The 72,089-nt window shown below is 40.7% G+C and overlaps 3 protein-coding genes across 5 annotated transcripts; 2 read left to right on the forward strand and 1 right to left on the reverse strand.

Moving 5' to 3' along the window:
• The first annotated feature begins 14,739 nt into the window (after positions 1 to 14,739).
• LOC133902302 (succinate dehydrogenase [ubiquinone] iron-sulfur subunit 2, mitochondrial-like) lies at positions 14,740 to 15,942 on the forward strand. The gene is made up of 2 exons (XM_062343903.1): positions 14,740 to 15,045; positions 15,146 to 15,942. The coding sequence occupies exons 1-2, from the start codon at positions 14,740 to 14,742 to the stop codon at positions 15,761 to 15,763; spliced, it is 924 nt and encodes a 307-aa protein (XP_062199887.1). The 3' UTR covers positions 15,764 to 15,942.
• A 4,884-nt stretch (positions 15,943 to 20,826) lies between these two features.
• LOC133902303 (protein SCO1 homolog 2, mitochondrial-like) lies at positions 20,827 to 25,993 on the forward strand. Of its 3 annotated transcripts, none has more exons than XR_009906850.1 (9): positions 20,827 to 21,024; positions 21,958 to 22,087; positions 22,294 to 22,369; positions 22,855 to 23,067; positions 23,592 to 23,681; positions 23,769 to 23,901; positions 23,979 to 24,107; positions 24,790 to 24,939; positions 25,145 to 25,993. XR_009906850.1 is itself a non-coding variant. In XM_062343905.1 (9 exons), the coding sequence occupies exons 3-8, from the start codon at positions 22,028 to 22,030 to the stop codon at positions 24,097 to 24,099; spliced, it is 693 nt and encodes a 230-aa protein (XP_062199889.1). In that variant the 5' UTR covers positions 20,880 to 21,024; positions 21,622 to 21,685; positions 21,958 to 22,027; the 3' UTR covers positions 24,100 to 24,107; positions 24,790 to 25,993. The 3 variants fall into 3 exon arrangements, 2 of the variants coding, with proteins under 2 accessions (XP_062199888.1, XP_062199889.1); XM_062343905.1 differs by adding an exon at positions 21,622 to 21,685 and having other exon boundaries at positions 20,880 to 21,024; positions 24,790 to 25,993; XM_062343904.1 differs by having other exon boundaries at positions 24,790 to 25,993.
• A 127-nt stretch (positions 25,994 to 26,120) lies between these two features.
• On the reverse strand, positions 26,121 to 27,470 carry LOC133901950 (uncharacterized). Its single transcript, XM_062343508.1, has one exon. The coding sequence runs from the start codon at positions 27,229 to 27,231 to the stop codon at positions 26,176 to 26,178; it is 1,056 nt and encodes a 351-aa protein (XP_062199492.1). The 5' UTR covers positions 27,232 to 27,470; the 3' UTR covers positions 26,121 to 26,175.
• Between the last annotated feature and the right edge of the window lie 44,619 nt (positions 27,471 to 72,089).

Below are 72,089 nucleotides of genomic sequence, written 5' to 3' on the forward strand. Positions count from 1 at the left end.
TCTTGAGCTCCTCTACCGCATAGGACTACACGCATAAGCCGAAATCAACCAAAACTTGGCTATAGATACCAAAACATCAAGAACTCATGAACTTCAACCCTAGCTCCAAATTCTTAGATTTCGACCAACCAAATCGTGCTTTCGTGCCATGGGAGCCTAGGAGACTCACCCAAGACGCTTTGCCAAGCTTGAGGACCACCGGTTGAAGGAGGAAACAGAGGGAAAAGCTCGGGAGACGAAGAAACCCGGTGTTCCTCACGTTTGAACCCTAAACACCAAAAGACATCAAATCCGGCCCAAATCCTTCGGGAAAGAGCAAATGAATTGGAGGGATAGGAACTTATGAGCTAAGGATCGCCTTGGTACTACATGCATACCTCAAATCCTTCTCTTAAGGTCGGATTTTGGGAGAAAGGGAGAGAGAGAGCTTGAGAGGGGAGTGAGAGGGAGCTACTGCCCTTGCTAGCCCGGTTGAGCACGGGAGAGAGGGAGTGGGAGCAGGTGGGTGCACGTGAGGGAGGGTGAGAGTGAGGTGGTTGGCCCACTGAGTGGGGCCCACATGCTAGAGAAAGGAGGTATTTTCAATGCGATTTCTATTATTTTCTCTCTCGTATTAGTTTCTCTCATCCAATTAACCCAAAATGAATTGCTCTAATGTGACAAAATAATTCACCTTGAATTTAATTATGATACTAATGACATATGATTAAGCTTAATCACGTGATTGCAGAATTTGGGACGTGACATAATTGCCTCAGAGTAGTGGGGATTAGCCCCACCTTCGATAATTCTTGCCCGAATGTCTACGGTCATCAAGTAGTCCACCAAATCTGGTCTGACTCGTCGAGCATACACCGTGTTTCGGAGCATAGGTGAAGTTCGTGTGCCAAAGCATCACACGGAGGAGTGTGGGTAAACCTTCCACACACTCAGCACGTGTAACCATCACCAACGTAAGAGCGGCCATCCTTAACCTATTAAGAAAGAGATGAGTTAGAGATCATGTTTAAACCGATTATCAATAAGCAGAGGTACGAAAAGCTCTAGATAAGATGAGGAATAAAATAGAGCAAACACTTAGGAACTAAAGATAAACTTTAGTTAGTTGTCTTAGTGAGGTTGACATGTTTTATTATCCCATCCTAAGCATTTTTTGGCTACTTTATTAAACCAAGCTTTGATACCACGCTGTAAGGAACTGTCCAAATAGTATTCAAGCTAATCATTAGGACAATCATTTTCTATAATTACACCCACAATGATTAACCGGAATACCATTCCATTAGTCCCGACATGTGTTTATTTCCAAGATCAGAACACACGTCTTTACAACAAGCACATCATCACAAGACATAATAAAGAGAGAGTAATTAAATTAAGTTACAAGTCTTTAAATAGATTAAACTTTACAATAAAATACATAACTTGAACATCTGCTAGAGTAGCTATGCAGCAGAATAAGATACGTAACGACAAAAGATGGGTAGTGTCATTTGCCCTAAGGAACCACCCCAAAATAACAACACACGAGTAGAATGGCACTACTCCTGCCTGTCACCAACATCGGCGGGTGTAAAGTAGCTAAAAACTAAATCTTCCTCACCTAAAAAGTAAACAATGTACATGAGTACGAAGATACACGCAAGACTTAATCAATAAGGGCACTTATAAATAGCCCGACTCTAAAGAGAATGCATATGGGTAATTATGCAAGGACTCGGCCACAAGGGTTAAGTAAATTCATATGCAAAAGTGATTTGAACTTAAGTGTAAGCATCTACACCTAACCAAAACACCATTGTATCATGAGATCATCAATATAACAAAGCTGTAACTTGTACCATATCAACTCTTCATCAACATCACCAGCTATGTCCCAACATTCCATCACAACATCCTAATAACAAAACTCTACAATTTATGTGGATGGATAGTAGCGTGCTCATGACTGAGAGCATGGCAATTCAAATTGTTCTTATACCCTGTAGAGGGTACATCTTTATCCACACAACGCGAGGACCATTCGGCTTGTGCCACCCGCTAAAGTGCACACAAAGGGATACCCATGTCAACCTTTTCCAATTGAGCCCCGACCATTTGAATATGCACCTATAGGTGCAGAGGTCCACTAGGGGTACTCCTGGATCACAATTCAGATCAATGAAATCCGGATCACCCTCAATCACGCCCATGTTACCCTCCAGTCCTTTGTTTACCAAGAAGAACGCGTGCAATGATGAGTATGAAAGAGATGCAATGAAAAGTGCTACATGATGCATAACAGTAGTGGATGCATCCTATACCATGCCAAGAGGACAAGACATACAAAGGAACAAAGCAGTTTGTGAACTAAACTTCACTGGAAAACTAATAGGCATCCAGAGTATCCGGGTTCCACCGGAACCTCCGGGTTCGGACCCTCCGGGTTGAGCCAAAATCAACAGGGAAACCTCCGGTTTGGGTTCTCGATTAATTCTAAACTCAAAATAATCTAGAACCTCCGGGCTAGGCCGGACCCTCCAAGTTTGGTCAGATTGTCTAGGTTTTACTCCGAGCGAGGGTGCTCAGTTAATTTTAACCCGAGTTACCCAGAACCTTCGGGTGTACTTGAACACTCCGGGTTCGGGCAGACTTGTAACTCGCAACAATTTCCTAGATTGATTCAGTGTGCATGTAAAAGCCTATCCCACCCAAACATCTATAAGGATCAATGTAAGGATTCTAAACTCAAGTTACACACTAAACAACACGAAAACTTGGGTAGATTTGACTAGGCTCAACCGGAACCTCCGGGTTTAACTCGGAGTATCCGGGTTCCTGTAGAACTCATGTTTGTGATGATTTGTCGCTCGATTCGACTTGCATGTTGAAATCCAAACCACATCAATGTGCAATGGCACTAAGACATTTGCGCTAAACCTAATTTACCCACTCTACAAGCTCAAATCACTAGCTCTAACTCTTTTAAAACTCGTCATACTAGCTCCATTTTAAGAACACACGGTGCATCACCATTTTCAAGAACGTAGCTCCTAAACTTGAATCCGACCAAACCAAACCTGCATTCTCACCGAGGGAGTCTAGAGAACTTACCCAAGGTCCTTTCCATGGGTTGTGACCGTTGATTTAGGGAAGAATCAGAGGAAAAAAACTTTGAGAAGGGAAGAAGGCGTACTGCTGCAATTTCAGAGCAAGGTGGTGATGAAAATGAGTTGCAATCTCCAAACCTTCATGCATGTGAGAAATTTTTGGATGGTTGGAAAGCTAGAGAGGTGGGGAATGAGGTGATATAACATGTATACCTCGAATCCTTGATCTTGAGGGAGTTTTTGGTGGAGAGTGGAGAGTGTTTGAGAGAGGGAGAGGAGAGCTCCTACTGCCTTGGCTATTAGAAAGTGAGTGAGGGAGAGAGTGTGCGGGTGGGGGAGGGAAGGGGTACTGCTGCAGCTGAGGAGGAGAAGTGAGGTGCTGGGCCGGCTAAGGTGGGTCCCACTTGCAAGAGAGACAAGATCAATAGCTGCAGAACCATCTCTCTCTCTCTCTCTCTCTCTCTCTCTTACTCTCTCTCTCTCTCTATTTTTTCCCCAAACGAGGTACTCTAATGCCCAAGAATTCTAATCCAATTTAAATGGATTCTCCCGCCACGTCTACGCGAGACTTAAATTAGCGAAAACTCTAACATTGGTTATTTTCAAAATACATAGCAAAGATCAAACCACCATTATAAATAACAAGTACTCAACCATGCGTAACAATTGAACCTGATGCTCATGATGCATGATTATGCTTAATGACATGATTATGAAAATTGGGGAATGATAGATCCCACGGCCGACGGATCGTTGAAGCACCAAATCAGAGGTGTACGGCTCCCAAACGACCATCTCAGGTCGCAGGTGGTCAAACTGCTCTGTGAAAGCCTCGTTCGTGGAACAAACCTGCACTTCCGCCCACTGCGACTCAAAATTACGGTTCCTCTAAGTTAGGGAATGACTATTACACATACAAAAGTTGCAGTTAGTTTGAAGAACGTACCCATCAACGTGTCCAAAGTGATCCCATCGTTGTCTTATCAATGTCGTCGTCGTACATGTCTGAGGTGTAGTGGTAGCACATGAGGTCGTCCAACCTGAAATCGCTCGAATGACCACAACTTATGTAGTAGAGGCATACCCTTCAGAAGAGACCTTGGGTGTGTCTTCACGCATGCCTCGCACAAGTTGCAGTATGTGGTACCACGAACTGATGAACCCTAGGACACCTGATGAACGTTGTCACGTCTGCATCAGCAATAGCCCAGGCATGTGCTATCCAACATGCATCCCCGGTGTTGACATGGGTGGATGTGAACATCACCCAACAGAACAACCATAGCAGGTAAGCCTCCAGGTGTCGAGCAACCTGATAGTCTGTGGGGTCCTCAGCCATTTCCTTCACCTACATAATACCATTGATTGTTAGTACCGGTAATAAATGGGCGAACCTTTTGCAACATAAAATTAAAGAAGCAACTAAAAATTATTATTAACCCTGAACTGCTACACCCACTGTTTCTTCAGCATGTGCTTCTAATTCACTACAATTGGTAACACGTCCTCGTCCAATGGCTCAAGTAGAACTCTCTGGAACCTCTCGAACAAGTCCATCTGCCAACCAAGTGGAGTGATCGAGGAGCCGATCGCTTCACCAGAAATTGGTAACCCAGTGAGCATGGAGACGTTATGTGGTGTGATTGTCATCTCCCCAAGCGGTATGTGGAACATGTGTGTTTTTGGCCTCCATCGGTCCACCAAAGCCAAAACCAGGGAACAGTCAAACGAGAACCATGGTGACCGCTACACGTGGTTGTCGTCATCGCCACACTCTACTACCTGATGTGGACCCGTGGCCTCATCTGTGGCCTGCACCATCTATGCAAGAGGAAGAGGTCCTGCGCGGTCCAACCTGCAATACATGAGTTGAGTAGTTAACATACAAAATAAAATATTGTTGTAGGGAGATTGAACTATTTGTACAACCTGTTGATCCACCGATGGTAAAGTCACCAAGCCCTCAGAGGTGCACGCATCATCAACATAGGAATGGACGTAGCGCCACGTGTGGCCTGTAAGAAGCCGCGGTGACATTGGTCCAAAGAACGGTCCAGAATCTTGTACAGTGGCTCCATCGCTGCCAATAATACACATACATTATATAATATTACACAAATAATGCACAATGCAGAAAACACATTAAAAACTGCAAATATCAAATACAACTATTCACACAAATTATCGCATAGTTCTTACATCAGGAACATAAGTCATACACAAATAGTACAACTTAGTTCTCACATAACAAACATCAATAGTACACTTAATTCCTTTATAGCATATCCCTCGTGGTCCACCCTTGGCTCGTGCATTGCTTGTCCTCCACGAACACCTCTCCCACGTCGAGCATCGGTAGGTAGCCCTACTCCAGCATTGTTGTGGTTAGACTGTGGGCAATTTTTTGTCTTGTCACCAAACTCATCACACTCAGTACACCTCCTCATAGGCCCATCAACCTCAGTTTCATCCATGTCATTGCGAATACGCCTAGTGTGCGTTTGACCACATTTCCCATATGAATGTCTAAGTAGCATCATAAGGGGCAGACATATCGGCATATCTCTATCATAAACTATGAAGTTATCATATGCACTGAATCCATAGAACTCCCCAGTCCATGTCTGAACCACATTTTCCTTCAAGTAAAATTGTAACACGTATAGTGAGGTTCTCACACCCACTTGTGACAATGCAACCAGCACATGAGAATAGGGGGCATGAAAAAGCTTTGGTTTGTTACAGGTGCATTCGCACCATCCATTAAAAACTTGTCCTAGGTTCACCTCACGAGTAACAATTCTAGTATCGCTCCGCACCACTCCTTTTGAGCTCAGGATTATCTCAAAAAGGTGCTCATTGACGCCCATACTACAAATAATGTCTTCCACTATCTTCTCATTTTTCTTTTGCAAGTGTGTCATCATTCAGTTGGTATGCGGTGTATGCATTGTTGTACAGTGAATAACAACAGTAGCATACCTCTTTTGGTAGCACCCAATAATATCGTACAACATGCCCTCAATGATTACAACAAGAGGGAGTCCACGCAAACCTCTAATGACCTAATTATAGACCTCTGCTATGTTAGTAGTCATGACACCATACCTACCAAGATGTATCAAAATGAATATTCATCAATTTTTGAACATACTAGTTTGTACTACACATAAAAATAACTTACGAACAACACATACCTAGCACCTCCGGTGTCATAGAACAAGGACCACTTCTTCTCTAGCTCTGCTTCAATCCAGTGTGAGAAACATTGGATGTTTCTTGCCGACCTTCTTCTCAGATTATGAGGTTCAATGCATGCTCAAGAGGCGGCAGCACCTCCGGTACAGTGTCATCATCAATAGGCAGATTCTTATTCCTCTCCTGGACATGCGCCCTTCCGCACTTATCCAATTCATTCCACAAAGCATCAAATTTACGACTTTGGTTCTGATTGCACAATCTCTTACATATGCCCATCGATGCCTTGTTCTTGAATTTCTTATAGAAATTTGCTCTCATGTAACGCATACACCACCAGTTCTGCAGGTCAAGCCATGGAAACGGCTCACTTGAATCCTCTTGTAGTGCCTTTGTAGAAGATAAGATCCCAGCATATCAATCGTGTATAATGCAAACATTAGGTCGATCATGGACAATTCCAGTCTTAAGATGCCTAATAAACTAGAGCCAGCTCAACCTTCTCTCACCCTCCACAAATGCAAATGCTAAAGGAAGTATCTGGTTATTCACATCAACACCAATTGCAGTGAAAATCTGGCATTTGTACTTTCCAGTCAAGAATGTGTCATCCACAAAAAGCAAATGACGACAATGTTGGAAGGACTGAATACAATGGCCCAAAGAAAAGAAAGCACATCGAAAAATCCTAGGCTACCTTTCATCAATTTTAGTCTCCTTGAAAGCGATGTATGTGTCAGGGTTCATTTCCTTCAGAATTTCGAGGACACGAGGAAGGTTGCAATAAAAAGCCTCATAAGTACCCCCAGCGCTTCTCCAAGGCTTTCTGCTTCGCAAGCCAAGTATTTTGATAAGTAATATCATATTTGAACTGTCGTAATATTGCTCGTTGGATAAACGAGCATTCCATATCCCACTTCTGAATAATCTCAATAAACAATTCATTTGCAACTAGTGCAATAGTGAGGTTACTGTGCTTTCGACCTATGTTTTCCAGCTTACAATTGTGTTCAACCACTATAGGGACTACCCAATGGGTCAAATGCTTTGGCTTGTATGCATGAACATAAAAGTTAGCATCCAGGATTTCTGCACTTCACATTGTACTTTTCTAGAGTTGACGCAGCAACCCATGTCTCCCTATGTGATGCCACTGCCCATCGTGCCACTTCATCATTCATTTAAGACCGATTGGAGAAGACCTGATTTAGGTGAACCATACTTGATCCATACACCCAAGGGGAATCATGGTTTCCTATAACTTTCATCTTCACTTTCTCATGCAAGTTCCATTGACCTAAGATGGCGGTTTTAGAGGACTCATCATCATCATCATCATTGTCTTCATCGTCGTCATCATCATCATCCTCCACATTTGCAGATTGCAATAAAATTATTCCTCATGTACCATGTTATGGTCCACGTTCTCAAGATCAACAACAATTTCTTCAATTTCCTCCCATGCATCAGCCTGACCCTCAACCTCTGCCTCAGTTGTATGCCATTGCTCAACTTCTTCACTCGACACTGCATGCCCCCGCTTATCCTCTTCTTCTGTAGACGTTCTCAAGATCAACAACAATTTCTTCAATTTCCTCCCATGCATCAGCCTGACCCTCAACCTCTGCCTCAGTTGTATGCCATTGCTCAACTTCTTCACTCGACACTGCATGCCCCCGCTTATCCTCTTCTTCTGTAGGTGTTGCTACACTACTATCATCGCACACTTCTCTTTGACAAGCATGCACCAGTATATTAAACTTAGCCCCACGATACCTACATCACTTCAACTATTTCAACCACTCATCCATTCGATACACTAGTTTGAACTCTCAACAAACTGGATCTAACGTACGAGTCTACATGCCATACACCGCAATGGAATAAATGTCAGGGTCTAATTGAAGATATTGGGTGAACCACATTCTCATCTCCTTCATCTTTGTACCCTCAGGGTTTAGGTGCTCAATAATAGTAAACGGAAAATTGCTCAAATCAACACCAGATGGACTATTACGGATTTAACCGTTTCCATAGAAAACTATAAGATTTATAGTGTTTGACATAACTGCAACCTAAAATAAATATATCAAATAAATTACCAAGTTAATTTCATGTGACTAACTTCATGCCATAAACAATAACTATATTTCTCTAAATTGTTTAATCTAACACTCAATATCAAATTTTATGAACCCTACATGTACCATAATATAATTTCTCATAACCTAAAATATAAATAATTCCTTTATTATCTCTAACTAAACTTATGTAGATCTATAACAACATAATCCTAAAATTACGTAAATCTAAAACAATATTACGAAGAAAAAATTACCTACAAAATATTTACTTTACTCTAAAACCTATAGTGCTCAAGACATATTTGTGACATGACATAACTTTCAATAAAATTATTCTCGACCTAAATGAAAAATTATATCATCTAGGGTTATAGCAGTATAAAATATTATAAAATTACATAATTTACTTTATATTCACAATCTGTATAAAACCTAACTAAACTTAGAACAAATATCTCAAATAAAATTATATGTTACATCTGTCTAATAAGTATAACATACAACAAATACTTCAAATTAAATTGCACATCTTGATGTCATTACTAAATCTATAAATAATTTCCCGACTTATATATCCTAAAGTAAATATTGTATATGTATAATAATTACAACCTAATTTTTATTATTTCTATGGGCATCTACAACTACCAAATACATCAAATTAAATTGTGCACCTATGATAATATTACAAAATCTATATTTTATTTTCCGACTCATTTATCCTAAAGTAAATATTACATCTGTCTAATAATATGTCCTAATATTAATTACTTCTACGGACATCTACAACTACCATATACTTTAAATTAAATATACATCTACGAAAACATTATTAAATATATAATTTATTTCTATACTCATTAATTATTTCTACCAATATCTAATTATAACAAAAAATAATACTAACAAAAAACATAATATTTTTACCTTATTTCTTTTTGTCCTCCTCCTCTTCCTCCTCCTTCCTTTCCCTCCTCCTTTCTACTGCTCCCTCTCCCTCCTCCTCCCTCCTTCTTTTTTCTCTCCTTTCTCATTCCTCCTCTCCTTCTTCTTCCTCGCCTTTTTCTCTTGCTCTCCTGAACCGAGCACTCAGCCGAACTCGCAAATGGCAACGAGGGGAGGAGGGGTCGTGTGGCCAGGATAGGGCTGATAGTTTTTGTACCCTCAAGATGCGAAAACCTATCACGTGTCCGGTTATCACTGCCTCATGCCGTGACTAGTGACATGTCAGTAGTTTTCGAGCACCCAGCCCACGACAACAGTTTTTCGAGCCCTCGGGCCGTGAAAATCCATTTTTCATACCACCATGGTGCGAAATCTTGCTTACTGTGCACATATGGGAATTTCGCAGGTGTATTCATTTTTCCAGGGTGTGAAAATTAATTTTTCGCATCCCCGGGACTCAAAAATCCCTTTCTCGTGGGACCAGGACGCGAATAGATATTATTTTTGTAATTTCCATTATTTGCATATTATTTTTTAAATAATCTAACATAGTAATATTAAAAAATATCGGATGAACTCATCATGCACATATAGAGTGTGATTGAATGTCTCATGGGAGCAACCTTGTCCGACGAATGAGTATAAATTTATAGAAAAGCATATTTGATTACATACATACACTATTCTAGCCTGACTTAGTTATATAAATATACACCCACAGTTTGGCTTGGGCGAGAAGCTCACCGTAGTCTGGCCCGACGAATGTAGGCTTCTATATCTCCTTATACAGTCATACCTACTTGTCAGTGTCACAAAATTATTTTTATACGAGCAATCAATAATAGTTTCAACTCTTATATCCATTCATGCGACATTAAATTTGATCAATTAAATATAAACTTAACTCAACCTGTTTAGATAGATACAACTAATTAAATATTTTTTTTATAATTATGACTCATTTGATACTGTTTTCTTATAAGCTACACATATGAATATCCGGAATAATCCGGATAACCAACATATTGAGGCGCACGACCACGTGAGTCATCTGACGTCCCACCGGCCTCCAGGGAGGATGGAAACCTAAACAACGGTAGCGCAGGTGCAGCTACGTTACCGAACAAGAGTTGTGTACGTGCAAGTTGTTGGTCCTGGCCCCTGTTCAGATCTCCGTTTCCGTTTGGAACGAGGACACGTGCCGCCATCTGTACCTGTTGAATACTGGAGTACTACCGTAGAACTACCTCAGCGTGTCACAAAGCTCTTGCCGCCGTGAGACGGCCAGAAACGCTGCTAGGGTCGAGAGCTGGTACCCAACCGCAATGTGGTTGGAAGAGTATAATTCCAGCGGTTTGGTGACGACCAGGGGTGGGTCCAAATTTGGATATATGTTTCTGGATTGTATGCTTATCGATTACCTAGAAGTGGTCTACATTAATAGCGTGAATATACTGGAAATAATGTTTTGTCATGATTATATTTGATTAAAAATTAGTCTATTTTTATTATTACTTTTATTTTATTTGTACTATTTATTTAGATATTTTGTTTTCAAATCATATGGAAATCGAATTGCTAATTTTTTATAATTTTAAATTCTAAATTTAGTAATTTATTAATCGTATTTGATATGGATTCTTTGGTTTAATTTTGATCATTAGATATTTATAACCATACGTGACCGAATTATTTTTTTCGATTAATATGGTAATTTTTATGATCTTAAGAACGAACGTGATAGTTTATTTTAATACTCTAATAATAATATAATAGATATAGGTGGAATTTCGTCCAGTACCTATGTAATTATAGCCTTGATATCGTAGAATCCACAGTAACTAATCCTTGCGGAAAAAAGAACAGGATTTACAACTAAAGCTGCCTTCACGTCTGAAAGAAGATGAGGTAGAAGAAGACGGCTCCTCGTGATAGCTTTTGCCAAGACCCGGTCAACTGACAAGTTGGTGAAAGGTGGCTTCAGGCTTTCAGCTCCGTGTCGTCACCGGTAACTTGCACCGAAAGTTCCTGCCTGCCACTGCAAAAACTCTTGTACTCCACCTTTGTTTGTTAGCAGTTAAAAGTCATTAACCTAAGCCTTAACCTCGGAGAAATGCTAGAAGTCCTCTCACATTAACGTCGGTGTGCGATGACCGACAAGACCCGTCAAAATTACTGGATAGAATATGCTGCTCATCCTGCGCGACGTCCGGTCAGTGAAGTTCTTCTAGAACATCTGACGGCGGCAGCGGTGGTCAATGGTCGTTGAGGGCGCTCCTTTCGTCTCGCCTTCGGACGGAGCGAGGGAGCCATCGGCCGTGAGATCTGTACCTGTCCAGAAAATGCTTTCTCCGGTTCTTTCTCACATCGGATGGGGGATCTATCTCCACTTGGAGGTTCAATGACGAAACTGGTTGCTAGATTACTTGAACTCATATGAACGTTGAGACGTTGAGTTATGGAATCTGCTCCTGTAGTGAACGTTAGGTATTTCAACCAATCTATCAACCTATATCTTAATATTTCACGAGAAAGAAAGCCACAACGTTCACTCTCAAAGTAACAAAATTACCACGTTAATTTAAAAAAATATATATAAACCACTCATTATTATAAACATCTAACAGTCTAGATTAAACCAAATAATCCATTTCAAATATAAGTAATAAATAGATAAATTCGAAATTAAAAGATATAAAAAATTAGCAGTTCGATTTTCATACGGTTTGGAAAGAAAAACATCTAAATAAAGAGTTCAAATAAAATAAAATAAATAATAATTGAAATTTAGGTTATAATAGAAAAAAGAAGAATCCGTATCAAATATAGTCTTAATAAAATCAAATACCTAAATAAAGAGTTCATGTAAAATACAATTAATAAATAGCTAAAATTCATAATAAAAAATAATAAATTTAAAAAAATTCACTAAAATAATAATTAAGAAGCATTGTGTAACTAAAGGTCATGGACAGGTAGTAGGTAAGGCACAACACGGAGGTAAGATAAATATATTCTGATTTTTGTTGAGATAGCTACACCTTATGCATAATTATGACAGTTGATCAAAACGTATACGAATTGAACTAATACATATATACGATTCAGGTATAAGTTTGGAACATAAATAATTTTCTCTTCCACTAACATAATGTTCATCTCTTATTCTAATTTTATGTATTTTGTAATTAAATGACACTAACCACGTAACAAAAGCTAAAGAGACTAATTTTTAATAAAAAAATTATCATGATAAAATATTGTAGCGAGGCTAGCCACACTAGTAATGTGAACCACTCATTGCTACGAACATTTAACGATCTAGATTAAACCAAAGAGTTCATATCAAATACGATTAATAAATAGATAATTCAAAATTAAAAGATATGAAAAATTAGCTATTTGAATTCCATATGATTTGGAAAGAAAATTATCTAAATAAAGAGTCCAAATAAAATAAAATAAATGATAATTTAAATTGGGGTTATAATAGAAAAAAGAAAGATCCATATCAAATATAGTCTAGAAAAGATTACTAAATAGCTAAATTCGGAATTTAAAATTATGAAAAATTAGCAATTCGATTTTCATACTGTTTGAGAAGAAAAATATCTAAATAAATAATTCAAATAAAGTAAAATAAATAAAAATTGAAATTGGGGTTAATATAGAAAAAAGAAAGATCTATATCAAATATAGTCTTACCGCATTAATCGGAAAAAAAGAAAGGGATATAAACCACTCATTGTTATAAATATCTAACGGTCTAGATTAAATAAAAGAGTCCATATCAAATACGATTAATAAATAATTAAATTCGAAATTAAAAATTATAGAAAATTAGCTGTTCGATTTTCATACGATTTAGGAAGCAAAATATGTAAGTAAAGAGTCCAAATAAAATAAAATAAATAATAATTGAAATTAGGGTTAAAATAAAGAAAGAAATATTCATATCATATAGTCTTAGAAAAAATCAAATACCTAAATAAAGAGTTAATATAAAATATAATTAATCAAATATTATTGTACTAAAATATTGTAGTGAAACTAGTTACGCTATTAACATAGACCACATTTCTAGTTTGAGAAAGTAGTAAGATGCATTCACAGACAACTTCTCTGCAAAGGTTGGTGACGAAGAGCCTCGACTTAGAACCGGTGAAATTCGTAGCTGAAGCTAAAACTTGCGGAAATAGAGCTCGATCGGTACGCTAAGTCAATCTCTCTATTTTTGTCCGCAAGTACTGTGGTGCTGTCAAGATGACCCGAAATCAGGACTCAGTGTAAAGTTGGAATGGTCTAAACTTTACTATATATGTAGCTTCTGGTACCGTTACCAAAATAAACATTTCAAAGGAACGTCACCAGCAAGGTCTAACAAAAGAACAAATGAATGACAAATAAAAAAGGGCAGCCCATGAAGTTTTGCTTGTTCGTTACACAGGCCCATCAAAGTGAAACGGGATATGAGCACGCAAATGAGCAGCAACCTTTTGACGTTTCCATTCGCAATTCGAACTTGTAATCGGCCCAGAACTGAACTCCATAGGCCGGGAGACGGGCACCGAACAAGGAGTTTTTTTTTTATTTTCACAATTTCTAACTTAAAAAATTAAATAAATAGCTCCCGATAAAAAAATTTAAAATACACGGCTACCGCCGGTTAGTACTATTTCCGTGATGAAGAGTACTCAGCGCTCAATTTTTTATTTTTATCTTTTTTTTAAATAGTGATCTTTTATTACTCTAAAAATCTTTAAAAAAATTGTACATATTCCATACCATTTTAATTGGATTCACTTAAAAATCATGCGTATAATTTAAACTAAAATTCTTAAAAAAAATGTACTTTTATAACTTCTAGAAATTGTTAGTACATCAAATAAATTCTAAAAAATTTAGAAAAACTCACTAATATTCTTCTTATATAATGGAATAATTTCTAAAATTATTTTCATCACTAGGTTTTTATAGCTCTCAAACGACTGCAACTCTTTGAGAGGATGGTAGACGTCTATTTTATAATTTTTTTTATTTGAGAGCTATTTATTTAATTTTTTAAGTTAGAAAATGTAAAAATAAAAAAAAGCTCCCGAACAAGTTAGCTGAGCACGTCTCAAGCTATTTTTATATTTTCAAATTTCAAAATTAGTATTTTTAGGCATTCGTTTGAAAATATAGTAAGAATATGCGTCTACCTATCGCATAGAATTACTAATTTTGAAATTTTAAAATAAAAAATTCCACGTCTCAAACCGCCCGCTCCACCCGTCGCGCCTTCCCGGCTTCCCGCGACACGTGCCGCCACTGGGCCAGCCACGTACTCGCTCGCTCCGACAAGACGTCGCACGCGGCACGCAGAGCCGGACGCTCTTCTGAGACTCTGTCTGAGCGACCGCCGCGACCCGCGGCTAATCACGATGCTGCGGAGGACTCTTCCGGCGCTCCGGTCGGTGAAGGACGGCCTTGCCGACGCCGCCCGGCAGGCCGTCAAGGCCGACGCGCACTTCCCGTCGCTGCGCGGCCACCCGGCCGCGCGCGTCAACGCCCGTGAGGCCGCCGAGGGGCAGGCCCGGCTCGCCGCGGCGGAGGAGGAGAGGCAACGCGGCGCCAAGCCGGAGGCGACCACGGTGAAGGAGTTCCAGGTGTACCGGTGGAACCCCGACGCGCCCGGCCGGCCGTTCCTCCAATCCTACTTCGTCGACCTCGCCACCTGCGGCCCAATGGTACGTGTCGTTAATTGATCCTGTTTGTTGATTACTTCTTTCTGCGTGTGATTAATCGAGTACGTGTTGATTTCTTGTTGTGGATCTCTCGACGGGCCAGGTGCTGGACGTGCTGCAGAAGATCAAGTCGGAGCACGACTCGACGCTGGCGTTCCGGCGGTCGTGCCGGGAGGGCATCTGCGGGTCGTGCTCCATGTGCATCGACGGCGTGAACACGGTGGCGTGCCTGAAGCCCGTGGACACGGACACGTCGCGGGCGTCGATGGTCACGCCGCTGCCGCACATGTACGTGGTCAAGGACCTGGTGGTGGACCTCACCAACTTCTACCAGCAGTACAAGTCCATCGAGCCGTGGCTCAAGACCAAGAAGCCGCCGCCGCGGCAAGGGCGGGAGCACGCGCAGTCGCCGGCGCAGAGGAAGAAGCTGGACGGGCTGTACGAGTGCATCCTGTGCGCGTGCTGCAGCACGGCGTGCCCGTCCTACTGGTGGAACTCGGAGGCGTTCCTGGGCCCCGCCGCGCTGCTCCACGCCTACCGCTGGGTATCCGACAGCCGCGACGACTACGGCGAGGAGAGGATACAGTCGCTGTCGGAAGGGTGGGACAAGATGTACAGGTGCAGGATGATCAAGAGCTGCACGGCGACGTGCCCCAAGAGCCTGGACCCCGCCGCCGCTATCTCCGCCATGAAGGCCCTGCACCAGCTCCGCAAGGCTTGACGATCGATAGACAGGGAGTGCTGGCCCTGCATGACACGCCAATGCAAGTGGCTAGCTTGCGATGTGACGAGAGCGTGCTGCATGTGCATGTTGTGATCTGGGAATAAGAATGCTCTGCGGATCTCGGGCTGCTTGCCTGTACGATCTAGCGAGTTTACTGTTTATGTACTCATATTCTACTTTCTATTATTTCTTTTTAGAACGCAAATTCGAGTATGTACTCAATCAAGTACTGATGGTTTCTAGTTTATTTTTGAGAAACTTTCATCTAGGGAGTAGGGCTTGCCATTTGAAAAAATATTCAGCGCTCAGCGCCCCCCCCCCCCCCACACCCACCATGGTGATCGGACGACGATGACACAAAATCTAGGCCATAGCACCACCGTCATCAACAATATGTGTGGCCAACGAGTTAGCCCTAGGTGAAACAATGAAACAGACATATCCGTAGTAATGAGTGCCCAAGCATATACAATATCATCCACACATGGATCAATGGAGTCATAGATATCTAAACCGAGCAATAGTATCTTTCCAAACCAACTTGTCACACGGTTTTAAAGAAAATGGTGTTACATTTCTGCCACTCGCTCGATTCAATTCTACATATTTGCCACTTAAAAAACTCTTGACAGCATATTTGCCACCGAAACGGGCTTTACCCCATGATACATGGAAGTAAATCCTTTGACTTTATAAACGGGTGAACAATACCTATGACTTTACTCCGTTGTGACCTGTTGGATTTGAAATGGGTGGTTAAGATCTAGCGATACAGGAATAAAATAGCACTACTACAGTACCATGCTATAGTAAATATAAGCCTGTCATTCTCATGCGTAATATTCGTGGTACAGCGCTCCACTGCAAACTATTGTTCATCTTCTCAAAAAATACTGTCCATGGGTACTGTTCATCCATTCGTAAAGTCAGATGATCCATTTTCCTGATACATGCCATTGGACTAACAGATAGAACAAACACATTCGTGTTACGCAAATGCCTCTCTTTCACTCCTCCCTGTCAGCGCATTGCTCAGGTTGGCCGCTGAAGGGGAGCAATGGTAGGGGGGAGAAGAAGATCAAATGAGGGCTTTTTTGTCATTTCCTTGTATGGGACTATTTTGTTTTAATCGTGAAGAAAATGAGAGGGAGATAATGGTAGACTCAAAGTAGTGGCAAACGGATTGGATACTTGAATTTTCAGGGCAAATTTCCAATTAGAGGTCAGAACCAAGAGAAACGACTAGATCTGAGCATGGGCCAGGCCAGGCTGGGCTAAAGAAATGGTTAATGTAGTCAACAATAAGTATTAAAAGGTAGGGAGAAGAATATTTCCCGGCTTCACTAGAGGCCATAGGACTCGAGACAAGCTAAGATCTACCCAGGCGCTCGAATCCGGTGTCATTATCTTCAATGTAGGAGTCAGAGTCGAACTCTCGACCGAGCAGACCACAGAGCTGAGAGCTCGTCCAATCAACAATAAGTATCACCATAGACCATAAGTTCTTATAGAAAATTGGGCATCGGCCGGTGGCACTACAAGAAAGAGCATGCCATATTTTTCTAATGTGATGCAACTTAGTTTCTTGCTTCAGTACAATGTAAACTTGAGGTGATTGCTTTAATTTTGCAACAACTGAGCTATGTAGATGTGAGATAATAAACACCCTTTGGACTTCCTGATGATTTAAAGATACACTATTCTTTGAGGGACTACGATTATTTGCGAGATCTTCTTGCAGTATGCGAAAGGTGTGGAACTAAATCTGACAAAAATAAGAGAGGCATGTCATCTTTTCTCCATTGTCTGATTCATTCAGTTTGTGCTCCAACTCAAAGGCAGATCAGGTAAATTGCTTTAAATTGAATCTGAATTCCAGATCCCAACAAAGTCACATTGGTGCCACCTCTCTTATACTATATATATATATATTTACATTATATTTTCTTACAAATTCTGTTAATTTCAGACAATTGAAGTATGCTAGACAGTATTTAGGAAGAGGCAGCTGGAGCTCCCTTGTGGCTTATGCGGTAGGAAATATCCTCCTATCTTCATGATTCTTTGGTATAGCCGTACAGAAAGTTCTGTAGCATCAAAGTTTAGTTTTCTCCTAGGAAGAACTTTGATTTATTTCAATGTACACCTACGGAATCAAAGATATATTTTTAAATGGAGCTTATATCAAAACGGCCTTTCTTCCGTTCAGTCGATGTATAAAGCTTTAGTGAATCACAATATATGTTACATTACTCTCAATATTCAAAACACTATCAAATTTTTTTTTAAAATTGTGGTGTAGATCCGGGAAACACGTATACGTGTAGGAACAACCATATCCGTATCCGACATGGCATCGGATACGGATACAGCTCGAATACAACCCCAATACGTATCCAGAGAGTATCAAAAAATAATAATAATAAATGAAATTCGAATACCTAGGCGATACGACCCAGCCCACAAAGGCTCATGAATCTGACCCAAGATAGCATCCCTCTTTGACCTAATCCAGCCGATGCCCGCGTGATGGCTCGTCCACTTGTGAATCCAGCCGCCTCTCGATCTCTCTGTCTCGATCGCGACCGCATCTAGCAGAGGCTACGCGCTGATGACTGGCCGCGATCGGCGACAACCTACCGACGGTGAACAGCGAGCGGGCGAGGATCTCCACCAGGCCAGCGAGGCAGCATCATCGCCTGACCTGCAGCGGCGAGTCAGCGTCGTGGACGGTGAGCACCTCCTCCTCCTGCAGCCGGCGCCTGACGCTAAGTTCTCACCTTTCCCCTTTTTCCCTCCCGATTGGCCGATCCAATGTGTAGGGTTCCTCTTTCACCTTTTGCCCTCCTGATTTGCAACAGCCGGCAATGTGTAGGATAGTTAGTACTTGTAGTAGTACAATATGTCTCAGGTTTAAGCTAGATTAGTAGATATTACCGTGCAAGTAATTGAAGTTTAAGGAAATTTTTGTTTTCTTAGCTAGTTGTTGGGTGGCCATTGTGGTGGAGGCATATGGTGTGATGTTTAAGCATCATGAGCTAATCACTATAACCATAATGATGTTGCATTATATTGGAAGTCACCCCCTTTTGACATTTCATATATCAAACTAGAACCTTGTTTGGTAGTGAATTTGCTATGATAAATACATTATACTCAAATTTTCTCTTTAAATTCAGATGACAACTTCTAGTAGTTGTGGTGGTGCAGCCTCAAGTGCTCGATCCATCACTGACCTCAAGGCTCCACTATGGGATCATGTCATAATTTTAGACAAACCGGCTACAGGTGGATACAATGCTAGATGGAGATACAATTATTGTTCAATTGTAAATTTTTGTAGCTACACAAGAGTGCAAGCTCACTTGCTGAAAAAGTCTAACAAGGGAATTAGTATGTGTCTGAATGTGACAATAGATGAGTTTAGCTAGATGATGAGAGAAGTTGCAGCTGCTAAAGAACAATTAGAAAGATCAAAACAAAGAAGTGTGTCCTTGTCTAGTTCCTCATCCAATAGCAATAAGAAAAAGCAGAGTGGTCCTCCTTCTGCACTAGAGAAAGCTTGGAAAATGGACCGACGTAAGCACATGGATGCTTTAATTGCAAGAGCATTTTATTCGGGAGGTATGCAATTGCAATGCAACACATATTCATTGTTCAACTACAACTGCAATTTTGCAAGGCCATTGCTTGTGCCAATTCTATTTTACTAGTGGAGGATGAAATTGGAGTTGCAGCATGTTATCTCCTTTATGGATTATCATTTCCTAAATTTGATACTGTTATCATGTTATGTTATTATGATGTAATAGAACTTTAAGTAGAACCTGAACTCTATGGCTTATTGTTGTGATTTGTGAACTGCTTTGTGCTATTATGCTATGTCAATCTCAATATATTGTGCTATGTTGTGACTTGTAAAGTTGTGAACTTTAGTATGTAGTAGCTATATTCTATGCGATCTGATTGACTGATTCTATAAGAGAAGAAAAGCCGACTGAAGTGGAAGGTTCCTCATCGTCAAAGGTGATGTAATTCTATCTGTTTTTCCTCACTTCTCTACGCTATGCAGTATGCACTTGTGGGTTGTAATTGTAAGTTGTAACCTTCTTTTTACATTCTTTTTCAACCTTGGCTGTTGGCTACTTGGATCATCGGAATGGTTGTTGGAAAAGAGAGAAGAAATTGCACAAAAACAAGATAATTTGTTCCTGCTATTATTATCATATATATACAGCCTCTGATCTGCTCATCTTGCTACTTGCGTGCGCCTCTATTACTTTTCTACTTGTGTTCTCTTTGCCTCTGTTACTCATGCTGCTCCTGCTCTAGTACATGTTTGGCGCTCTACTACTCTAGTATTCTTGGTGGCTTATTGTATCACGTGGCTTGCTGATTATGTACCATATTAATTTTTTTTTAAAAAATAGTAAACTTATCCGTGTATTGGGTTTTTTTAGAAAAAATAACGTATCCGTATCGACCCGATACCGATACACGTATCCGTATTGGTGCTACATGGGTGTAGATGATGCTATCATCTAGCTTTTAAAAAAATTCTGACAAGTGCTACATAGGTGTAGATGATGCTATCATCTAGCTAAAAAAATTCAAACAAGAATATGACCTATAAATAACAAAGAAAGATAAATTGTATTTTTTTTATCATTGTATAGGTAATTGTTTATGTTGAAATTTTTTGGAGCCCTATATTATAGTATCACCTACACCATAAATATTTTTTAAAAGCTTTCATGATAATTTTGATAGTGTTTTGAATTTTGAAAGCATTGGAACGCTAAATTTTAATTTTTTAAACATGTTGCTCGTTGAGTGACAGACTTCCAACAGGCGACAGGAGTATAAAATTACAAAAATTTCATAACGGACGCATATATTTGCATATTTTGGATTTAAAAAATAAAAAAAACTGGAGCATTTATAAACTTGCTGGGCCACCAAAGCGCCGCCAGCCCACATAACGAACATTCTTGGGCCACAAGAAGGTCAAGCTCCCTTTCTTGGACCAGAAGTCGCGCACGCCCTCACGCCACCCGACAGCCCCAAGGCCGCCCAAAGGTTTCTTTCCATTCCGGCGCATTTCCTCTTCTCCAACCTCCCTTCTCCCCCTTCCTTCTCCCCTGCTCCATCGCCTCGCCCCCGTGCCCGGCGCCCATGCTGACCCCGCGCGTCCTCAAGCTCTCGCTGCTCCGCCGCCTCCGCGCGGCCGCCGAGCTGCCCCCGCCGTGGCGGGCTCGGTACGTCTCTCCCTTTTATCGGTTCTCGCGCGCGTGGTGTTGTTGTGCGGCCGTGCCTGCGCGCGCCAGGTGTTTGCGCTAATGCCGCTGCGAGTGGCGCCACCCCGCTACGGCGTCATCGGTTGCTTTCAGACGGCGTTGGGGTTGGCTGGAGTGGGGATTTGAGATTCGTCTTCCTTAGTTTGAGAGCGCTGTGGAGAGGAGCGGGGAGGATTCGGGTGGAAACACGGTTTAGTCTTTCATGGGAGTGAATTGGGGGCACCAAGTAGCACGAAGTGGATGTTAAGTTTTTGGTTGATGCGAGTAACCGCAGTATATGCACCCTGCACATTTTTTTTTGGCGAGATCGTTATGTGCAGCATTCTGCTGGATGCGCTACCATCCTGCATTCTCATTCGCCCCATGTTGCCGTATGCCGACTGTCGACTGCAACTGCATATTAGTCTGGGATCTGCTTGTAAATGTGATTAAGCGATGTGATTCAACTACCTACAGAACTAGTTTTTAATTGCTGGGTCTCTTTGTGACCATGCTTTATTCCTAAATTTGCTTGTAATTTGGCTGTCAAGGATCTGAGTCACTTGCTGTTTGTGTTAGGTTTGTAAATGCGATGCATGCATTTTGGTTGAGGACTCAGATTATTGTATGTGGCTACATCATGGTATGACTACGAAATTGCACCCTGCATTTGAATGGCAACTGTGCCATTCCACTTGTAGTTTGATTTGATAAATGATATTTTTCTTACTTCCCCTTATAGATAGGTGGTATTGTTGACCTTGTAGAATTGGTACTCAAACATCAGATAAATGCTTGAATGGATTGACTGTTATCTTTGTGTGGTCACTACTGCATGTGTGCACACGTATATATTTTTCGCTTTTGCTTGTCTGATTGAGTTGTACTGATAATTTTGGGAATTTTCTTCTGCAGGGTGATCCCTGTGCGGAGTTATCATTCTAGAGGTTATTCTAGTGGTGGAAACTCCAAGTTTGACAGGCCAATGAGACAGTTTTCTGAACAGAATGAGTCAAGTCCTCAGCCATTGATATACTACATTGTCGTATGTTGTTTCTTTGAACTGCCTCATCTTCTTTTCCATAGTGTATTTAACCATGATATTATCTACAGTCTTGTTTAATGCCACGTGTACTGTAATCTGGCCTAACTGAATCTTTAGCAGTATTCTACATCCACACTTTTCTAACTGAAACTGTAGCAGCATTCTATGTTACCATTGTTCTTCTGTTAATATAGTTGGTTTTGCAGCCATCTGCTCTGCTAGCTTTTGCTGGACTAGCCACTTTTGTTCATTACAATGATGAGAGGCGTGCGGTTCCCTTAGGTATTCAAAAGAATTTTCCAGCACTGCAGCTTTGTGTTGTTTTTTTTATGTTACACATATCGATTTTCTCTGTTTCATCTCAACATGTTGACTTGTAATAGGTTGATGAAATTCCACTCAATTTAAGTCTAGATGATGGTAATAGTTCTGCCGGATGAGATGCTCTGTTGTGCTGTATACACGGCATCTGATGAACTTCTTGATGGTGAATTTGTGTGTTCTTGTCATTTAGTCTATTATGGATACTGTTACGGTGTTACCTTTATTGTACATGTAACATTTTGGAGTTACCATTGCTGCTTTTTGCTAATTGCTGGGATGATCATTGTTGGATAAAACAAATAGAAATTGCATGACATCAAGATTTTTTGTGTGCAGTAGCTTAGCTTAAACAACCATTGATTTACATAAGTTCTTTAGTAGTGTAATACTGTAATAATTGTGCTCTCTATTGCTGTTTTGCATTTTGTATCATGGTATTTCAGGTGAAGGAGCAAGACAGACCAGCGTTCCCAAAAGGTGTACTACTAATAGACCTGCGATAGGAGGTCCATTTAAGCTATATGATACAGAAAACAATGTGGTGACTGAATCGAAGCTTCGAGGAAATTGGACTCTGATGTACTTTGGCTATACATCATGCCCAGATGTGGGGCCAGCAGAAGTTCAGAAGATGGCTGATGTTATTAAGCTTTTAGGTGCGTTGCTATGTACCAGATCTTGCTTGTTTCTCAGGAATACATAGTTGGTGGCACATTATGTATTGAATCTGTTTATTATCTTCTGTATTTTTCTTTTACACATTTAGTGATTAGCACCTTATATAGTTTCCTACATACAATCTTCTGTATGCGCTCTGTGAGGGTGTGTATGCATGTTTAATTTATCATATTCAGGTTAAGTTAAAAACAAAGTTTATCTAAATTGGCTACGTCCTCAGTTTATTCAGTGTCTCTATGACCTTTCTCAGCTGTTACCAATGATCTATGATCTTTTGCTATAAAGTAAATCGTAGACTCATAGTTATGTCCTCAGTACTATATACTTAGTCTTGGCTTCTGTTAGTCATGGTCAAGTTTCTTACCTACTCTGCCAGCTGGTTTGAAAAACTTCCTGTAATATAGAATTAGCTTGCAATGAATAAGTTTTGTTGACTCAGCTATGGGCACTATTGATTTGAGATCTTCATAATTTCTTACGGTGCTTAATTTTTGTTTACTAGAGTCAAAGTATGATACCAAGATTACACCACTCTTTGTCACTATTGATCCTCAACGCGATTCACCCGTTCAGCTTAAGGCATACCTTAGTGGTAAGTTATTCTGTGCTATTCGGATCTGAAACATTCAAATTTTGACCTATGTCTGCAAGCGATGATTTTGCCTCATTTTAACTGCAGAGTTTGACCCAAGAATAGTAGGACTAACAGGCTCTATCAGTGCAGTAAGACAGATTGCACAGGAATACCGTGTTTTCTTTAAAAGAGTAGAGGAAATTGGTCAGGACTATCTTGTAGAAAGCTCTCCTAATATGTAAGTGCACATGGAGAGAATATGTGCACATTGCCATGTTGATAATGTTTTCAGAAATTGACCATCTGAAGTTACAGGTACTTGTTAGATCCATGCTTTGAGACAGTAAGATGCTTTGGGGTTGAGTATGAGGCATCAGACCTAGCTGTGGCGATAACAACAGAAGTCCAGAAAGCATCTGTGTCATCAACGAATTAGTCTAGGAGGTATTACTGCTTGTCGTTTATTTGTTTTGTTAATTGCACTTGTGTGATATGAAAGCAAAACTAGGCCTGTTTATACATTTTATAACCTTTTCCTTTCAAAATGTAAATAATTAGCTGCATTGATAATACTTAATAGTAGTTTTCCAACATTTATTTTCTTAGTAACTTTTGAATTGAAAATGTGTCTTCTTTTGCTAGTGAATTGATAATACTAAATCCATCGGCAACATGCTTGTATTGTTTTTAGTCACCATGTTACTTGCCTACTGCCTATATACATCAGACCAACAATTACAAAGTTTCACTATAGTTATTCTGTATGTTCCATTGGCAGCATTATTGCTACCTTTGTAGTCTCTGGCGTTCAAATTGTTCTGTATCCATTTAATTTTCATCTTGCAGACTGGCACATAGTGAAGACCTTCTTTCATTTATATTATGATCAAATAACCCGACTTGAAAGGCTCTATCTGTTCTTATCGTCAAATTCTTTTGATTAATGATTTAATCATGATCATATGTGCTGTGGATTTCCATTCTATTTCTCGTCGTGTAGTGATTTAAATATGTCATGCATAGCAAGATTTATTTTCTGTGAAGAAATGTTTGTTCATGTCATAGTCCGGCTCATAATAATTTACAGTTGACCTGCTAACACATCTTTGCTTAAACAATTTTGCAGGGCCTAACATGGCAGTATCAGCAGTTCTCTAATCTTTGCTGTGAAGCACCTCGCCCCTGTATTAGTGCTCACAAAAGGGTGTCACGGTGGGCCTTCCTTTTAGCTCTGCCTTCAGCCAACCGATTCAAGCTCCTATTCCCCTCTTGCCGTGTAAGATTCGAGCATAACTGTACAGAATGACATTCTTCACGTGACGAAGTAGCTTCCGAGTTACAAATATTACAATTTTGCGACCAGTGGATGGTTTTTACATACTGCAACCTTAATCTGCTTGGCGTGCCAAACAACCTACAGAGCAGAGAGCAGGTTCTGTATCATAGATTCATGAAGTGACTTCCCCCATTTCGACGAACAGGTAAACGGGAAGCTTTACAGCACTGTCCATGTTACGCCATGTGTGGATCTCATCAGAGGACAACTGTAATGTACGCTTTTGATTTGTCCCCAAATTCGCTTTTCACGGGACGGAATGCTACCTTCCGGTTCCTCTTTTACCTTTTCCTTGTGCAGGTACTCGATATGTGCATTGTGTCTGCCCCCGGCAGGACAGAGGCCACCTGCCGCCATTATGCCTGCCCAAGGGGAGTCGGCACACTCATTTCATATTCGCTGTGTGCACTAGGTGTTGACATATTGTGACAGCCTTTTTTTCTCTTGAACTGTTGGAGTGAGTAGAATTAGGCCTGTAGGGTAGCACTATCAAAGTCCTCTGTGTGCTCGTGCGTTTGGTGCAAACTGACGCCTGCACACTGCAGTTGAGTTTTAGAGCGAGATCTTGTGGTAATCTTGCGATTGCGACCAAGCAGGTCCCTAGGATAGCTAATGAACGCCGGGGCCAAAAGGGTTGCATACCTCGGTAGCCGTGCGGAGGATTTTTTTGGTTGGTACTACTTGGAGCGGTAGTTCTTGGCCCCGCATACAGTCTGGCTCTGCTGCTCTGCAAGTCTGCAGCATACAACAATCTATTCTTCTTTGAAGAGCCTGCATTCTGTTTGCGCAGGAAACAACAATCTGTTCACCTTTGCAGAACCTGTATTCTGTTGTGCTGCCTGTAAGTTGCAGGTAGTCTGGCTGGCATCGATGCCACACTGAGCATGCCGTCTCAAATTGATGCCAAATGGAGACGACACGGGATTTCGATTACATATCGTGGTTCATGGAGTTGGTTTTTTTTTTTTTTTTTTTTTTTTTTTTTTTTTTTTAATTATCTCAACGCACCCTAGTGATTGTGGCACGACTGAGCCTCTCTTCAGAAGAATTTTAACGAAAAGTGTGCTGATTCTTGCGAAACTCGTGTAAAATTCCTATGCAGATCATTTCACGATACATTCACCGGTGAGGTGATCTGTACAACAAGTTCCACCGCCGCGACGTCCTTGCCGGTGGTCATCTCTTCCAGCTCCGGCTCCTCGCGAGGGGGTCCCCGCCGCCGACGACCCACGTCTCTTTGGCGATGTCTATTGACAGCTTCAGGAAGCCGGGCGCCGTGCTCATGAACACCAGCTCGTCCCTGTCCTCCTCTGTACTACCGTGACCGTCCCCCGTGACAGCGTCCACGCTACTCTTCTCTTGCTCGACCTCGCTGGCCGGCGGCTCCCCTGTCCCTCTCCTGGACATACCCTTTGCCGGCGCCGACCGGCACCGCATGAGCAGCAGCGCGTTCGGCGGCGGCGCGGGGGAGCAGTCGTCCGTCACCTTGCTCTGTCGCTCGTCTTCTTGGCGGTGCTCTTCGTCGTCTCCGGAGTCTTGCTCCATGGGCTCCTGGCCCCCTTCCAGCACCATAAGCCACTTGGAGAAGACGCTCGCCGAGGCGCTCCCGCCGGCTCCGTGTTTGCCTTCGTGCTCCTCCGCGCCGTCGTCTTCGTCGTCCGTGGAGGAGTCCACCGCGCCGTGGAGAGAGCCGAAGCAGCGCGCCTTGAGCCGCAGGCTCCGGAGCAAGCCGCCGAGGAACGGCAGCGCGTCCCTCCTGATCCCGACGCCCTCGAGCCAGCCCACCTTCTTCCTCCGCCCGTGCAGCCGCTCGATCTCCTCCACCACGGTGAGCCAGCTCCTCCCACCGCCGCCGCCATTACTGTGCTTCGTCGCTGCCGTCGCGCCCGGCTTAGCCTTCTTGGGCCGGCCGACCTTGATCTGCCCGGCGCATGTCACCTTGGGCGACTGCGGCTCGCCGTCGTCCTCCGCCTTCTGCTTCGCCTTGGACCCCTGGAACATCGGGCTACTAGCGCGCCCTCTCCCGCCACCAGCAACGCTCGCGCCCGGAAGCTGGAGCTGGCGCCGGCGCGCGGCGGCCGCCTTGTCCATAGTGCTCCGGGACGGGCTGCAGATGGGCTTGGGCATCAACGCCAGGTGCTGCCGCGTGGGGAAGCAGACCAGCAGGTCCGTCGGGGCCGTGCCTCCCTTGCCACCGGCTCCCCCTCCCATCGCCACCGCCGTCTTCCTCATGGCTCCGGCTCGGCTGGCGGCGAGACGGCAGTAGAGCTGCACTGCTGGAGCTAGACGAGCAGGAGCGGTGGCTTTAAAGGAAAAGGAGGCGGCGCTTTATAAGAAAAGAAAGCGCGCGGAGGGGAAGGGGCAGGTTTGCTTTGCGCTCGCTTTTGGTGGGTGCTCTGCTCGCTCGCTTTGCATTGCAGGCTTGCAGTCACTCCGCCACCCCGGATATGGTTACTCTCATGTACTGCATAGCTACTACACGTCCGCTAATATATGGATTTGAATTCCATATATCAGCAGCTATGCAGTACGTTATAGGATTCCGTCCCCGCCATCTTTTTTTTTGCCATGGATGTCTCGTTTTCGTCTTTTCCTTTCTCTGCATGACGTGCCTTCAGTTTTCTACCTGCCGCATTCAGGACGGCCTGCATTTCATCGAGAGAGCGACAGGCAAAACAGGGAATATATCGAGACATGCAGTTTTGTCTCTCGTGCAGAGTTCTCCGGGGCTGCAAATTGGACCATTTCAATTTCCGTTGAGTCTCAGTGATCCGTCTGTAAAAATGTTATCCGAGTTATTTTAGCATAAATCTAGTGAGTTTACTGGATATTTCCAAGACATAAACTCAGGTAAAATTTGGCAGAAGGATGTTTCAACCAAGAGTGAACATGTTACCATTCAGTCGCGGCACATCGTAGGTGTGGCTACAACCAGCAAGGGTTCGAGGAAGTTGGAATTACCCAAACTTAAGCTGTTCGAGTATCCAAGATACCCGTATACTTAATCTTTATGTTTAAGGCTGTTTTGGAACACAAGTGTTTTTAACTGAATTTGAACTCAGTTCCTACAGAAATCGAGGAAAATTTGGAAGCTCCAAACGGGCCTGGACTCCTTTTTTATCTTTATGTTTAGCCTACAACTGTGTTTACTTCTCTTTCTTAAATCTCGCTTTCGGTGCCTTGCCCTGTAAGATGTCATGCTGTACTTGCACCACTAGCTACAATTTGCAGTATGGTAAGTTTCATGCATCACCTAATCCACCGATAGGCGGTGATGAAATGAATGTTTCTAGCATAGCCTAGTTTTGCCTTTACATCATGACTTTATGTTCAACCATACCTTCACTGCATCATGACTAGTCTCTTTCTATTTTTTGAATGCCATGGCTTGGTGGCTTACACAACTACACGCCTAAATTAAGCATAAGAAAATGAAGCGCGTCATGGCTTCAGGACCTAAACCTTTGTTCGTTCCCCTTTTCCTCCATTTTCCTGAAACTGGTGTCTTAGCCGTGTATATCCTCGTATGCAGAAGCCGGGATAATCTATTCCGTTATCTAAAAAAGATCCCACAGTATCTTGCACTGCTGGGAACATCTATATAATCACACAACAGCACACCAGACTGATCATCATCCATTTGCCAAGTAGAATGATGATCATCTGCCTTAATTTCAGTACCTATACGTGGTTGGTTGCAGCTTCCTTTATAACTAAAGGAATAATCAAAATTATCCAGCTTTGTTGCATGCCCCTTTTTAGCTAGTTATAACGTAACCTAGTTTCCTACTGGTTAATTCTTCAGGATCTGCTACATTTGAACAAATGATGCATCCACGTTTCTTCAAATCATCACCAACACTCAAAAAATTGCTACATTATATATACTCTGAGTGATCACCATGCATGCCTGCCTTTAGATGTGCGTTGCATAACAAGATTGGTAGTACTATTGTGGTGGGCAGCCTGATATATTATGGCAGACTTGCAGCAGCAGTTAGGTTTGCTGATGCAATGCAACCACTGGTTTGTTGGTGGTTAGGCAGTTAGCAAGCTTTTTTGTCGCCACTGCACAATTGTTAAGGCTTAACAGTATATATAATGGCGACATAAAGCACACACTAATGTATTCACTAGTTGGCTCATGGAGAATTATTTGGAATCGGTTAACTCACTACCATAAGCAAGTGCAACTTAATAATAATACTAGTGTAGTCTACTCCAACTACTGCTGCATTATACTTGCCATATATAACCCGAGAAATTAGCTAAACAAATTCTTCTCAAGAAAAGAAGAAGAAAGAAATCATCGGCATAATGGAGAAGCCTTCTGAGTTGTTGACCCAAACTAATAACCTTATGATTTGCTCATGCCGATCGTTAGCTCTTATTGCCCAACCACAAATTTTTATGTGAAGCGTTTGGCTTAGAAACTATCATGCTCATCATGAGCGCGACAAATTCATAGGGAAAGACATCACCTCAAGTGAACACACACCAACTCCTCCACCTCCAAAAATAAAATGAATCACAGCGAGTGGGACTCCATTTGGATCCCATGAATCCATAAGAATTCTCGTGGACCAACACTTGATAAATTCCGGAGTCCGAAAGCGAAATGCCAATACAATAACTCCCAAAAGTTGAGAAAGGCTCAATCTACTCCTTGCCCCTAACTGACATTATTGGTGGCACAAGCTAGACCATGTAATTATTTTTTGGTTATCTCTCGTCTGCATATATAAGCCCCATGCCTTTGTACGAAAAAAAAATTGACAGCAAATTAAAATAATCTTCACCAGCATGTGAACTGGAGTAGGCGTGGACGTAGAACCTCGAAGCTAGTTCATCACGCGCGGCTGCTAGTTCATCACGCGTAGGCTGGTAGCTTGCTGACACTCAGCTTACCATCTGCCAGTTCATAGCCTTAAGCCATATAATGGCTTTGACAAAGTGCATATCAATAAACTTGTTTGGTCTCAAGTGCATCGATAAAACTAGCCATTATTAAATCAATGTGCCTACAATAAGATCTTTAGATTATTGGAAAAATAACACCTTCAGATTTAATTTAATTCAATTCCTAAATATAACATGAATAGGAAAATATGCAAAAAAAAAAAAAATCTAACTCCGGCCACCTCCGTCTAGATCCGACTAGCTTTTCGAGTAGGATTCCGACTAGATCGATGATCCCTCACAATGTTTCGACAAGCCTGACAAGTTCCGACTGAAATGATCGAGATGTCTCCTGGGGGGGGGGTTGAATAGGCGTTTACTTAAAAATCAAACAGTGCAGCGGATTAGTTGAAAGCGGAGTCTTCATAAATTTGCAGACTCTCCGCAGATTTGTGCGGACCCTCCGCACTTTTGCGGACTCTCCGCACTTTTGCGGAGCTTTCGCAAGATCAGAGGAAACTTGAATGTAAACTACGTCTAATGTGTACGCATAAAAAGTATATCTAGTGGAAAGCACAAATCAAAGAAAGAACTCAAAAGTAAACAAACCGAAGTGGAGACACAAAGATTTATTTTCCGAAATTCGGATTCACCACCGTGAATCCTACATCTTCGTTGAGGAAGCTCCAAAGAGCCGGATCTCTTTCAACCGCTTTCGTCGATCCACTAGCTTGATCTCTTCCCTTGCGGAGGCGAGATCGACCTTCACAAACTTTTCCATGGCTCACCACAAGCACGGGAGCTCGCGGATGACGCCTAGCTGTCTAGGAGGTTTCACCTCCAAGAGTAACAAATGCTCCACGAATTGCTTGATGAAGCCCACAAGTGCTCAAAGATGGATTACTCTCTCTTGTGCTCTCAAACACAAATCTCTCAACCCAACTCTTAGGATTTCTCACAAATCACACACACCTCACAAAGAGGGGTTGAGGAGAGCTCTATTTGGCTTTGGTTTGGTTGTGGACGTGAGAAGCACCAGGAGCTTCCTCCAAATGAGAGGGAGGGGGTATAAATACCCCCCACACGAACTAGCTGTTACAATCGAAAAAATGCGGAGTCTCCGCAAAAGTATGCGGAACTTTCGGACTTCTGTGAAACTAGCCATTAGTTTAGAAAAACTAGCCGTTAGACCTGGAATTTGTGGACCTTCCACAAAAATGCGGACTCTCTGCGAAAATATGCGGACACTCTGCGAAAATATGCGGACTCTCTGCAGTTTAAAAAACAGCCCAGGTCACCGTATTGAAAACACCATAACTTTTTGCTACGAACTCCGATTTTGATGTTCTTAGACTCTACAGAAAGCTTATTCGGAGGGATATTCATCCCAACCAAAAAAAGCTCCAAGTCCACCAGTGCAAGTTTTATGACATGTGTTTCTCTCAAGTTAGCACTTGGGTTTAGTTAGTTTGAGCACCGAGACTTGTCAAACCATTCTATATCGCATCCCTTTTGATAGAACGGCATACCTATACTCAAGGTCAAATATGAAATCTATTTCAACCTCTTGAGCTTAGTCAACTTCAATGTCAGGACCCTGAACCCGGGTTCCCCTGTGTCTCCTGTATCAGTCCCTGGATAAAGTAGCTGATACGCACAGAATTCAACATATTGATATCAAATACATACTTTGAATACAAATAAGTAAAATAAATACCTGAAAAGCGAAAAATGGTCTGGTGGATTATAATCCACATCAGACCAGCCAGGCAGAAGAGCCTACAACACAGCGGAGCGAAACGACGATGCAACCCAATGCCACAGGCAATATAGGCGCGAACACAACTTTAGACTTCTTCTCTTTGACTTCAGCTGGGTTGAGGTTGATCTCCAACTCAATAATCTGAAAGCAACAAGACTAAGTACGGAAGGTACTCAACAAGCCCTATACTATTTCAAGGGGTTGATAGATGCATAATGGATATTTCAAAGATAAGACTTTACGGTATAGTTTTAAGCAGGTTTTATGCAAGTATCTAGTTATATTCTCCACTGTTAACCTTTTGAAATAAATGTAACAAAGCTTTTGAAAATAGTTTTAAAAGTAACAATTGCAGGCATCTTCTGTTGGTACTGAGTATCACCTCAAGTCCCCAACGTATTAGAAGGTAACCTGGTAACAAAGCTTTAGAAACGGTTTAGAAGTAAAATGGTGCAGGTATCTTCCGTTGGCACCGAGTATCACCTCAAGTCCCCAACGTATTAGAAGGTAACCTGGTAACAAAGTTGTCAAAACAGTTTTAAAACCAAAACCAGGGTAACAAGTTATATCTGGGGGGTTTTCGGTCCTGGGAGAGGCTACACCTCACTCCGTAATCTCTATTATCACATATGGTGTACCTCTAGTACCACACAGCTTCAGGCGGATCAAGCTAGGAACCACATCATATAGACATCTAGTCCACACACTCACTCATCAAGACTCATGCACTCGGAGTCTATTCAAGCGTGACCATGCCTTCGCACATCCATGACCCTGGACACGATTATTTAAATAGATTTACACTCTGCAGAGGTTGTACAACTTTACCCATGCGATATGCTCAGCCTCCAACCGTAGCTAGCGGAGGAGCGAATCATACCGAGACTCTCCCAACACCTTTCTTGCCGGGCTTTTCCACGAGACACGCCAAGTTGCAGAGCTGCATGTTCCGAAGGCTAGCATCCCTTTTTAAGCCTAAGCCAGTCCCTGAAACCTCCAAACAGCGGGACAGATGGACCCTTGGCTGCTTATTGCTCCCAGCCTCCTGGTATGATGCCCAACTCAGTCTAGTGAAAGAAAAGTCAAGTCCTACCCATACAGGATGCATGGTTACACGGGGGTGGCTAAGCATGACGGTGCAAGACTCGGTCCTTAAGCGGCCGGGCTAGGCATCTTCATGAGCAATGAATACCATCATGTAACTCAAGCCCCTAAGAGCATCCTCCCTGGAGGACCACTCTACCTGCCCGTACCAAAATAGTTTTCACTCATTTTTACACATCACCATGCATATCCCACATGACATAAGGATTTCACAACCATCACGGAATTCACAACCATCAAGGATTCATGGTATATGAGTTGTCATTGATAACAGTGAATCTTGTCTCCGAGGAGAGGTGTTTTAAAAGCGACATCTCCGAGGAGACGTATTCAATTCTAAGCATGCTAGATATCATGATGTCGTCTGACGTTAATATAGATAACGACAGGTAATCCTAGGGTGATATGTATTCTGGATGATAATATTCAAGACATGGCATGTGTTTGATAGGATTAACTATTGCAAGTAGTTTGTAAATGCGTAATATATAGCACATGTGATAATGAGTTCAGTTTTAGTTGATTATGAATATTATTTGAAAACATAGGTTCAATATGATCAAGGAGATATGACTTGCCTTCATGAAGGGTTAATTCACGATTAACTAGGTGAACGTTTATTAGTTTAATTGCCGAAAGATGACAATTAGAATTTATACGTGTAAGTGAGTGCATGTGTACTGACATAAACGTATGTGCAATACTTACGTCTATATGTATGCGAGTACATATACATGTATACGTAAGTATAACTCTAGGCAATTACACGTGCTTAAGTGTGGAGATTAATTATTCTAATCTATAGCACTACTAAGTTTATCTAGTAATTAATCTTAGTTACTTAGGGCTGTTTAATTTCCAAACTAATTAAACTATATACTATAGCTATGTTAAAAGCATGCATGTAATTAATTAATGAAGTTAATCTATTCTTTGAATCTAATTAATTAATTACTAAAAAAATATTCAATTAATTAATTACCAATGTTAAATTATTCTATCATATTCTATTAACATGTATTTATTTATTTAACTGCTACACTAGTTAATTTATCATTAAGTATACTAAGATTAACGCGTTGCGCACGGTTGGGCGGCACGACGGTGCCAAGAAGATGTGCGGGCGGCTGCGGCTTGCATGGTGGCTCAGCAGGGGGCGCAAAGAGGAGCTGGGGCGACCCCGTGATGCTGCTGTTGTGCCAGCCTGAGCCGTGAAGGGAGAGGAAGTGCAGCGTGTTTGTGTGAGGCTTGCGTCTGTGGTCTGTATGCATGTGTATATATGCTTGAGCCTATGTGTATGGCGTGGGAATGCTTGCTTGCAGGTGGAGGAAGAGGAATTGGCTTTTGCCTCCCGATGAAAGATCAGCGAGGGAGAGAGAGAGAGAGAGGAGCATGGGAGCAGGGCATGGGCTGCTGCTTTGGTGAAAAGATCAGTTGGAGAGGTGGTGGCCGGTGCTGCGCTTGCGTGAGAAAGATCAGGGAGAGGAGTGATGCACGGTGAGCTGAGAGAGGACTTTTGTGCATGATGAATAGAGAGAGAGAGTGCTCAGAGGGAGAGAGAACAGAGAGAGATGAGCGAGGACAGAGAGATGACAGAGCCGGTTTTGGCCGGTGATCAAGGAGAGAGAGACAGCTGTGAGATGAGAGAGAATGTGAGGGACAATTCAATTGTGTGTAATTGAGTTGGTAATGGGATGTTCGATAATTCAAATTGAATAATTTGAATTGGTAATTGTATTTGGAAATATTCAAATGAATGTATTTGAATTGAATTGGGTGATTCAATTGAATGATTTGAATTAGGAATTGATCTTGGAATGGATAAATAAAATGAATGGCTTGGATTCGAATTGATTTAGAATGAGGTTTTGAATTATGAGATTCAAATTTGAACCAAGATTCGAATCAATTTGAATTGAATTTGAGAAACGATTATATTGAAATGTATGAAATATAATTCTAATGATTAGAATTGCATGCGGGTATGAAATTGATAATGATTTGATGAATCTGGATTTGAGATATTTGGGATTAAATTCAAATAGAAGTATTTGAATTTTAGGATTTAGATTTGAGATTGATTCAAAAAGAAATATTTGAGTTGGATTGGAAGATCGATTTCCTCGGTTTGATTTGGATTAGAAAATTGCCGAAAGGAACTAGAACAGATTCGAATTGAGAAGTATTCAATTCGAATCGCCACGCAAGGAACCATAAGAATCACTAAACCAAAAATGCATATGCTCAATTTATTGCAACGATTAATTTAGAAATTAATTTAGTGATCTTTGGAATACTTAGCCAAAATAATATATTTCAATACACACATACAAGTATATACATATTCAAATATATATTTCCATGATTTTATACTAGTTTAATAATTAGAAAAAGTTTTAATTTGGAGTGATTTTTTCTATATTTTTATATGCTAAAACTCAGGGTGTTACATTCAACTTGCCACTTCTTTTCAATTTCAATTTATGAGGGTGCAACCTTTTCTTGTCTCTTCTTCTTAGCACATCCTCCTTGAGTATGTGACTTGGGATTCTTCAACACATATGGCCAAGAATCAACTTGATATCCTCAAGCCACCTTAAACCTTATAATTCAACAATGATTTGATGCTTGACAACATATGACTATGGCCTTGATCGGTTATTTGGCGTTGGGCCAACACTTGCTCCTTCTCCATCGCATGGGTTCCTCAGCGCCAAGCCCTTTTCTTGCCCTTCTCCACTCGCATGGTCCTTCGTAGCCAAGTCATCACCACACCTTCACCATCTTACCATCTTGAGTCACACATAGCTTCGCATCAACAATATGCATTCATTGAATTCCATTTCCACAATAACTTGATCCTTGCTTCAATATTTGCTTTTATGTCAATCTTGTGATCAAACAAGCTTCCATGTTGACTTTCCTTGAATTGCTAAGCCATTCATCAACTTTTTTATTTCTTGATTAAGAATACCATCCATGTGACCAAGCAACCTATCATTGCAATTTCCTTTGATTCACCATTGCTCTTGATTACATATCTCTTCATCATCAATATGCACTCATGTATTCTATTTCTTCATTTCAATATCTTTCTTCATATTGATGTTGTGACCAAGCAAGCTTCTATATAAACTCATCTTGATCAACTAAGCCTTTTGATCACTTGTCTTCTTTCTTGATCAAGAGACCAATTTTGTGACAAGCAAGCTCTCAACTAAATCTTCCTTGATTTGCAAAACTCTTGAAATACTAAGCCTTTGATCACATTTCTTCTTAGTGTTGCAATCTTGATAAATCTTTAATGCACTTTCAATTTTCCTTTGATTATGCAAGAAAACAGGCAATGGGACCATACAATTGCACTTGCATCTTTTTCTGTTTTGCCTTTTTTAATCTTTGCTTGTCATTTCTTTACTTTTGCATACTTCATATGACATGAGCTTGACTTTATCATTTGCAAGTAAAAACCTATTCAAGCTCAACAAACTCATTAGTCCTTTAATTATTTTGTCATTCAACCACCAAAACCCACTAGGGAGCTTAGATGCACTTTCAATCTCCCCCCTTTTGGTGATTTATGATAACACAATTAAAGTTTACAAACGATTGATAAAAAAAATAAGATTTTGAATCCTATGATATAGAAAGCTCCTCCTAAATGTGTGCATTGAATGAATTTCAAATTTTGGCCTAAAATACCAAATGCACAAATTTAAGATAAAGTGTGGGAACTCCCCCTATATCTTAGAATTCGTGGGGTGCAGCAGCAACATGTGTGTAAGATCACGAATAAACATGATGCGCATGACATGATAAGCACAACAATAACCTAACATTCTGTCAATGTACGGATCCTCTGTAGAAATATGCGGACACTCACACTTGACAGATTCTAATAAGAAAAACGCATTACAGCTCAAAACACATGACAACGTACTAACATGATGAGTACCTTAGTTCATAAACAAGTCCAGCGAGTTTAGTAGACACCATGCAAATGAAAAGGAACCTTACTCCTTTAAATCTATGAAACAATATTCCCCCCTTACACTCACCCTCAAAATCTTAGTCTCTCCCCCAAAATCTCTCCCCCTTTGGCATCAATCTCCAAAAAGATGTTTCCACCAAAAGGAAGAAATTAAGGTAAACAAGTGAGGGCAAGAGTGGAGTAATGTTTTAGCATAGGATTTCTCCCCTATTTGTTCTACCAAACAAAGTATGCAACATCTTAAGTCAAGATTTTGAGAAATCAACAAATTTAGCTCATAGCTCAGTTAGATGACATTTTTAACACGAGACAAACTCATGTCATCATCATATCAAGAGGTATCAACCAGATCGCTAAAAAATTCTCTAATAGTCACCAGGAGACAAACTCATGGCGTGACTCAAAATTTTGCATATGCATGCACACACTAGCATGTTAGGGCCTAGATGCATAAAGGTAATACAAGAGCTCATGGAGTGATGTACCTTTTTTCTAAGCCTCACAATCTTCGTTTAGGTGAAGACAACCCAATAGCTTGTATATGATCAATTTTAAAACCCATATGCTATCTCTTTTTGATATCACCTTGATTTACTCACAAAGACAAGAGATATCATCAAATTACACAAGCTAGAGTTTCACATTTAGTGACCCTTTCGATGTGGAAGATAAGTGGATCATTAAATGGTGAAACCTCATAATATAGACTAAATCCCCCCCTTTTGATAATGCATACATATGTATATGGAAGTCACGAACATATACACTTTTGATCAATAAGTCCAAACAAGGGAATTTAAGCTATATTATGGAGAGTAGCTACACAAGAGATAAAAATGCAATCCAATTGAAATTGAGAGATACTTTTACCAATTTGGATTGAGTTAAGGTAGAATATTCTTGAAAAACTCATTCTCACCAAGAGACTATACAAATTCACTAGAAGAAACGGTTAAAGACACAAGAAATAGGATAAGCTCTCTCCTTAATATGTGCATCAAGTACTTGAATTAGTTGGGATATGTACTTGGTTTAATTAAGAGTCTAGAGAAGTTTACCCTACATCTTAGTCGATGCATAAGAAATTTGTAAAGTTGAAATTATACCAAGAAACTCTTACCGCCACATAGACATGTAAATCACCATATGATATAGGTAATTTTGATAATCCTCATATGATGCTCTTATCAAGTGAAGCTTCAATAATTTAAGTGATGAATTCCTTCACTCGATGTCTTGTGGTGAACTTGAGTTTCTCTTGCATGTCCAAGCTCTGGCTTGAATACCTAGTTCTTTTCCTTACCTAAAGCAACTTACAAGGAGAAAACAAGGTAAAATTCATAAAATTCGCAAATTTTGAACTAGGTGTTACCATCCTTTGGAGATATGGTCATGGATAATCAATGGAATTATCTCTTAGATATTTGATGAATTCTAGAGTGGAGGGTGTGTATACAAAACCAAATTCCCTTTTCTTCCTCCAACTCAGTCAAATCCAATTCCACGGTAGGAATCGGACCATCCGGTATTAAACTGGAGTACCCAGTTTATAAAGACTGGGACCTCCCACAATAATTTCGGAGCATCCAAAAATTCCTCGGGAACCATTCATCTTCCTTTGATATCTTCTTTTCTTTAACAAGTGAGACACACAATGAAGGAGATTAAATGAGTTTATTCCACTTCAGCCTTATTGTTTGGTTGTCATGAAAATTTAACTCCCCTTGATCCATTATTATCCCTTTTCTTCTTTTGATTTCATCCAACCAAGTGATCTTGTTCTTTTTACAATTCTACTTGCTTCGGTCCCAATTATGATCTCAATTGAGGTGACACCAATTGAAGAGGAGCACACTTGAAGGGACCATGACTCATACATAAGAACTTTGAAAACAACTTGAAAGTACCTGGAAGAACCTTGATGCAACACATGGAAAAGAGAAAGCATTAAAAGCACAAGGGAGAGTCTCACGAATAATGATCCTTTGGATGTGAAAGACGAGTGGATCAATTATTCATGAAATCTCATAATATAGACAAAATTCCCCCTTAAAGTAGTGCACACATATGACGGAAGGCAAGTTTATGTGCACCATTAGACATTTAAATCACAAGAGGAATTTAATCTATATTATGGAAGGTAGCCAAAAAGATACAATGAAGTACAATTAAAAGAGAGAGAATTGTGCATACCTTCGAGGGTGTTTTTTCACTTCCCATAAGACTAAACACAAATTTCACTTGTAAACAAGTTAGTCTCAAAATCGCAAAACATAGGATAAGACCCCTCAAAATATGTGTATTCAAGTATTTGAATTTCTTGAGACATGCACGAGTTCATTTAAGACTCAAGAGGAGTGTACCAATAAGATGTGAATGATGATTTGACAATTTGCTGTGGAAGATCAAAATTATTCCAATCATGACCTTTTACTTGGACTTCCCATCAATGATCCAATTCATTCCTTTGAAGCGATTTAGCTTTTCTTGCAAGGTCATCAACCAATCTGGATCTTCTAGTGTGTCTTGTACCTTCAAAGGTTCCAAAGAAGAAATAAAGGAGTAATATTCACAAAAATTTGCAATTCTTGAATGAGTAGTTACCCCCTTTTGTATTTCACCAAGAATGTTGTCAACCGGATGATCTCTTTGGATACTTTGATTAATTCTTGGATGTGGTAGTTGGGATATGGTTGAATGTCATCCACTTCATCATCATCAAGAATTTGTTGGAGTCATCACGATCTTGATCTTAACCTTACTCTTGTATATTTACATTTGTCTACCAAACTTTTTGGTAATGTGCGGACTCTCCGCACATTTCTGCGGATTCTCCGTAGATTTATCTGGAGTCTCCACACATTTTTGCGGAGTCTCCGCACTTTGTTGCAGCTGAAGGAATTTGATCATCTTCTTCAGCCTTCTTTTGATCTCTTGCTTCTTTGCGGCTTCACTTCTTCAATGGATAGCTTATTGATTGCCATCACCAAGTATCCATCTCCTGCATTATTAACAAAATCTTGCTCTACTAGAGAGCCATTAAAAGCATCATACTACACAAAGTATAAATTTTGCTCAAATTTTACCTAGCCATCTTCAAGTGCTCACAACCATGAAAAATTGTGAACATTAACACCTATTCTAAGCTAAATGGCTAGATAGCTCAAGTTAGATAATTGTTACCGAGATGTCATTGAAGATTAAAATAAACCAATAATCCACACTCTTCGCACTTCTTTCCAAATATCATGAGAAAGCCCAATTTGAAAGAATCTTGAGATGATATATCCAATATAGTTCCTCTCAAGCAAGCCAAGTCTTCAATGTATCTCGAAGTACCTATTTAGCCTTTTTAAGTGCTTTGTGGTACCCAAACCATGTTGGGTCCTTTAAGGTTAGTCACAAGAGACTTAGGTACCCAAATGGCCTTTGTGCTAGCAAATGATGAACTAATCACCTTAGTAGCACAAGTTCCATTTTTGACCTTCCTAAGAGATAAATCATAATCAATTGAAGAGTTAGGCTTAAGAATGTTACTAATGGGACAATTCTTACCAATATGTCCCTTGGCCCGGAAAGTATAGCAAATGCGGTGTATGTCCTTGCAAGATGCCTTCTCATCTTGCTTCTTGCTTGCTTCCTTGCCGGTAAGCCTCTTCCTTGATGACATAATGCCTTCATTCTTCATGTAGGGGCATGATGCAACTTCATGTCCCTTTTTATTGCATCCATAACACTTCCTCTTGCTTCTTCTTGTTTTATTCTTTGGAAGTGTGGTCTTTTCATCAACCTTGTTGGAACACATAGAGGCATAGTGTCCCATGCTTGAACACTTGAAGCACTTGACATGAGCCATCTTCTTATCTTGGCTCTTGCTCATGTCTTTTTCTTCCTTCTTCAAGAAGCAATCTTTCACATGGTGACCCTCATTCTTGCACTTGAAGTAAGTGATGAGAGCCTTGTTCTTCTTTTGTTCTTGCTCCTTGATCTTGATATTGTTGGACTTGTTATTCTTGTTAGATTTTGCTTCAAGTCCATGATCCTTGTGCTTCTTATTTTTGCTTACATGATCCAAGTCACATGTAGTGCTCGGGGAAATACTTGCTTGAAAGCAACAAGGATTAGCACAAGGCAATTCAATACGAACTAGTGAGCATGTGTACTTGTGTATGTAAGGTTGGTAGGATTTTATCGTTGTTACCACAATCTCATGAGCTATTTCTAGCATGGCATGTGAGTCAACAACATTTTCATGAGAGCACACAAGCTCATCATGATTTTGTTGCAAAGTCACATGCTTTCTAGTAAGCTCTTCAAGTTGAGCCTTTAGCTCACAAATTTCCTTCTCCAAATATGCTATATGAAAAATGGAGTTAGTAGCACAAGCATCATCAATAGGAGAAATAGTGGATTTATCTTTAGATAAAATATCGCAATTAGGACATGATTTTTCCAAATCCACTAGAGGCATAGCATTTGATTTATTAATCAAAGAAATATGCTTAACTTTAAGATCCCCATAAAGATTAAATAACGAACTATGTGATTCTTGAAGTTTTTCATATTTATCATTTAAGGTCTTAAGTTTTTCTATTTTCTTAATGAGGTTTTCCTCATGACCTTGTATTATGTGCATGAGTTTGATCATTTTAGGCATATCCTTTTTGCTCAAAAGATTAAACACGAGCTCATCACTAGCACTAAAACTAGCATTAGTATTACTAATCTCACTTACCGATTTACTTTTACCTTTTGCCATAAAGCACAACGGAGAATCGGTGTGAGGGGATGAGCACCTTGGAGAAGTGGATGCTTCATTTCCAAGTTGAGGACAATCCATGCTATGCCCGTATCGGTGACAAATGTAGCAAGCTTGACTTGTCCTTGATCTTCTCCTAGATGAAGCTTTCTTGTTGATTTTTGTTGTAGCTTCTCCACCTAGGCTTTGTCTCTCATAGACTTTTATTTCCTTCAAAATATTAGTCTCACAAGTACTAGTAGAAATAGATGCATTGCTATGAGAATAAATGACCATATCATCATGATGAATAGATATTTTTGTAGATGATATGCAAGAGTTATCAACACTAGTAGATATAGAAATTTCATCGAAAGTGTTGTTAAAGTCCAAAGGAGGAATTGGACAATTTCTAATCCCACTCACTATTTTATTACCTTGCTCGGAGTAGTATGTTGGTGAGACGGTTTGCGCGGCAAGACCACTTTGGTCGATGAAGAAAATTATATGAGGCTCTTCATGAAGTATTGATGAAGTTGAGCAATCCTCAAATGACGCCTCAAAAAAAAGTTTTTTCCTATCACATTTGGGCTTATCATATCTTTCATTAAGTGTAGTCCAAATGAGATGAGCGTCTTCAAGTGGCATGATGGATTCAAACACATCTTTACTCAAAGCATGAATTAAAACATTAGTAGCTTGAGCATTGAGATGTAGGCATTTCTCTTCTTCTTCGGATAAGTTGAACCAATCAACATTAGGAGGAGAAATACTTACATCACCGATAGTCGACATCTTCTTTCAAGGTGGTTAAGCCTAAAATTGAGAGCCTCGGCTCTGATACCAATTGAAAAGATCGAGATGTCGCCTAGAGGGGAGGGGGTGAATAGGCATTTCCTTAAAAATCAAATAAACTTGCAGCAGATTAGTTAAAAGTGGAGTCTCTGCAAATTTGTGGACTCTCCATAGATTTGTGCAGACCCTCCGCACTTTTGCAGAGCTTTCGCAAGAACAGAGGGAACTTGAATGTAAACTACGTCTAATGAGTACGCATAACCAAGTATATCTAGTGGAAAGCACAAATCAAAGCAAGAACTCAAAAGTAAACAAACAAAAGTGGAGACACAAAGATTTATTTCCCGAAGTTTGGATTCACCATTGTGAATCCTACATCTCCGTTGAGGAAGCTCCAAAGAGCTGGGTCTCTTTCAACCGCTTTCCTCGATCCACTAGCTTGATCTCTTGAAATTTGCGGACAATCAACAGTTTACAAAAACGGCGTAGGTCACCGTATTGAAAATGCCATAACATTTTGCTACGAACTCCGATTTCGATTTTGAAGGGCTATTCATCCCAACCAAAAAAAGCTCCAAGTCCACCCGGTGCAAGTGTTATGACATGTATTTCTCTCAAGTTAGCACTTGAGTTTAGTTAGTTTGAGCACCGAGACTTGTCAAACCATTCTATGTCGTATCCCTCTTGATAGAGCGGCATACCTATACTCAAGGTCAAATATGAAATCTATTTCAACCTCTTGAGCTTAGTCAACTTCAACTTGCCACTTCTTTTTAATTTCACTTTATGAGGGTGCAACCTTTTCTTGTCTCTTCTTCTTGAGCACATCCTCCTTGAGCTTGTGACTTGGGATTCTTTAACACATATGGTCAAGAATCAACTTGATATCCTCAAGCCACCTTAAACCTTATAATTCAATAATTTGATGCTTGATAACATATGACTACTTATGGCCTTGATCGGTTAATTGTCGTTGGTCCAATACTTGCTCCTTCTCCATCGCATGGGTTCCTTGGTGCCAAGCCCTTTGCTTGCCCTTCTCCACTGGCATGGTCCTTCGTAGCCAAGTCATTGCCACAGCTTCACCATCTTACCATCTTGAGTCACACATAGCTTCGCATCAACAATATGCATTCATTGAATTCTATTTCCACAACAACATGATCCTTGCTTGAATATTTGCTTTTATATCAATCTTGTGATCAAACAAGCTTTCATGTTGACTTTCCCTGAATTGCTAAGCCCTTGATCAACTTTCTTCTTTCTTGATTAAGAATACCATCCATGTGACCAAGCAACCTATCATTGCAATTTCCTTTGATTCACCATTTCTCTTGATCACATATCTCTTCATAATCAATATGCACTCATGTATTATATTTCTTCATTTCAATATCTTTCTTCATATTGATGTTGTGACCAAGCAAGCTTCCATATAAACTCATCTTGATCAACTAAGCCTTTTGATCACTTGTCTTCTTTCTTGATCAAGGTACTAATTTTGTGACCAAGCAAGCTCTCAACTAAATCTTCCTTGATTTGCAAAGCTCTTGAAATACTAAGCCTTTGATCATCTTTCTTTTAGTGTTGCAATCTTGATAAATCTTTAATGCACTTTCAATTTTCCTTTGATTATGCAAGCAAACAAGCAATGGGACCATACAATTTCACTTGCATCCTTTTCTGTTTTGCCCTTTTTAATCTTTGCTCGTCATTTCTTTACTTTTGCATACTTCATATGACATGAGCTTGACTTTGTCATTTGCAAGTAAAAAACTCAAGCTCAACAAACTCATTAGTTCTTTAATTGTTTTGTCATTCAACCACCAAAACCCACTAAGGGGCCTAGATGCACTTGCAATCTCTCTCCTTTTGGTGATTGATGACAACACAATTAAAGTTTACAAATGATTGATAAAAAATAAGATTTTGAATCCTATGATATAGAAAGCTCCCCCTAAATGTGTGATGAATGAATTTCAAATTTTTTAAGTAGTATTTACATCCAAATTGTATATTTGAAGTAATTTATAATTCAAAAAATTCTAACCAAGCTTTGCCTTGTTCTTCATTTAATCCCTTTGTAAGTACTCCTAGCTAGTTTTTAAGGAAAAAATCACTCCACTATTTCTTAGGGATTCATTGTACATAGAAGAACCTCTTTGCTTTATGGAGCCACGTCAGATCAAAGCATACCTATATAGGCATTCAATCATTTGTCACGTATCAAGATTTAGGTAAATTGCATTGTTATGGATCACGTCACATTTTATCTTTTTTAAGTATAAGTACGACATACCCACTCACGCCAACACATGCCCATACACATCCAGATTAGAGGTTTGGCATCACGTAGCGTGGACATACGTTTTGACTACTGAACACATCCACATGTGCATATACTATTTGTAGATGGAATTATGACTCAATATCCGTCTTAAGGATCCTACCAACGGAGCTAGTTCTCTAGTCGTGTTTTATCATGATAGTAATTGAAAAGATGTTCTATCGTGACAAGCACCCGCGCAGGAGGAGATGGACCAAATTATTCTCTAGCGTGCACAAATCTTGGAGTACAATCCTTTGTTTTGGTGATTAGATGGATAAAATTGTTTTGCTGAAGAGATAGATGAATCTGATTCACATGCACTTCTTTCTTGAGTCCATCAACAATTATAGATGATAACTGAGCCTGTTACAAGGGGATGTAGCTATACTAGATGGATCTAAATCTAGTTGGTGACTTCTTCCTTGGTTTCTGATGGCTTTTGATGACTTGTTTTGGCCAGTCTTGACTTGTTTGTGCTTGTCTTCTACTGGGCCCCTTGTCCCCATATATATATAGTGGTGTCGTAGGTCATCTGGACTCTTTCTTTATATTCTCGGAGATAAACCTTTCCGGTTACTGAACACCTCCGGTATCTATGGGTAGTTTTCTTTTTTCTAGGGATCCCCTTCCGAGAGATAAAGATAGGCTCCGAGAATTACAAGAAAACCTAGGGTATCTGAATATGGTAACTATCTATTATTCATGATCAAGCCCCTCATCAGTACGTGAAATGAGATTTTGATGGTTCAAATACATAGCCAACAAAGATAAGCTTTTTATCTGATCATGTCATCGAGTAGACTCAATTTTCTGATTAGGATGAAGTATCTAATCAGATTTCCTAGGTTCTCATATCACCTACTCGGGATTCCTAGGGCCTCCAAGTTCTCAAGAGAGTGTTGGGTTCTTTGTCCCATTAGGGTAAGTTTTCTAGTTGGCCCGAAAAACTATCCCATCCTTGCCAAGTATAAGGGACATAGAACTTGTCACTGGCTAGGCTTGAAAGTTGAACCGTGGCAAAGAGAAGTTTACGTGGTGGTGAAAAAGATTCTCTGTCATGAATGCGAAGGGATCATTGTTCTATCCTTTCGATTGCTCCCATGCATTGGAAAAACTAGTAGGTAAATGACTGCACCGAAGTTCGACTTTTTGTTCGCATTGGTCAGCTGAAAAGACGCATCCTTAATGACCAAGCGTCGCTTGGTCGTCCGTGACTCAAAATGCAGCCACGCATGGAATTAATTCTCGGTAGGTAAGACGTCTCCCCTCCTGACCCATTGGTCTAAACTTCGGGTGCTGGATCCTAGCCGCACCAAACATGAATTCAATTATGGATCCCCCTCATTCTCCTGAGTGCACGCCTTCTTCTCCTAACTACTCACCTTCTTCCCCTGATTACACACCCCTCACCCCTCCATCGTCTCACACTGAATCTGGTTCAGTGGTGGAGGTCGTTGATGTCTCCTCAGATGAGGAGGTTTAAGAGAAAGTGGTGACTTGCAGTGTCCCTATTAAAGACGGCAAGCCCCTGGCATCCCCAGTTCAAGACAAGGTGGACTGGGATCTTGTAACTCCCTAATTCTCAGTTTTTGTGAATCTTTAAATTTTTTCCCACAATTTAGTTAATAGCATCACCGTAAGCATAGAATTAACGATATTTTCTTAAATCAAACAAATGGTATAGGATATATTTTGTTTGATGCATGCATGCTGGCTCTGTAGTTGCAGTAGGCTCATTTTTCTCCCTCTCTGGAATTTTTGAGTGAAAAATATTTCAAAACTTGTTTGAATTCGGGGTAGATTCAAATTAGAAATAGATTTTGAAAAGAAATAAAAGAAACCTTGTCTTGGGCCAAAACTCCCTCATATCTCAGCCCAAAACCTCCCTCCCCCTCTTTCTCTCTCTTCTTTGGGCTTGGCCCGAGCCACCTCCCCCTCCCTTCCTCTCCCTTCGGCCCGAGCCCGTGTTCCCAAGCTGGCCTCCTCCTACGCTGAGCCGAGCCCCGCCCACGCCCCGAGCTCCAACGGCCGCCGGCTGTTTCCCCTTCTCCCGCGCCCTCTCCTCTCCCAACAACTGCCAGATCCGAGCCCTAAAGCCCCAATAAGTTTCCCCGGCCATTTCCCACTCATTTCCCCTCTCTATTGCACGATAAAAGCAAGAAAACCGTTGGCCATTGATCCATGGCTCCCGCCCCCTTTCTCTTCCAATTCCGGCCACCCTACTCCTCCTCTCCTCTATTTAAGCCGCCCATTCTCTCCGTGGCAAAGTTCCTCGCATTTTACTTTAGCGCCCACATGTTTTCCTCGCCGATTTCGTCGTCGCCGGCCTCTTCTTTGCCAACTCCGGTGAGAAGCTCTGCCGACGCTGTTCTTCGTGACCGAACCACCTCCGGCCAAATTGACCCATTCATCATCTTCGCATGACCCTCCGGAGTTGGTTCCACAGTTTGTCGTCGTCATTCGGTCGCCAGAGCACCCCTCCAACCGCCTAGCCGACCGCAGCTGCCGTTCTCGTCGTCGCCCGGCCACTCCGGCACCGCTCCGGTCTCCTTGACGCCCGAGGTGAGTTCGCCACCCCTCCCTCCTTCCCTTCCACCGCTCGCCAGAGCCTCCCGCTCATCGGTGCGTGTTCCCGGCCAACTCTGCCCGTCCCCCGGTGGCCCGCCGCCGTCCCGTAGCCGTTCCAGAGCCATCTGTCCTCGGTGGACCATGGACCGAAGGATCTTGGCCGGTTCACCGCTCGGTGGACTCGGTCCACCGCCTTTTTCTTCACAAAATTATTGATGTTCCATTTTATGACATCATCATTGCACAATAAACCTATTTTCAGTATAAAAATAATCGGTTTTATTCTCTGATAATAAGTAAAATTTGCAGAAACACCCCTGGAACTTCAAACGCTCATAATGTTTTTGCTCGTAGCTCTGATTTAGGCGATCTTTGCGCTCATATTCTCATAGCGGCGTGCAGAATCTATTTATAGGGTTTTTTTTTTCTCTAGTTTTAGGACTATTTGGTGTACTGTTCTTATGTATGATTGTGTGCTCGTGTAGACGATTCAGTCCAAGAGTTCGGGAATTTCCAGGAAGAAGATTTTGAAGGACCTGTGCATCACTTCGATGAAGGCAAGTGTCTTGACCATGTTGTGAACCCAGTTTTTACATAAAGATAGTCTTTATCAAATATGCATGCTGTTTTACAAAATTGGTAGTATAGCAAACACTAGTGTTAGTTGTAGATGTTTTATCCTTAAAATAACATCATGTTTATGCTTAGCCATGCTTTTAGATGAACATGTAGCATGTAGGTGATGAATCATGAGTTATGAACTAAAAGTTGGTATAGGAAGTATGACATGAAAACTGATGTTGTTAAGGGAGTTAACAACAAGGATATTTGGGGTTTTGGGCAAGAAAGGGGTTATTCTCGGCATGGTTGGTTGATTGGAGATGTTAGGTAATCTACCCTTATGGGGTTATTGGCGGTCTTGCCCAAACCATTTTAAGGACTGGTTCGTGGAGCGACCATCCATGGCAACAGAATAACCACGAGACCAATATGGTATGGCTTGGCCTAGTAATTAGATGTTCTCCCAGTGTTGTATGAGCCAATTGGATGTGTAGATAAGGAAGGGTTACTTCCCGATTCTACCTGGCACAAGAGGGGGCTTCTGGGGTGGAGGGTTATTCCACTTATGTACGGCAGTGAAACCTCAGTGGGCAAGTGCATACTAGGAGACTCTTTGGAAAAGCCTCGTAGTGATCTCTTGGCGCACACCCCAGAAGTGTGTAAGGTACTGACAGGTATCGGCAAAAGAGAAGATCACGACTCGTGGGTAAAGTGTACAAACTCTGCAGAGTGTCAAACTGAATATTCAGCCGTGCTCACGGTTATGAGCGGCATGGACTCTCCCACATGATTAGTCGGGTGGATGTCTTACATGGTTGAGAATTGCTTGAATTCTCGGAGGTTAAAGAAAATATTTTGTACATCTTTTCCTTTTTAAAATAAAATTGCTTTTCCATAGTTCAGGGATAAAAATCGGTTTTTATGCAAATAAAACCCTAGAGAATAGGAAATCTTGGTTCAAGCCACCATGTCATATTTTTTCCCCCCACTTGTTGAGTATTGGAAATACTCACGCTTGCTGTTTCAGAAGGTGAAGCTTTTGAAGATTTCCCTGAAGATGATGCCGAGTTCTAGGCTTGTGGAGTTTCCGGTCGACTGCCTGTGGGCATGGAGCTGCGCTGTGTTCTGTTCCGCTATGATGTATTTTCTTTTAGACCCGTGTGTGGTCATTTTGTAATAAATAACGTTGTAATAAGAAGCACTGTGTCTGTTATGTACTGATGACGTCGCTATATGTATGAATAAACTGATCCTGGCATACATATAGTTTACACTTGATTTTAATCTTAAAATCGGGTGTGACAGATCTTCTGAAGGCGAAAATAGAGGAAGAAGAAGCAGTGGCCAAGGTAGAGAAAATGGGGGTGTCTGGCAGTGTCTCTATTAAAGATAGCAAGACATCGTCCGCTTCATTTTCTCCATCCTCATGTTATTTCGACGAGGATGGTCAGATGATGTAGCCAAGGCGGCAACCATGACGATGGTGGTTGGGAGCCAATACCTCACCCAAACCGTGGTCATAGAGCAGTAACCCCGGTGACGGCGGTGGAGAGTCAATGCCTCTCCCAAATCGTCATCGTCGATTATGTTGATGATCTTGGGCTGCGATGCCAGCGAGTTCATCCTGGAGCTTGGGCGCCGCTGACCTTAACCTCTCATTGGGCATGAGGGTTAGGGAAGTCTCTCCTTCCTCTTTGTCGGGTAGTTCTTTAGGACTTTTTGTAATCATCTGTTAGTTAGCTTATTTGTAAAGAGCTCAAAAGATCTTGTTAAATGCAAGATTTCTATTTCTACTAGTTAAGTGCCCATGCGTTCAATGGAAATCCATATTTTACATGAAACAATTGTATTTTGCACACTAACCAAGTGTCAATCAGAGCATATAAATTTGTACCCCTAAAGCCACCTAATGCCACTCCAAGAGCGGTGTCGAGACCAAAAGCAGATCGCCAATTTGCCATAGGGTCACGGGTTTGTTGGTGGATAAGCATGAGGGTGGAGTTTTTTTTAGTATAGTAAGTGTGCACGTGTAACACACGTGTAATTAATAATATTGCGACAAAAACATGCTTATCAAGCAACTGAAAACACGCACGATGAGATTGCCAAGCATGTGCTTATCAAGCAACTGCTTCTTTAATATTCCTCTAGCTTCGCCCGGAAAACACGTACGACGAGATCTGGATGATCTTGGGGTATCTGTCCAGGGTAGAGCTTACGCGTGATCTCTTCCTAGTTTGGGTTGCATGTAATTGTGAGGAAGACGTCCAGCTTCGCATACTTTTGCTTTAAAGCCATAGCATCTGTTGGGGATCATCTCCCGCCACCCCCTCACTTGAAGGCAACTGCGAAGTTAGCTGGAGGTGCTACGTGATAGCTGTCGTGCTGATTGCAGGAGTTCACCCGTCAGTCGTGGAGATCATGGAGCGAAGTCGGTCGAAGGGTGCGGGCGTCCAAGCACCTTCTGGTCACCGAATCGGCGCATGCGAAGGCTAACCGACTTCGATTGTCGGGCGAAGCCTCGGTTCGCGTCCCGCGTCCTTTGGAGCGAGCGAAGACAAGACCAGGTCTTCGCCAGGGGGCGTCGAAGGTAGCTCGTCATGTGGTCGGGCGAAGAGGGCTTCGACACCCTTCGTGTGGACGGCCAGCTCGACAGTGGGCCCGACCACGGTTGTCCTGGGTACTGTTGTAATTATGGGATCACGCTCATTTGTACCATATTACCCCCGGATATTCCGGGAATGTGGCAGGTTAGGGGGTAAGATATGTAAACAGGACCCGTGATCGCCGGGTACAGGCTATAAATAGAGCCACAGTGTAACCGTGAAAGGTAATTGTAAACTGTTCCACTTTCAGTACGTGTCACTCTAAGGGACCTTCGCCGCTTCCACCTCCGAAGGCCCACCTTGTCTGGGACTTCGATCCCAACAGCATCCATGCACCGACACCTCTTATCCCGAGGTCCTCCGATAAATAATGTAGCCAACATGGTCTATTTGCTGACCGCGTCCGCTCTACCCTCCCCGGCATGGATGTAGTCCACCAAGGCTTGGTACAAGTCCACCCTTAACTCCTTCTAATGAGCCCATATGTAGTCCAACCGCGAGCTCTCGATCTTGATGCATGTATCAACCATGAACTGCTAGAAAAGACGCTTGCCAAACAATATCGGGTTGAATATCCCTGGTTGTATATGGAACTTGTAGCAGTAGTAATCCCTAACGAACACACATAGACTCCCATTTGAATCTGCACTTGGCATATGATGTTAAAAGTTAGTACCGGAACTAAGCAAATACAATGACAACAATTGATGTTGCAAACATCATTTAAATAGAATACTAACTTGGGTCCCCTTGATTATCACCATGAGCTTCATGAGTCTGATGAGCCTGATGAGCCCCCCTCATCGCATCCATGGACACACCAACCTTTGGGATATCAGGATGCTAGCCGAGTTTGCCTCTAGGGAAGAAAAGAGAGTATGACAAAGCATCATAGCATCCAGATATGACTGGATGTCATATATTTCCTTGTTCTTCCCCTATAGGATATTGCTATTCTCGAAGTTCCTTCACCGTTCGCTCCCCTTGACCCACACAGCGGCAACCTCTGAAGTGGCTAGCACATTATATGTTCTCTAGTTCAACCTATGGTCAAGGTTCAGTGTCACATGGTAGTCCTCGAAGTCCTCAACCTGTCCCATACTCCTGAGGTATTCAGAGTATGGGTTGCCATGAAGTATGCCAACCAGCATTACAATGACTTCCTTGTCTTGCTGGTACTACTCTCGGTGGCAGTGGTGATACCGGTGCTCTAGACTAGTCATAGAAGTAAAGTTCCAGATGCTTGGGTTCCAAACCATCTCTACCAAACGACCGTATGTTGTGGTACATTTGACCGTGGGCACGAAACCTATAAATACCACTTTTGTTCATGTCAGTGGCCTTACTGTCAAGGTGATAGTAAAGTGAGGTGAAAGCGAAATGGCCATTAAAAAACCTTATATTGTCATGGAAGTGCCTAGCATCTGCATCTGCACTTGACTAGAGCCTCATGAGCTCAGGTGGAGTATCTGGGGTGGATAGTCTAATCTTTCCATTCTGGCAGCAGAACACATTCATTTCATGCTCGAACTTATTCACACCACAATATTTGTGATTTTTAATAGGCTTCAACATGTGAGTGGTTGGGGGTATGTTTCTATACACGTGGTTATACAGATTGGGTATGCTGGAGATAGTGGCAGAGGCGCCGTCAGCTTCATTGAATTTGACATCCTCGTCGGTGTCCCCGTATGAAGTGATTTTTAGCATGAAGGAGTTAGATAAGGCTCCACAATATATTGATAGGAGGGGAAACAATGGCAAAAGTACCTTGACTAGCGATCATGTAGCCCTCCTCTTCGGAGTCCTCTTCGAATACGATCTTATCATCATGACCTATTGACTCATATAGATTCGTATAAGTATATGATGGTCCTGAATGTATTTTGCAATATAAAATAAATACAATCAAGAAAATTACCATCATCGGTAACTGGTGACTGTGTTGGAGACATTGCAGTGTTGGCAGTTTTAGGGGTTAGAGAAGTATTTTCTATCAATACAACACGAGTGTTGTACATCAGGGCCTATATTTTGTATTGGAATTGGGGGAAAGCTGAATAAAGGTATGGACATTACCGTTGTTAATGACAACTGATTGTGTTGTTAGCTCTTGATTTTCTTCCTCGGAGACAGAAGCTTTCTTATTCTGTCTAGTTGCAAAGCTTTTATTACGACAGGGTAGTAATGCTTGCCTTCGTCCGGGAGTTACACGTTGTCTACGTGATCTTTGACTTGCATTCATCTCCCGGATCTCCATGTCCAACATCTGCTCTGAACCAGACTGGATGTGCATAGGGGAGCCTTTCACTGCAAGAATAGCCCAATCACCAGTGATTATGGATACAATCGTACCTGATGCATCCACAGTAAGGGGCACATCGGATGGGATATACATAGGGTTCTCCATTACGATGGAATCTTGACTCGGAGTGTTGCGTTGCACCACACTGAAGGTGCATTTAGCCCCTAAGTGTGGTTTTGATAATTAATGATAATACCTATGGACTAATAATTGTGTTGAGAATTGTTAGTAGGTTATTTTCATAGGTGATGCATGGAGGATTGCTCATGGATTTATTGGGGAATGTCATGTGATCAAGATAAATGCATCAAGATGAATGAGCTTTAGGTAATGCTCAGGTAAGTTGTGATAATACCTAAGGACTAATAATTATATTGAGAATTGTTTGTCGGATATTCTATAGGAGATGCATAAGTGATAAAACATGGATTCATTGAGGAATTCCATGTGATCAAAAGATATGCATCGAGGTCATTGAGCTCTAGGTGATGCTCATGTGAAGAAGAAGAAGAAGCTAGAGAGGAAGAGACATCGAAGTTTGACGATGGTCTTAAGAATATTGACAATAAGCATGAAGATCAAAATTACTTGTGGAGATCAAATAATTGAAGGCATAAAATTATCAATTGAGTTTTATGGACTAACCCATGTGCTATTTGCTTGAGAGTAAGTTAGGGTTAGATTCCATATGAAGGTAAATATTGAATTGAGATATTCAATGTGCTGAGTTGAAAGAGCAAGATCGAGACATGCTTAGTGAACAACTTGTGCGCTTGATGCTTGTGGTTCATGCCTTGGTGGTGAACCGGATGAAGATGATGTGAAAAGACTAATCTTCCATACTTAGTGTATGGAAGCAATCAAGTGAACTTCAACGAGTTTGATCAAGAGAGGATCGAGATGGAAAGCGAGGATGAACATCATCATCAATCTCAAGTGAAGAGTTGATGACAAGCCTAGAAGAAGCATCGGGACTCAGATGATGTGTTCATCAAGTATGGCAGGATGGCTAACTCAAGGCAAATGTATAAAATATAGGGCATTTTATTTTGCCGGTCAATGGTGATTAGAGAAGAGAAATGACTGGATTGATAGAATAAATGCCATACTATTAAGAGGGGTCTTGATAATTGCTTGAGTTTTACCATATGTTGATAAGCTCAATCTTGCATGTGCATACTCTCTTTAGTAGGATACTATAGTTTGCAAAGGTGGTTTGCAAGTTGACATAGTGAATGCATTAACCCTTGGTCATATGGAACCCTTAGATTGCGAATTTATTTTGCAAAAGTTTAAGGTTTATGTAGTTTTCATTATGATGGATCTTTGGACTATGTTTTAGGTTTGATCCAATGTGTTTGAGATCAAGCAATCAGTTAGGATGTGTAGCCCTCTGAATAATCTTTCGTAGAGTCCAAGATCACCTAAATCGGACATCGAGCTCAAAAGTTATCGCCGTTTCTCTGAGTGTCAGCGGTGTTGTGCTGGGAGTGGTGGTCCGACCACCAAGAATTCTGGTCTGACCACCAGGTTGGCGGTCTCACCACCAAGATGGGCAGTCTGACTCCTACAACTAACAGAAAACTCTCATCTTTCTGGATTGGGTGGCGGTCCAACCGCCGAGGAGGCCGGTCTGGCCACCGGAGCTTGCAGAGAACCTTTGTTTTCCTAGAGAGGATGATGGTCTGACCTCCAAGAGGGTCGGTCTGACCACTGGAAAGGTGAAAAGGATGTAACGGCTAGTTTTAGAGTTGTTGGTCTAGTGGCAGTTCGGCCGCCAGGTGAACTGCGATCTGACCGCCAGATGTGCAGAGATGTTAGACTTTGGGCAACGGCTGTGTTTTGGGTTGTGGTCTATAAATACCCCGTGTCCAGCAGCTTGGGCAAGAGCTGTTGCCCCATTGAGCATATTTGAGCTAAGAAAAGCCCTTCCCACACATTTGTGCATGTGTTGCACATAGAGAGGGTTGTGAGGCAAGAATCTAGTGCATTTGCATCATTGATTTAGCTTTAGGTACTTGGTGAGAGTCGAGTTCATCTTGGATTATCACTCTTGGAGGTTGCTGCCTCCTAGACGGCTTGGAGGTGGTTGCACCGTTGAGCCCTTCAAACAACCTTGTGAAGGAGCCACAATGGTGATTGTGAGAGGCTTTGTGCATGTCTTGCTGGAGAGGTAAAGTGTAACTCTAGTGGAATTGAGGTAGTAAGTGCTTCATTGGATTAATCGACTCAAAATCAAGTTGCTCGTGAAGACCCTCTTCTCATTGTGAGAATTGCATACTTGATAGAGGAGCGGTTAAAGGCTTGAACCTACCTAAACATGGATTAGGGGTGAACGGCAAATCACCTATACCACATGATAAACTTTGGGTGTTATCTCTCCTGCTCTTTACTTATATGTTGTGATATTTGCTTTCATGCAATTTACATTGTGCAATTTATATTCCTAGAATCATAATTGCTTACATGCCACCCTGGGTTGCAAACCTTGATATATACATAGAATTGGTCACTTTGTTGAGACATAGAGTTTGGAGGTTTTATATGTGTTGTAACCAATCATTTTAATTCTGCATCTTTATCAGTTAAATTGATATATAGTTTTTTAGAACCGCCTATTAACCCTCCTCTAGTCGGCCTCCTCGATCCTACAAGTTGTATTAGAGCTTGGTCTCTTTTTTTAGTGAACTTAACCGCCCCGAGAGAAGAGGATGACGACTAGTTGTATTGAGTACTCCAATGAGACACCTTTATTTGATGGCACAAATTATGCTCATTGGAGAACACATATAATTTCTTATTTTAAAGCCATGAGTTCGAAATATAGTGGATCGTAGATGTGGGTTTTCTTATGCTTGGGATGACCATGCTCCAACAAAAGGGCAATGCCTACATCTCGATGCCATAGCTACTAATACTTTATTTAGTTCTTTGAGTGTAGATATGTTCTATGAGATATACGATTTAAAGAGTGCTCATGACATGTGGATCGAATTGCAAGAAAAATATGATGAATCCAACATGACAAATGATGATTGCGTTGATGAGTTGGTGATTGTGGATGATTCTTCTATCTCAAGCTCTAACAATGAAGGTGATTGTTCTTCTTCATGTGCCTATGTTGATGAGCTTTCAACTCCATCTACATCATCATAATCTTTTATGGCCAAAGGTAACAAAAAGGTAAAAATTGAAGATGATGATAATGTTCATGAATATTCCTATGATGATCTTGTAGAGATGTTAGAAGGCATGGATGAATATATTGGTAAAGAGAAATCTAAAATGAGAAATTTAAAGAATAAAAATGCTTCTTTGAAAGACTTATATGATGAGCTAAAGCGGTCTCATGAGGATCTCAAGGAATCTTATGAGAAGCTAAAAATGTCTCATGAGATTGTTAGTGAAAATCATGAGAAGCTCAAAGAAACTTATGATTCTCTTGTTGTCAATGTATCCAAAAATGTTAAAGTGGATATAGGCATGTGATTTAATTGATGATATGCCATGTGTATCTAGTTCATTCATTGCATCTAAAATTTATATGTCCACATCTTATGATGAATTATTAGATATACCTTGTAGCTCAAATTTGGATGCTAGTTCCTCCTCTATGCATGTTGGTATTAACCATGTAGAGGAGAACAAAGAGCTAAAAGATGAGATCAAGAAATTAAAGAAAAAACTATAAGGATTCTACAAGTCGAAGACCGCTCTTGATGATATCTTGAATTATCAAAGAAGCATAGATGATAAGAGTGGACTTGGATTCCACGCCAAGAAAAAGGATAATAACCGAACATGGTATAATAGAAGATATCAAAAGAAATATCAAGATACAAAGAAGATGATCAAGAAAGAAGAGAAAAGTCTCGCTCACATTTTGTGCTTCAATTGCAAGGAAATAGGACACTTTGCCTCAAGTTGTCCTAGCAAGCTTGATGAGAAGCCAAAGGCATCAAAGAGGCAAACCGGCATGAAGCAAGACAATGTGATTAGAAGCAAAAATATGACTTGTTATAATTGCCAAGAGAAAGAGCATATTGGTACGAATTATCTAAATGGTAGTACTTCTAAGCATATTCTTTTCAATGATTATTATTCACTTAGGAAGACTAGAAATGGTACCATAATTTCTAAGGTTGTTAGTTCACATAAACTTCATGCAAATGCCATTTGGGTGTCTAAATCTCTTGTGACTAACATTCAAGGATCCAACATGGTTTGGGTACCACAAAGTGATTGAATTATTTAATAGGTACTTGAAGAGGCATTGGAGGATTAACTTGTTTGTGAAGAAGTAATTCGACACCTTATGCCAAAATAAGTCAAGTTTGAGGATGAACTTTCTACATTATCAACCAATGCCAGCTCGGTAACAAGTATTTACATTGAAGTATCTAGTCTCTAGCCTTGAATATGTTACATTGTTTAATTGTGCATGATATTATTGTTTGTTGCTTTCTTATGCATATGCTATGTTTTAACTTTTGGAGCATATTTGTTTTGGTTCAAAACACTCAAATATTTTGCTAGTTGAATCCCTTAATTTCATTCAATATCAGTTACTCAATTATATGATCTTGATCTTAGATGCACATAGTTTGTAGGATTCATGAGTGTCAATATCTTCTATTGGACACCTTCAACAACACTTGCAATGGAATTTCCTTATCTAATTATGTTGTTAACCCTTGCATATCATCGAGTATCAAATTATCTATTTATTATGATGATATGATTAATTCTTCTAGTGATATCTCTATTTCCATTAGAACTCGTGACACTAACCTTTTGAAGGAAATAGAAACATATGAAATACAAAGCTTAGGTGGAGAAGCCACAAATGAATTCAAGAAAAAGGCTCCACCTAGAAAAAGATCAAGATGACAAATAACAAAAGAAGAGACCTCAAGTCAAGTTAAGAACATATATGAAGGGGCAAATCAAATGGTCATCAAGGCGAGGAGCCTCAAGTAAAGGGTCTTGGTGGCAAAATATGTTATACATGCCGCAAGAATGGACATTTATCTTCATCATGTCCCCAAGGTGAAAAGGAAGGTATTGGAGACTTGGTTAATTATTTGAGATTTATCATATTGACAAAAGTGACAAGTCATGTGGAGAAAAACAATTATCGTCTATTCAATGTCACTCTATGGGTAACACGCTATCACAATATCTTTAAAGAGATAAGTGTTCTTAAAATTCACATTTCCATCTTTATTCTAGATACATAGTCCAATAGGATTTCTGGAACTTTTAACATATAGGAACTTTTGATTGAAAATTTACAATATTCGATGGTCCAAGAAACCATTGAAGGATTCTGGCCCTTTGCATGTGTAGGTTTTGTATATATGCATGAATAAGAGTATACTTTTCGCTTATCTAGCATCACATCATGATTTACATGCTCATATTTATATATGCTATACATTCTTATGATCATGACAAGTTGATGCAAAATTTTGAATTGAGGCACTCCATCTATGATTATGTTTGATTTGAGTTGATAATGGACTTGTCTAATTCTTCTCATTAGAATTGTTTTAAAATCCAAATATTTTTTCAAGTTCTCTCCAAAGATTTCTGGATTTCTGCTTCTAGCGGTCCGACCGCCATGGTACCGGTCCGACCGCCAGAGTTATACAAAGAGGTTTATAAGTCCTTTGCTTCCAGCGGTTTGACCACGCCTTTCCCCAGTCTGACTGCCAGAGCCTATTTGATCTTATTTATTGAAATATATTTGGCTCTTTCAAGAAATTAATGGATTATCACATCATGGGGGAGTATTACACTTGAGCAATACCACTTAGAATTGATATTATTGCTAATCTAGTATCTATGTGGTATGTCAAGCTCATTTAAGACTCAATGTCTCAAAATATCAATTCATTGATCCACATTTGTTTTTAATTGAAACTTGAGATCTTCATTGTGTTTATGCTTCTCTTTCAATCTCAAGATTTTAATTGGAATCATTTTCTCATTCGGATCAAATTAACTAATAGCCTTATGAAAATTTACTTATGCTAGTTGATTTTGTGAAGAATGTGACATGAAGCATGATGCTTAATTCTAAACTTTCATCACATGCTTTGTTGAAAGAAAGTTGATCTATGTTATCTTGCAATTATCATTTTGAGATATCTCGATATACCATTGTATTACTTATAATTGGTAATTATAAAAGTGATAATATTTGTTGATCATCTTCTTTTCAACCTTGTTCTTCTAATGATCGATTTCTTTTGTGAAATTTGTTTATAGAAGCTAAGGTTAAGATATCTCATCGATTGTATCATTTTCCTATATACTAGGTTGAGATTAGCTTTTGAGTATGAATGCAATTCTTTCATTTTTATTATATGCTCAACCCTATTGCCTAGTTCATTTATTGAACTTTGTGAATGATCATTTGTTGATCTTGTCCCTTAGATGTAGTTTGAACAAATTTTCATGATTTATATGCCATTTTGTCCAAATTATGTCTTTATTGGATCTTAGAAGTGATGAGCATGCTTGTTTAAATTTAATATCTATAGCATACTTGCTTTCTTTGATCTAACATATAGAGTAAGCCTCTCTCAAAAGCTCTTAATGGCTAAAAGTTGCATATTGACTTCAATTGGTATCTAATTCATATTTATATTCACCGTTTATGATAGAGTTTACTCTATGTGTTGATATTTTTGCTAACATGTATGGACCCAATGAGTTTGGGAACTAAATTGTATTTGAATAAGTTTTAGGTATAATGGAGATGTAATGGATGCTTGACTCATTCATTGACAAGGTCTTTTCAAAAGCAAGATCATGTAAATTGGAAATCATAAAGAAGATATTCTTCTTTCAATTGGTATTCATAAAGATCTTCTGCTTCTGCTTCAACATCAACTTCAATTGGAATCATAAAGAAGGATCGTATCAAAGTGAAGCTAAGTAATGATGAGCAAAAATCTACTACATCAATCCAATTCTTTTAGGTAACTTGTTCTTAATTTATGCATTGAATATTGAAGATTCAACCTTGTGTAGGTTGCATCATAGCATGAAAGTAACTTGCGAAAAATTGTTTTTATTGCAAGTGCCTAAAAACTTCTTTTTTGCAAAAATAAGCAATTTGACATATTTTTGTGGGAAGTCTATAATCATGTTTATGATTCATCTAATCCCAAATAAAAGAATTCATATCAAATATTTTAGTTGCTGTTATATGCAATATTTATGAAGATTGCAAAATTTATTCTTTTATTTGAGGTTTATAGGCTTTGGTTATCAAATGCTTGAGATTCTTTCATCTTAGTTCACTTTGAATGATCTTATTGAACATATAAGCTTATAAGATGTTGATACTTTGTGATAAACGAAATACTTGTTATAATGTCAACAATTTTGCTATATTCAATTTGAGCATAATCCATTGCACTTGTGTTTTGGATATTGATTTCGAACTCATGGTTGACTTGCTTTCAATTGAATTTATTTCAACTACCATCTCTTTACAACCCTTGAGTCCATTGAATAGTGTGATCTCCTTAAATTATTCGTAATTGGATAAGTACATTTGATTTCACTCAATCTATGAGAAATGCACACTTTTTGGAGGAGCTCATACTATAAGTGGTAGTGCATTAGCTTTTGATGATTCCTTTGTGGGATATGGCTAATGAGATTTGGGGGAATTTCTTTTTGAGGAAGTTCTCTCTATTTGGCAAGTTCTCCAAAATTCTTACATTTTGGTGTTGATGCCAATCGGGGGAGAATTTGTAGATGTTATATTTGCAAGAGGGGCATTGCTAATGGGAAGTTTTGAAGGTTATATCTTTAAGGAAGAATTTTTTTTTTGCATGCATGTGCTGCATGGTTCATGTATATTTACTTATGATATGCATAAGAATGCCTTTATGGTTGTTATGTATAAAGAAAACTCCATCCAAAATTTGAGATAGACAATATATGCAACGATATTCAATAGTCATTCTCACATGCATAGATTGAGGGGGAGTTTGCTATATACATACGTTTAGTTTTACTAACATCAAAATCTTAGTGATGTTTGATGCTAGTAAAGCGGGTTTTGGTAAACTCAAACAACTTTGTAATGTTTGATACTACTAAAACATGATATTAATATATATTGTATATTTGGATTAGATGCATATTAAGAACTTCATCTTTCAAATATAACCATCTAGTGAGATTATCATCAATTACCAAAATAGGGGAGATTGAAGGTGCATCTAGTCCCTAAGTGTGGTTTTGATAATTAATGACAATACCTATGGACTAACAATTGTGTTAAGAATTGTTAGTAGGTTATTTCTACGGGTGATGCATGGAGGATTGAGCATGGATTCATTGAGGAATGTCATGTGATCAAGAGAAATGCATCAAGATGAATGAGCTTTAGGTAATGCTTGGGTAAGTTGTGATAATATCTATGGACTAACAATTATGTTGAGAATTATTTGTAGGATATTCCATGGGAGATGCATAAATGATAAAGCATGGATTCGTTGAGAAATACCATGAGATCAAAAGATATGCATCGAGGTCATTGAGCTCTAAGTGATGCTCATGTGAAGAAAAAGAAGCTAGAGAAGAAGAGACCTCGGAGTTTTAGGATGGTCTTAAGAATATTGACAATAAACATGAAGATCAAAGTTACTTGTAGAGATCAAGTAACTAAAGGTATAAAATTGTCAATTGAGTTTTATAGACTAACTCATGTGCTATTTGCTTGAGAGTAAGTTGGGGTTAGGTTCCATATGAAGGCAAATATTGAATTGAGATATTCACTGTGCCGAGTTGGAAGAACAAGATCGAGACAAGCTTAGTGAACAACTTGTATGTTTGATGCTTGTGGTTCATGCCTTGGTGGTGAACTAGATGAAGATGATGTGAAACAACAAAACTTCCATACTTGGTGTATGGAAGCAATCAAGTGAACTTCAACAAGCTTGATCAAGAGAGGATCGAGATGGGAAGCGAGGATGAACATCATCATCAAGCTCAAGTGAAGAGTTGACGATAAGCCTAGAAGAAGCATCGCGACTCAAATGATGTGTTAACCAAGTCTGGCTGGATAGCTAGCTCAAGGCAAAGGTATAAAATGTAGGGTATTTTCTTTTGCCGGTCAATAGTGATTAGAGAAGATAAATGACCGGATTGATAGGATAAATGTCATACTATTAAGAGAGGCCTTGAAGATTTCTTGAGTTTTACCATGTGTTGATAAGCTCAATATTGCATATGCATACTCTTTTTGGTAGGATGCTATAGTTTGCAAAGTTGGTTTGCAAGTTAACATAGTGAATGCATTAACCGTTGGTCATATGGAACCTTTAGGTTGCAAATTTGTTTTGCAAAAGTTCAAGGTTCATATAATTTTCATTGTGGTAGATCTTTGGACTATGTTTTAGATTTGATCTAATGTGTTTGGGATCAAACAATAAGTTAGGATGTGTATCTCTCTAAATAAGCTTTCCGTAGAGTCCAAGATCACCTAAATCGGACATCGGGTTCAAAAGTTATCACCGTTTCTCTGAGTGTCAACGGTGCTGTTCAGGGAGTGGCGGTCCGACTACCAAGAAGTCCGGTCTGACCGCCAGGTTAGCAGTCTGACTCCTGGATCTAATAGAGAACTCTCACCTCTCTGGATCGGGTAATGGTCCAACAGTCAAGGAGGCCGGTCTGACCACCGGAGCTTGTAGAGAACCTTTGTTTTCCTAGAGAGGATGGCAGTCTGACCACCAAGGTGGTGGTCCTACCACCAAGAGGGTCAGTCTCACCGCTAGAAAGGTGAGAAGGTTGTAACGGCTAGTTTTAGAGTCGTTGGTCTAGTGGCGGTCCGACCGCCAGGTGAACTGCAGTCTGACCACCAAATGCGCAGAGAAGTTAGACTTTAGGCAATGGCTACATTTCGGGTTGTGGCCTATAAATACCCCATGTCCAGTGGCTTGGGCAAGAGCTGTTGCCTGCATTGAGCATACTTGAGCTAAGAAAAGTCCTCCACATATTTATGCATGTGTTGCATATAGAGAGGGTTGTGAGGCAAGAATCAAGTGCATTTGCATTAGTGATTGAGCTTTAGGCACTTGGTGAGAGTCGAGTTCGTCTTGGCTTATCACTCTTGGAGGTTGTCACCTCCTAGACGGCTTGGAGATGGTTGCACCGTTGAGCCCTTCAAAGAAGCTTGTGAAGGAGCCATGGTGGTGACTGTGAGAGGCTTTGTGCACGTCTTGTCGGAGAGGTAAAGTGCAACTCTAATGGAATCAAGGTAATGAGTGGTTCATTGGATTAATCGGCTCAAGATCATGTTGCCCGTGGAAAGCCTCTTCTCATGATGAGAATTGCATACTTGATAGAGGAGTGGTTAAAGGCTTGACCCCACCTCAACAAGAATTATGGGTGATCGGCAAATCACTGATACCACGGGATAAACTTTGGGTGTCATCTCTCATGCTATTTACTTCTATATTGTGATATTTAGTTTCATGCAATTTACCTTGTGCAATTTATATTTCTAGAATCATAATTGCTTACATGTCACCCTATGTTACAAACCTTGACATAGACATAGAATTATTCACTTTGTTGAGACATAGAGTTTGAAGGTTTTATATGTGTTGCAACCGATCATTTTAATTCTGCATCTTCATCGTTAAATTGATAGATAGTTTTTAGAACCGCCTATTCACCCCTCTCTAGTCGGCCTCCTCGATCCTACACACACAACGCGTGCTATCGCGTTCTTTCTTTGCATGCTTCTTCTTGGGTGTCATATTTGCATAATGCACCCTCCGTTGTGCACGCCTTCCTTCAATTGATGCCTGATTTGACCTGTTGCGTTGCAATGCATTTCGCACATTTTAACGATCTTGATTGCTTGCTTCTGCTCGGATGTCATATTTGCATAACGTGCCCTACCACTTGCATGCCTTGCTTCGATTTGGTCGGTTGTTTATTCTTTTCTGGGAGTAGTTTTATGATTACGTTGTGATTGTCTTTGCCCTCCTGACAAGCTAGCATAATTACAAGCATGCATGTGGAGTAATAAGGGGTAAAGGTATAATTACAAGCATGCATATGGAGTAATAAGGGGTAAAGGTATTTGGTATAGAGTAATAGGTGGTAAGAGTAGCACATAGTTGTACAAGTTACGTGGTATAGAGCTATTTGAAGTCTGAGTTAAGTCTATGATGCTGTCTCGACCAGTAAGCACTCTAGATGGTGGTGTGAAGTCACCTGCATCAGGTTCAATTTTCAACAAAACTTTTGACAACTGTTCCTGATGTCATATTAAAACTTAAATCATAGTCAAAAAATATATATAAGAAAATATAAACTATAGACCCTATTTGTATGTTTAAACGTGGACTGCACGGAACTTAAAAAACTATATATACAGTGTAGGAACTAAAGTATATCCTTATTTGTACTCCTAGGAATTCACATAGCATTAGAATGAACTTGAGAGCATATTCTGATGTTCCATAGATCAGCTATGCTGACTTAAACCATGATGTGTCACATTCTGATCTACCCTCCTGCTTCCAGACATGCTCTTTCTTTTTAAAAGTTTTTTGCTAATAAAATAGATTAGGTCGATGAAAAAAAAAGGAAAAAACGTACAAGCCTAGCTGATTTGAACTGTTGTACAAATTGTAACTAACTGAACCACCAAGGCTTAGCAGGTATAACTTGGACTATGTAAGAAGCAACATATCCGAATCAGGAGCCGAGATATCATCAATGTCCAAGATCTTATATCATAATTGATCATATAGCATTAAAATTATTGCCGGCAAACTAAGTTTTCAAAGTATTACACTGTCTAGGAAACAAAGTATATCCTTATTTGTACTCCTAGGAATTCACATAGCATTAGAATGAACTTGAGAGCATATTCTGAATTTTAAACTCTCTTGTGGTATACCATTCTAAGACAACATTTTTCACGCATACATGGGCGGCAGTGAAATAAGCCTAAAGCCTTTGTCAGTGGTCACAGGTGTAGGCAAATAAGCTTAGTCATGATCCAGTCACAAAGTAAGCTTCCAAAAACATTCCACTATTTAGCAGAAGTGCTCCCTCCCGCACCCCCCCAAAAAATGTACAATCCAGAAAAGAAAAGGGAAACTGTGCTGGAAATAAAGGTTTCTTGCAGGTCATCAACAAGTCAGTAAGATCACCATCATCACAATAAGAAAGTTACCTCTTTTTGCTTTTCGCTATGACATCCCCCTTCTCCTTCCAAACTTCAATTATTTTTCCTCTTTATTTTTTTCTGCTGCAAAAATAAAAATATTCAGTTTTTCTTGCATATGACCAGCCATGTTTCCATTTCAATTTTTGTAGAAGCTAAATTGGTTTGAGTGTTCAATGTTTACAGTGGAGTAGATGGCACAATGTGCAAGTACACCTCTACTAAATTCAAAGAAGCCAACTGACGCAATTTCATCTTGGCAACAGACACACAATGCAACGAAGACTTGAAGCCCAAATGAATTTAATCGACCTTTACCTCATAGTAGTTCATAGCAAAAGAAAAGCAAAAATCAATGGTATGTGCAAGTACATCTCTACTAATTCAGAGTTGCCAACTGACGCAATTCATCTTGGCAACAGGCACACGATGCAAAGAAGACTTGAAGCCCAAATGAATTTAATTGACCTTTACCTCATAGCAGTTCATATAGCTTGCAGTGCTCGTTGCATGGGTTGGGATAATCATGATATTTGAGAATGATAGGCAAATAAATACCTGAACGGTTTGTGCATCTGTATTTATAAACAAAATGTGATATGCAAGGAGTAATATAAATGTCCTAATGCGGTTCTTTGAGCCTAGCAAAAGTCAACAGTTCAAACATCGTGACTAGAAACAGTACAGACATGAGCACTTATATTGATTTGAGGTAAGAGACATGAGCACTCATATTGATTGAGGTAATAGACTGATGCGATAAACAATTAGATACATCAAATATGTCATGGACATAATAATTTGTCTCTTATAGAGTGGATATACCTCATAACTAACGCACAGGCACATAATTTGGCTATATGTCCACATATGCAGATGCAGAGGTGAGGCTATATTTCTTCTGACTGACCAATTACGTGCAAGATCATCTCTAAACTGTTATCACTAATCTCACAACTCCTTTTCTTTCTTTATTTCTAGGAATTACTGAAGTTCATGCAGTCATCTTTTGTGTCCAAAGCAATAGAACTCAAGATTGGCCACATGTTCCTGCAGTCATCTTTTGTGTCCAAAGCAATAGAACTCAACAATCGCTACATGCTCCTGCAGTCATCTTTTGTGTCCAAAGCAATAGAACTCAGCAATGGCTACATGTCGAAGGGCATATTCAAGTTGATAATAGTTGTGCCATAAATACATACCAGTCTTCTGGGTAATCCAAGCGTGCAATCTTGGAGATTACTACAACTAGCTGTAGTGCAATATATATTACAACATTAAAAAAACATACTATTGTCAATACAAGTAATATGTATTTACCATCATATGACTAAAACTGAATGCATATTATCTAGTGCGCACCTAGCTATTCTCTTCACGTATATTTAGCAAAAGATTTTTTCTGAAGGGGGTCCTTCTCCTCGTTGCTAATTCCACTGCACCAAATAATTTAATCTGGTAAGTGAGATGTCAGGAACCATTAAAATGTGGTTGAAGAATTGTGCCATTGATACTATGCAACACAAAATTACCAAAATAAAAGTCTGAGCATAAATTTTATTTCAGAAATGTAGATTTTGGAATACCAACAAATCTAAACAACCATTTACTCCGTGACAAGGTTATCAAAAAAAATCGGTAGGTGATTCAGAATTAACAATCGGAGTCGAATGGGGACTCACTAAGAATTGCGGTGATGCCGCCAGTAGCAATTGATACTGTTCTTGAAATACACTGTGGCAAGCAAGCGTATGTCCTCTCGACAAGCCAATCCCCTCGCCAAGATGATCTCCTGTGAAGCACCAAACCAGCAAATCAGCTCCCTTAGAATTGAAGCAGTCGCCCCATGGATCGGATATGACAAATCGAATCAGTACACTAGAAGCATGTTCAATTGAAATTTGATTGGCCTAATCAAAGGTTTATGATATAATTAGTACGGCGGTCCTGGCAGCGTCGACCATCGTGCGACGCGTGGCAACGACAGGTGGAGAGGAGTCTCGGTGCGAGGTTTCACCGGCGAATGGGACGAAGAGGTGCCAAGGACAGAGAAGAAGAGGAGGGAAGAAGGGGGAGGAGGGCGGTGCTCACTGGTGTTCGCGATGGTCTTAGGCTCAAGCTCTGGTTGGCAAAAGCGGTGGCGACGGCTTGCAAAGGCACAAGGGCGGGCGTGATCTAGGGTTAGCGAGAGGGGAAGCACAGGCGAACGGTGGCTCGGAAAAATGACGCAAGGCGGTTGGGTCATCGGGCTTTATAGGGGAAGAGCCGAGGGGAGGATAAGGGGTGGCAGCAGCGGATTCTTTGGCAGCGGTTTAAGGAGGCCGAGATCCATGCAGTGGTGGCAGATTTTGAGGGAGCGATCTTTACTCAGATGCAGCGGCAATGGGATTTGGCGGTGCTGAGCGGAGGCGGTGGGAGAGGCAAAGTCGGGCACTGGCTCCCAACAGTGAGGGGGCGTGGAGGAGGAAGGAGAGGGGGCTCAGCAGCGCAGTTAGACCAGGCGGGCGAGCTGGAGAGCGGTGGTGCAGGGTGTTGCGAGAAGGGAGGCGGTGATCGAAAGAGGAGTGGCAGGGATCGAAAGGCATGCGAGGTCAACGGATATAATGGATGGGAGTGGAACAAATGTGTGAAAATATGATGCACTACGTACTTTTTAAGTAGTAGAGACTACAATACCTGTGTATGACTGTGAACCTTCTTTTGAATACAAGGAAGTTTTAACAAGTGCCCGACATTTCTTTCGAATAGTTATGAGGTTTGCGGAATTTCTTATTGGGATATTTGTTGCAACGACCTTAGGTTCGACTTCAAGTGGAAATCATCTGAGTTTTCAAGCACTTGGGGATCCAATAAGGTTCTCCACAGTTCCTACAAGAGAATTTCTTTCCTGAGTAGGTAGATAAATGGTTGAAGACGCAGGTTTTGATTCCTTGAAGTATTAGGCCACTCGCCCACTCGACCTGTCCATTGCTTTGTGGATGTGCCACAGACGCAAAGCTGACTGTAGTGCCAAGTTCTTCACTGTAATCGATGAACGCCATGCTAGAGAACTGAGTGCCATTGTCGATGATGATTCTACTTGGAAAGCCGAATCTTGTTATGACGCTTTTCATGATGAACTTCTCGACGACTGTTGACATAATTTTTCCAACTAGTTCAGCTTAAATCCACTTAGTGAAGGTATCAATTGCGATGAATAGGAACTTTAAGCCTCCGAGCACTATCAGAAAGGGCCCCAGAATGTCCAATCACCATGTCATGAATGACAATGATAAGGGTATCGTCTATAGGGCTTGAGCGGGTTGATGTATTCTTCTGATGTGAAATTGACTATCGTGCACCTTTTTACAAACTCGCTCGCATCATGTAGAGCCGTAGACCAATAGAAACATTCTCTAAATGCCTTTCCATCCAGGATTTGGAAGTAAGCATGAGCTCCGCACATCCCTCTATGGATTTCTTCGAGTATTTCCCAACCCTGCTTCTGAGATATGCATTTCATGAGTATTCCGTTAGCTCCTTTTTGATAAAGGAGGCCAATACATCTTGGATCAACAGGAAATTTGCTCAGTTAGTGCATCATCTTGAGGCATAACTCGGTATTGAAGGTACCTGTGGATCAGTAATCCACAAAATTTCACTTTCGAGCCGAGTCACGAGTTCCCCTGCAACTCCCTTTGGGGTGTCAATCCCTAGCGAGCCCTAATCTAGTTATAGGTCTTGTAGAACACCACTCCTTCGGCTGGGTCCTTTGGTGTTTTCACAGATGGCTTCGAGAGGTTCTCTATGAAAAGCCCAAGTTGTCCTAGAGACCGTGAAGATGCCGTGCAACTACCGGCATGGCAGTTGTCCTTCCTTGGGATATACTTGACCTTGAGTTTGATGAATTTGTTTTCCAGCTTCCTCACCTCCACAAGGTAGTTGTCATGGTCTTATCCGAGGTTTGATACTCCTTGCTAACTTGCTTCACCATGAATTGTGAATCCCCTTTCACAAGCAGGCAACAGATGCCAAGAGCAGAAGCTAGTCGGAGTCTAGTGAGTAGACCCTCATATTTGGTTACGTTATTCATGTCTGGAAAATCAATCCGCAGAGCATATTCATGCTTTCTCTTGTTGGAGAGATCAGTATAATCCTAGCCCTCGCGCCCTGAAGCATGAGTGATCCATCAAAGAATAAGGTTCATACATCTGATAAGTTGTCGTTGTCATCCTGGGTTTGTTTTGATAATGTCCATTCAGCTATGAAATCAGTGAGTGCTTGCGACTTGATCATTGTTTGCGGCATGATATAGACATCAAATTCTCCGAGTTCAACTAACCACTTGGCGATTCGGCTGATTCTATCTCTATTGTGCAGGATCTCGCCTAGTGGGAATATTGATGGTATGGTGATTTTGTGAGCCTGGAAGTAAAGTCATAACTTACGAAAGGCCATCATTACCGCATATAACAGCTTCTGCACTTGCAGATAGTATTCTTTAGGACCGTAGACTATTTCACTGATGTAGTACACTGGTCGATGACTTTTTTCTTGTTTTTCTTGCACTCCTCTTTCCACCACCAATACTCCACTTACAGCACGTGGTCCGACCACGATGTATGAGAACAAATCTTCATTAGGGTTGGGAGCGACGACTAGCACAGGGGGAAGAAAGATATCTCTTCAAATTGTTGAATGTCTCATCTACTTTTTTTGACCATTCAAACTTATCATATTGTCTTAACAACTTGAAGAAGTGAAGTCCTCGATCTCCGAGCCAGGAAATAAATCGATTAAGGGCTAACATACATTCGGTTAATCTCTGAACTTCTCATACTAACTTATGCGGTTGCATCTCTTCAATAGTTTGATCTTCTCGGGATTAACTTATATTCCCTAGTAAGACACTAGATATCCGAGTAATTTCCTAGTGTTAACTCCAACTACACACTTCTCTGGGTTTAGCATGACTTGATTCTTGCGCAGGTTGTTGAACATTTCTTGTAGGCCAGAGATGAGATATTTCTTCTTTTTAGTTTTAACAACGAGACCATCAATGTAGGCTTCTACGTTCTAGCCGATCTGATCATGGAGTGTTATTTGCATTCCTTGTTGGCATATGACACTGAGATTCTTCAATATGAATGGTATTTTAACATAGCAATAGACCCCAAATGGGGTAATAAAGGAGGTTTTCTAGTGATAACCATAATAGGCATCGAGAAGGCTTAGATAGTCGCAGCCAAAGGTGGAGTCAACTATCTGATCTATTCGTAGTAGAGGAAAAACATCGTTAGGATAGGCTTTATTGAGATCCATAAAGTCGACACACATTCACCATTTGATGTTTGACTTTTTGACCATAACGAGGTTTGCAAGCCACTCGGGGTGATCCACCTCTCGAATAAAACCTGCATTGGTTAGCCTTCCAATTTTCTCTTGAATGGCTTCTTTCCAATCAGTAGCGAACCATTGGAGTTTCTGTTTGATCGGATTTTTTTTTGGGCCAGATAACTAATTTATGCTCAATCACCTTCCTAGAGATCTTGGGCATGTCTGACAGTTGCTAGGCAAACACATCATCATTTGCTCAGAGGAAGGTGATGAGCGCAAGTTCCTATTTGGGATCCAGATGGGAACCGATCTGAATGGTCTTGGATGGCTTCGTTGTATGAAAAGGAGCTTCTTTGACTTCGTCGTGAAACTTCATGATGGCCTTAGGCCTCGAGTTTTTTGTCTTCTTGTCGGGTTGATGCTATGTGGCAATATCTAGACTCTGTTTGTCACATCGTAAGCCTGCTTTCATGCAGCCCTAGATGGTGATGATAAGCATAATGTGTGACTGCCACGAACTTGGCAAGAGTAGGTCTTCTTAAGATGGAATTGTATGCCATCTCAAAATCAACCATGTCGAATAGAATTTTTTTTGTTGGGAAGTTGTAATGCTTCCCGAAGGTGATGAGAACCGATATCTGACCAATGTGGGTGGTCGAAGATCTGGGTAATATACCATGGAAGGCTTGATAGTAGATCTAGAGATCTACATTCTTTCGAGTGCGTTAGCAAAGAGGATGTTCAAGGAAATCCCTCCATCGATAAGAACTCAGGTAACTCTACAGTTATTTATCATAGGCTCGATGACTATTGGGAAGCAGCCTGGCCGTATGAAGTTATTAGGATATTCTTCTTGGCCGAAGGAGATTTTAGTGTCCAACCATTACACGACTTGACGACCCTTAGAGATGGCGGCTAGGACTTTTTGGGCCACTGTCTTGTACTGGCATTTAAACTCATAGGATGTGGAACCACCGATTATGTGGTTGACTGTCCTCTCGCCTGGCTTAAAAGACATCAGATCCATGTCGTCCTCACTGCTGTCGGAGCTAGAGTCCCTACTCTAGGCCACAACCTAGGTCTTCTTTCCTTTGGCTACCTTTTCGACCTCTGTTTTAACCAACTTTTTCCAGAGATGGCACTCATAGGTGATGTGGTTGTCGGTTTGGTGGAAGTAGAGAAAAGGCTTTCTATCTCGTTCATCGGAGCCTGGTGTAAAGCTTCTGCCCTAGGAAGGACCGGAGCGTTGGTTACGATGAACATAGGGAATATCAGCAAAAATTTCTTTAGATTTAACTTTCTTAACCTTACCTCTCTAGGTGTTCTTCTTGCGCTTGCTCTGGACCTTGTCACTGTCGAGCCTGGGTTGGGTACACTTGATGCCCTAAGTCTTCTCCTTGATGTAGGAGTGCATCATCGGCCCTAGCAGACTCATCGACGATCTGCATGAGCTCTTTAACCATTTTGAGCTCCTTTCTAGTGATGTCTTCAACACAAAAGCCAGCTCTTAACCTCGTGAGTGAACGCCAGGATGACATCGCAGTCACCAATCTTGGGGATGTTATTCCGGCTATTGCTGAAGTGGCGCACGAACTCGCGTAAGGTTTTGTACCCCATCTGCTCGCAATGGTGGAGATCTTTTTTCGTGCTGGGATTAAAGTACCTACCCTGTACGTTAGCTCGGAACATGTTGTAAAACTGCTACCACGATTAGATGGTCCCTAGTGATAGATTGGTCAACCATGTCCTGGCTACCCTTTCAAGGGTTTTACAGAGGTAATTTGTCATTACCTTCTCATCCCTACCAACTGCCTGGATGACCGTGGTGTAGATCTGGAGAAACTCAATGGGACTTGTACTTCTATTGTAATCATCCCAGGGCAAAACCATGCCGACCATCTT

Source organism: Phragmites australis, chromosome 20, assembly GCF_958298935.1.
Source record: "Phragmites australis chromosome 20, lpPhrAust1.1, whole genome shotgun sequence".
Taxonomy (NCBI): domain Eukaryota; kingdom Viridiplantae; phylum Streptophyta; class Magnoliopsida; order Poales; family Poaceae; genus Phragmites; species Phragmites australis.

Coding starts and splice junctions, on each gene's coding strand:
- LOC133902302 (XM_062343903.1), top strand. CDS start 14,740: ATGCTGCGGAGGACTCTTCCGGCGCTCCGGTCGGTGAAGGACGGCCTT. Junction 15,046..15,145: donor TCGCCACCTGCGGCCCAATG/GTACGTGTCGTT, acceptor TCGACGGGCCAG/GTGCTGGACGTGCTGCAGAA.
- LOC133901950 (XM_062343508.1), bottom strand. CDS start 27,231: ATGAGGAAGACGGCGGTGGCGATGGGAGGGGGAGCCGGTGGCAAGGGA.
- LOC133902303 (XM_062343904.1), top strand. CDS start 20,942: ATGCTGACCCCGCGCGTCCTCAAGCTCTCGCTGCTCCGCCGCCTCCGC. Junction 22,088..22,293: donor CATTGATATACTACATTGTC/GTATGTTGTTTC, acceptor TTGGTTTTGCAG/CCATCTGCTCTGCTAGCTTT. Junction 23,068..23,591: donor TGATGTTATTAAGCTTTTAG/GTGCGTTGCTAT, acceptor TTTGTTTACTAG/AGTCAAAGTATGATACCAAG.